Raw genomic sequence first — 72,089 nt, forward strand, 5'->3', positions numbered from 1 at the left:
GGTATTAGCCCATGGTTTATGATTTTCTTCCCTCCTCTCCCTCTCTCCCTCCCTCTCTATATTTATCTTCTGGGTATTGGCCCATGGTATTGTAAAAAAACCTATTTAGAAGTCAATAATATCCAAGGTAAATTTTTATCCGCTTATTAATTAAATTTAAAGATGGTTATGCAATCATTATTTTAATATATATAGTAAAATGGATGGTAATTTATAAGTACTATTTATATGTTATATATTTTAATGTCATATGTATATTATACTTTCTTTTATCTAAAAAACTGTTCATAATTTTATTAATAAAAAACAAAGCTACACTATAAAGAAAATTGAAGTTAAAAAATATCTCACATCTAACGTTCACCCATCCACCCTAATCTTGGTTGTAGAGCACCTCTTGGCGCAATTAAGATCTATTTTACAATATAAATTAAAATAATAATTATGTAATCATATTTAAATTTAATTAATAAGAACATAAAAAACTTAATACTTACAATATAACAAGATTTTTAATCATGGATATTCACCCTCATTTTACCTTGGATATTATTAAATTGTAAATATGTCTTGTTACAATACCATGGTTCAAGATGACCAAAAATCATCTCTCATTTCACAATCATAAAATTAAAATTAGAAAATAAAATAAAATAAAATTATTGCACCCAACTCTCTAGCCCATTATGGTAAAGATGTTGTAAGTAGTGTAATGTAAACATTTTTAGTTGGTGAAAATTTAAATAAAAAATAGCCTAAGTTTAACATTTCAAACTTAAATTCAGGGTATTGATCCATGGTAATGTAATGTAATTTATGTAAGTACATTTAATTGGTCAAAATGAAATAAAAATAAAAGAATATTTATCATTTATTATATATTATTAAGAAATTAAATACCATAATGAAATTCCTGTAAGCTCATAAATTTACACAATAATAATATTTATCTTGATTGGTTATGAGCCAAGAAAATAATTTGTTAAGGTAATTATGCCTTAAGGCATTTCCCTTTGAAAACAATCCCCCTTCCCTTTGAAAACAGTCCCCCAAACTGCAATGTTGTACTTGTCTGCAGCATAGGATTTTATGTTAGACTATGAAATAATACTCCACCATTAGATTGAAACATTTATTGAAATAGTTATAACGATCTTCCTCGGGTGGAGAAGATGATAAGCGACACATTTGCATCATACACTACCGAAATATTTGAAACATTTATTGAAATAGTTATAACAATCTTCCTCGGGTGGAGAAAATGATAAGCGACACATTTGCATCATACAATACCGAAATATCTACGCTCGCAGCAGAGAGAATCAATTTCAGGTCGTCGCCCTCAAATTCATGCAGCTCGTCACAACCCTCATGGAATTGAAGTTACCGTACATTTCCACCTTTTGTGAGCATGCATCTATAGCGAGATTCATTTTCGCGTTAACCCTTGACGCTCATGTGTGTGATGACGGAATATCAGGCCTAGCTACTAAGCTTGGCTCATTGAATTGCAAAGGATGAGAGAAGTGGGAGAAGGAGCCTCCGTCGTGATGGAGATGGGATATATTACCTAAATCAACCTCACCCCATGAAAACTAAAACAAGTGCCTTAGTCGCTCAGAGACCAAGACATTGCAAGCCGCTTCGAGGAGGTCAAGTTTCCATCTTTCCCTTACCCACGATCTCACCAAACTAGGACTAGATTTATTAGGATTGTTGCTTGTTGGTTGTTACTGAAGGAGGGATTATTTGAACCATAGCTAGTTTGGGAACATCCATCCATACCTCCCACCCAGAACCTTTATCGCTACCATCCAACCATCTAACACCAGTCGCATAGCTATCTACCTTAAGAGATATACCATTACCAATTGACCTACAAATCTTTCAACCAATTCCAAACCAATCAACTAATCCCATCTAGTCGCACACAAGATCCATCATGATTTGGAAGGAGCGATATCGCTGGATACCTGGGAGCATGGAAGGAACCTGCTGATAGCCGAGTGGGAACCTCGCTGGCTGCTTGATTTCTTTGACTAACTTTTCATTACTTATAGGTTGGTCGAAGAAATCACTCGAAGGGAGTGGTGTTGATTCACTGCACTCCAGTGGAATTATTCTCTATGAAAAGAAATATGGATTTCCTGGTCTCCCCAAAGATCCAACAGCCCAACTTCTTGACTGGGTTTCCCCGCGACACCAAATATTTCCCAACATCCATCATACCATAAGAATATAGTGAATTAGAAACAATCTTCACTGCAACCAATCTAAAACTATTTTCTTCTACTATACTTATTGTAACACCTATTAGTTATTTTTTATTACTGTGTTTGAATGCAAAGTGATTAACAATGTTAAATGATAGAAAATGTGAATAATAAGAATATAACCAATTACAAGTAGTTTATAGTTTGAAGAAGTAGACATTTTGGGTAAGTGAACATTTTATTTACAATATAGATTAAAGTATTGTACTTACAGTTGAATTACTGTAACAAACACGTGAATTCACCTCATGAATAATGTTTATGTGTGTACACTGAGAGAGAGTTTGTATGTTTTGGGGGTGAGATAGAGATATAGATGGAGGTGGGGGAGAGGGAACTGTAACAAAGAAGTCAATTCACATCATGAATAATGTTTATGTGTGCACACTAAGAGAGAGTTTGTATATTTTGGGGGTGAGATAGAGATATAGATGGAGAGAGGAGAGAGGGAAAGCCATGGAGGGAGGACGATATATATATGGAGAGAGAGAGAGAATGAGAAGAGAGACAGAGGGAGTGGAAAAAGGAGGGAGCGAGAGAGGTATAGAAATAGATGGAGAGAGAGTGTATCTTTGGGGGGCGAGATAGAGAGATAAAGAAGGAGAGACAATGGAAGATAAAGATATAGATGGAGGGGTCAGAGATGTGCTTACATTGAAATCAATGCACACTGTTAATCCAATTACTTCAAAATTAATGTACATCATACATCTAGGTGCATCAAGTCATAAATCAAAATCTATACTGAAATTAATGCATCTAGTGCAAACAATCAAATAAGATTAGAAATCAAAATCTACACTAAAATAAATGCATTTAGTGAAAGAAACCAGATAGGATTAGAAATCAACATCTACACTAAAATCAATGCATCTAGTGCAAACAATCAAATAGGATTAGACATCAATATCTACACTGAAAACAATGCATCCATTGTAAGTAATCAAATAGTAGCATCAATCAACATCTAAATTGAAATAAACGCATCTAGTGTAAGGTATTAAATATGATTAAATATCAACATCTACATAGAAATCAATGCATCTAGTGCAAGTGATCAAATAGGATTAGAAATCAACAACTACACTAAAATCAATTCATTTATTTTAGTGAAAAATCAAAATATTCATGGCATTCTAGATCTAACTTCTATGTTTGTATTTTCCTTTGTGTGTCTCTTTCTTCTTCTCTATCTCTCCACCTTCCATTATGTGTCTATATCTGTCCCTCTATCCTTCTCTCTATCTCCCTCCTTCTCTCCCCCGTCTCTCTCTCCCCACCTCTCCCTCCCTTTCTTTATCTATATCTATACCTCCCTCCATCTCTTCTTATTTGCCTCTCTATCTCAACCCCCTAAACACACCTCTCTCTCTCTCTCTCTAATCCCTCCATCTATATCTCCTTCTCAACCCTAAAAAATACACATTATCTCTCCATATCTATATATATATATATCTATCTCTCTCTCCCTCCCTCCCTCTTCCTCTCCCTCTCTCCCTCCCTCCCTATTCCTCTCCCCCCTCTCTCTCTCTCCCTCTCTATCTCTCTCTCTCTCTCTCTCTCTCTCTCAACCTCCCTCCCTCTTCTTCTCTCTCTCTCTCTCTCTCAACCTCCCTCCCTCTTCTTCTTCTTCTCTCTCTCTCTCTCTCTCTCTCTCTCTCTCCATATCAATCTCTCTCCCTCCTTCCCTTTCTTTTACTCTCTCTTCAACCATCTCTCGCCCCTCCATCTATATCTCTATATCTCTTTGTCTCTCCTTCTCACCCTAAAAACATACACTCTCTCTCCATATGTATTTATCTCTCTCTCTCTCCCTCCCTCTTTCTCTCCCTCTCTCTCTTCCATTTTTCTCTCTCTCTCTTCCCCTCGTATCTCTCTCTCTTCCCCTTGTCTCCCCCCTTCTCTCTCTTCCCTCCTTCTCTCCTCTGTCCCGTGTCGTCTTGCCATCTCTCCCTTATCACTCCCTCTCCCTCTCCACAATGCTCTCTCAATGTATTTCTTCTGCTTCAAATCCATCTCTCTCTCCCTCCCTATCTCCTCTATCTCTTCCTTCCTCTCTAACTCTTCCTCTCCAACCTCCCTCTGTCTCTCCCCCCATCAAACACACACACTCTCTCCACCAGCCAACTCGACCACTATCTCCATCTCTCTTTCCTTCTCACTCTACCACTCTCTTCCCCCTCCATATCTGTGTCTTCTTGTATCTCTATTTTCCTTGTTTCCCTCTCTCTCTCCTCTCATTTTCTCTCCCTTCCCTTGTCTCATATCTCCGTCATTCGATCTTCATCTCTACCTTATCTCTCCCTCTCTCTCTCCACCTCTGTCTCTGAATGGATTTATTCTTCCCTCCCTCTCTTTCCCCCTTCCAACTCCATCTTTCTCTCCCCTTCTCTCTCCCCTCTCTCTCAATTTCCCTCTCTTCCTTCCTCTCTCTCCCTTTCTCTCCCACCTCCCTTTGTCTCTCCCCCCCATCACACACACACTCTCTCTCCACCTGCCAACTTTGTCACTATCTCCCTCTCTCTACCCTTCTTGCTCTTCGCCTCTCTCTGCCCTCCATATCTATGTCTCCCTATTTCTCTCTTACCCTTATTTCCCTATCTCTATCCTCTCCTTTTCTCTCCCTTTCCTTCTCTCCTCTCTCCATCATTCCATCTTCATCTCTCCCTTATCACCCCCTCTCTCTCTACCTCTATCTCTCAATGTCTGTGTTCTTCCCTCCCTCTCTTTCCCACTCCAATTCCATATCTCTCTCCCTTCCTCTCTCCTTGTTTATTCCTCCTCCTCTCTCTCTTCCTTCCTCTCTCTCAGTGTCTCTCCCACTTGTATGTCTCTCTCCCCCATATATTCCCCCTCCATCTCACCCTCTCTTTTAAATATGATCACATTGTATTGTATTTAAGAAAGTACCAAAATTAAAAAATATATAATTGGTTGTAAAATATTAAATTTATATTTTGGATCAATCATGTCAAAGAAAATACAATAATAAAAAACTTAAAAGAATCATACACTATCATTCCTCAATCATTTTTAGTCACTTTGTTTTCTCTCTTTGCTTTGATCCTTGGTTAAAATGCATCTATCTTTGATTTAATCTTTATGGGAATTATTTTTTGTACTAGTGAGGATGGAGGGTTTAGATATACCTCAAAAGTAATTATAACCTTTCTTATTTTAGGTTTAATTAAAAAATGTTATAAAATTAAATTAAAATAAATTATTTGTCAAATATTTTGATTTTGAAATAAGTTTTGGTTTTTGGGCATGTGGTATTGATAAGCCATGGTTTTGGCCCATGGTATTGTAAGGGAATAATTAAAAGCCTAGATCCATAACATAATAATCGAAACCAAAGATGGCCCATTTAAACCATGGTATTAGCCCATGGTTTATGATTTTCTTCCTTCCTCTGCCTCTCTCCCTCCCTCTCTATATTTCTCTCATGGGTATTGGCCCATGTTATTGTACACAAACCTATTTAGAAGTCAATAATATCCATGGTAAATATTCATGCCTAAAAAATTTTGTTATATTTTAAATATTAAATTTTTATCCACTTATTAATGAAATGTAAAGATGGTTATGCAATCATTATTTTAATTTAGATAGTAAAATGGATGTTAATTTATAAGTACTATTTATAGGTTATATATTTTAATGTCATATGTATATTATACTTTCTTTTATCTAAAAAATTGAAGTTAAAAAATATCTCACATTTAGGGAAGCCATTGAGATTTAAAGGCATGCTTATTTCTAAGTTATTTTTAAGTGTTATTTTTTGTTTATAATTTATGTAAATAACCTTTTTATATTCAATATGAATAAGGGAACCCTTTTCCTCACTTGTTATTTTAATTCAATTAACCTTTCTTATTAGTTATTATAACATTAAGATAAAATACTTTCTTCAAAAATAGATTTTGGACTTTAATATTTCTTTAGAATATTTTATAATAGCTAAAAATTTTAAATAATTATTTTTTAATATTTAAACAAGTCAATTATTATTAAAATATTTATAGTATTAATTTATTCCTAACAACTAGATTTTAAATATATAATATTTCAATATATATTATTATTTTAATAAACAAGTCTTATTATCAATAATATTTTACCTACCTAATTAACTAATTTAACTAATCTACCAACCACTAGTTTTCAAGAGTTCACTCTGGGCAATGATGCATCCGTGCTATTTATTCCTTAAGGTTGAATGATTCTTCACCTTGTCCTCAGGATGAACCACATTGATTGTTCACCTTGTCCTGAGGATAGACCAACATTAGTTGGTTCGAAACGTAGACCAAATCCTAAGAATGTGATTAATGCTAAAGACATCTATCTACATTATGGATCACAAAAGTCCTAGATCTAACAATATCTCACATCTAACATCTAAGGCTCACCCATCCACCCTAAACTTGGTTGTAGAGCACCTCTGGCAGCAATTAAGATCCATTTTACCATATAAATTAAAATAATAATTATGTAATCATATTTAAATTTAATTAATAAGAACCTAAAAACTTAATACTTACAATATAACAATATTTTTAACCATGGATATTCACCGTCATTTTACCATAGATATTATTAACTTGTAAATAGGCCTTGTTACAATATGATGGGTTATTAATACTACATGTCTAAAACCATCTCTCATTTCACAATCATAAAATTCAAATGAGAAAGTAGAGATGTTGTATGTAATGTAATGTAAACGTTTTTACTTAGTCAAAATAAGATAAAATTAAGCTTAAAAAAATCCCCGTGTTAAGCATTTTTACTTGGTCAAAATAAAATAAAAAAAATAACCTAAGTTAAACATTTTTACCATAACTTCAGGGTATTCACCCATGGTAATGTAACGTAATTTATGTAAGCATATTTAATTGCTCAAAATGAAATAACAATAAAAGAATATTTACTATTTATTATTAAGACATTAAATTTTAATACATTTATTTCATGGGCATGTATAATATAGAATAAAAATAAGGTTAACATAAAAATCACTTCATGGTATTGATCCATGGTATGTGAACCCATGGTATTAACCCATGATATTCATGTGAAATATAGTCAATTTAAAGGGAGAAATTAAACAAGCCTATATCCACCTTAACTTTGGATCTACCAAGCTCCCTATAACATCCCTATCATTAAACATTGTAATGAAATTCCTGTAAGCTCATAAATTTACAAAATAATAATATTTATCTTGATTTGTTATGAGCCAAGAAAATAATTTGTTAAGGTACTTACGTCGTAAGGCGTTTCCCTTTGAAAACAATCCCCCAAACTCCCATGGTGTACTTGTTTGCAGCGTAGTATTTTATGTTAGATAATCAAAGAATCCTCCACCTTTAGATTGAAACAGTGATTGAAATAGTTATAACAATCTTCCTCAGCTGGAGAAAATGATAAGAGGCGCATTTGCATCACACAACACCGAAAGCTCTAATCTTGCAACAGAGACAATCGATTTGAGATGCTCACCCTCAAATTCATTCACCTTGTCACAACCCTCATGGAATTGAAGTTAGCATACATTTTCATCGCCTACAAGATGCACGGGGATTCATTTTCACGTTAGCCCTTGACGCTTATGAGTGTGATGATGGAATACCAGGCATAGCTACTCATCTTGGCTCATTTACTTTCAACGGATGAGAGAAGTGGGAGAAGGAGCTTTGGTCATGCTGGAGATGGGACACAATACCTAAACTAGCCTTGCCCCATGAAAACTAAAATAAGTGCCCGAGCCGCTCGAAGACCCAGACATTATGGGTAGCTTGGAGGAGGTTAGTTTTCCATCTTGTCCTTACCCACGATCTCACTGAACTAAGGATAGCTTTGTTGGGATTGTTGCTTGTTGGCTTTACTGAAGGAGGGATTATTTGAGCCATAGCCAACCTAGGAAAATCCATCCATACCTCCCACCCAGAACCTTTACCGCTACCATCCACCCATCTGACACCAGTCGCATAACTACTGACCCTAAGCGAGACACCATTGCCAATTGACCTGCAAATATTTCAACTAATACCAAACTGATAAATTGATCCCATCCAGCCACATGCAAGATCCACCATGATTTGGAAGGAGCGCTACCACTCGAGACCCGGGAGCAAGGAAGGAACTTGATGATAGCCAAGTGGGAACATCGATGGATGCTTGGTTACCTTTACAAGATTTTTGTTACTTGCAGGATGGTCAAAGAAATATCTCGAAGCGAGTGGTGGTGGTTCATTGCAGTTCGGCGGGATGATTCTTTATGAAAAGAAATATGGATTTCTAGTCTCCCCAAAGATCCAATAAGCCATCTACTTGACTGGGGTTTCCCTGCGACGCCAAATATTGCCCAACATCCACTGTACCAAAAAAATCCTTCCCTGTAAGGCTTAGGAAATCCTTTGGAAACCCTATGCCATTACAGGGCCAAAAAACATTGTTTTATGCCTCATAAATGTGGTGAAAATAGAGCACTTTTGCCCTTCCTTGATGCGGAAAAGCACGTTAACCATTATAACGAACTAAAATTTAGCAGTGATGAAAATACAACAATTGAGTTGTTCTAGAATGTGAAGAAAGTTTCCAGAAGCTTATATAATTGCTTACTAGTGCACCTATTCTCAAAATTGCAACAAATTCATGAGAAATGATAGAGGATTTCTCTATATGAGCGAGGTAGACATGGGTTACGTCATTCCTCCCAGTGGCATGTCCATCATGAGGAGAAATGTTGATTCCCATTACTTGACGGAAATTATGATGGGCGGACACAAGGGACATTTCACTGTAAAGTGGATGCAATTACCACTACTATCTATGATGGTAGAGCTTTGCTGATAAATGGATAATGTCGGGTTTTACTCTATGGATCCATACATTACCCACGAAGCATGCAAGAGGTTTGTAATGTATTGGGTTTTGTTTTCATTACTATATATCTGTTATTGTAAAATGTATGATGAAATTTGTTTATGTGGTATTCAACTGATGTGGCTTGATCTTATTGCCAATTCTAAGGATGTGGGAATCGATGTTATTGATACTTTTGCCTTTTGGAATCGGTATGAGCCTGAGAAATGCCCGGTTTTAATATTCTCCTTCACATACAATAATTATAAGAGAGTAAAACATATATGCAATAATGGAGTTTCCTTCTTATATATTGACCCCACATGAGGTTGAAAGGGCCTAAAAAATTCTTTATTCATGATTATTTAAATCCTCTTTTTTTTGGTATTAATAATTTTTTCCTTTGTTTACTTGAATTAAAAAAATCATCTACAACCTATTGCTAAGTAGAGATTGAGTATTTCTAAGTATAATGCCTTCCTATTCATCTTGCCTAAATATTATTTTTGATTTACAGGTTTCAGACATTTAGAGGGAGGACCCCTCATAGGCCTACTGAGGATATTGCGTTCATAGTAGCACAACTTTTTAGGAGAGGAGGAACATTTCAAAACTATTACATGGTGGATTTTTATCTTCTTTCATCATAAGATCAAACACATTCATAATTATTTCCCTAAGCTGAATCATTACTTTAATTTTCTTTATGTTGCAGTACCATGGCGGCACAAATTTTGGCTGGACAAGTGGAGGTCCATACATTACCACCAATTACGACTATAATGCACCTATTGGCGAATATGGTATGCAAGAGTTGGTGATGCAAAATTTTGTTCTGCAATTAAAGAGTGTGTGAGGGTCTAAGTTCCCCCATCCCCCAATTTTTTTTTTTGTTTTGTAACTTTTATTAAAAAATCTACCCCCTGGGTTGCAATGAGCATTGCAAAAGAAGTATGCTTCAATTATCCTTCCACAATCAGAAAGTTAGGAACTTTTGTAAGTCCATATTTGTATTTTCTCCTTTTATTTGAAACAGTTTCGTACTCTATAACCATTAGAGAGAATATAAGACACCCAAAGTGGGGGGATTTGAAAGATTTGCACAAAGCTATAAAACAATGTGAACATGTTATAGTATATGGAGACATGAGTACTATTTCACTGGGAAAAATCCTTCAGTTTCGTGTTCTTAAAATGAAGAAATTTTCTATCGAAGGTTTATAAAATTGATAAAAATTCCATTAAATACAAGTGTTTACTTCTTCCAAGGTAGTGTTGTTCTAAAATTTGTTGAGAGGAAAACGAGTCACTGAATGCTAGGCATCCAACTTATGGTGAATATGCAAGAAACAATATATTCTATAAATAATTCTGGCATGTGTGGCACCTTTCTTAGCAAAGTAGACAATAAGCAGGATGCATCTGTGCAATTCAATTGGGAATATTACAATCTACCTTCTTGGTCTATCAGTGGCTTGCCAATCTCTAAAGACGTGGTCTATTACACTACACAAGTTAGTGATTTTTCTATTTATTGTCATCACAATAGTTGAGGTGATGATGAAATTTAGTAGGATTATAAAGGATCTCTAACTAGATATGTGCATATAATGTTACAGATTAGTGTGCAGACTTCTCTAATGGGAATGGATCTGGAAAACATGGAGTCCCTTGATCCTTTTGCACTTGCAACATCATGTGGAAATACAGGAAAAAGATCTATTAACTGGTCATGGCACAAATAAGATGTTGGAATCTGGGTACAAGACAAATTCTTTTCCAACAGCTTGTTAGAGTAACTAAACACATTTCTAGATAAAATTGATTCTCTATGGTATACAATTAGGTATTTCAATTTAGCTAGCTCAGTATGAACCTATTCTTAACTTCTAACAAACAACAATTTATGAGCTTCCCCTCCAAATGCTTTGCTAATTAGGAAGGGGGTTCTAGTCCAAGTCCATGGATTGTGGTACTAATGTTTTCAATAATATTAGTTTATTTTCTTGTGGGCTTTGTCTAGTTTATGACTACTCTCTTGAGATTTCTCTACGATGGGATTTGATTTCTACATTAATCTCAACAAAAAATACTTTGAATATATGATATGATTGTTACTTCTCAAAATTTCTAGGATTTTTATTTTGATTTTATCAACTCTGGTACTAATATTCTCAGGAATATTAGTTTAATGTCTTGTGAGATCTTTTTAGCTTGTTGTTAGCTTCTTTCTATCATCCAAACATATCTCTCTATGATGGGATTTCATTCCACAATAGTAATCTAATAAGTACTCAACTCTAAGTTCTGTGAAGATATTCTACGACTTGTCACTTCTCAAATTTGTTGGGATTTTGATTCTGTAATTTATCAGCACTGGAACTCACATTCCTACAAATCTCAGTTTCATTTCTTCTCGACATTCTAACTTGTACTTCTTATTTACTCATATTTCTATGATGGGATTGAGTTCCAAATTAATAAGTACTCTACAATAAGTAATCTAAAGATATGATATCGCCTCTCAAATTTGCTAGGACTCTGATTCTGTATATGATACCACCTCTCAAATTTGTGAGGACTATGATTCTGTACTTTATGAATATAGTGTAAAAATCTATGAATATGATTTGTTAGAAAATAGAACCCAGTTTTTCTTTCATGTGGATACTCGAGGACATACACTTCATGTGTTTGTCAATGGAAATTTAGCAGGTAACTAAGATATTTAATATTTCTATATAAAAGGGATATAGAATGCTATTCGTTTGTTAGAATTGTGTTAAGTCCCTTTGTTGAGGGGGATACTACATCTCAAAGATCAAAAACTAAGTCTTACCCTAACAAATTTCTGGAGCATTTGCCTCATTTCTAGTTATTCATTTAGCAAACTAGGAAAGTTAACTTCTTAAATTTCTCTTATATATGGAGTGCATACTTTGATATAGGATTGGCTTAATGAATACATAAGAACTCAGACTAGATATTATTCTAAATGGGAGTTTACGTTCAAGAAGCCAATTACATTATAAGTTGGAGAGATTCATATATCTCTACTAAGCATGACAGATGGATTGCATGTTCAATTGCATACCTCAGTGCTTGGAACATAGAAATATAGAAAAGAAAATAATGATTTAGAATAAATAGGGACTTAAAAAGAAATATGTTAATTAGGCTCTCTCAATTAACTAGCCTTGGCATGAAATAAAGAGTTTCTTTTTCTTTTGTGGCTGTGAATAGAACGTGGGACCTTTCTTTTATACATGGATGACAGGAATAGGTGGTCCGGTTAAATAATTGGGACGTAGAAATGGCTCAATGGATTTTAGCTTACAGACCTTGTATTATCAGTGATTCACTGCCCAGTTCTAAACTAGGTAAGTCCGTCAATTGAGATTTCCAATTGGATGCAGGTTCCGAGGTTATATGCTAAATATGTTACAAAATGCGATGATAATAATTTTGCAAGAATTGATGTTGTACTAAAGGAGTTTAATAGCCTATCTCATGGAGAAATTCAGTATATTTTCAACCTTAATAACTTTCAGAATCCCCTCAGAGTAAGGAAATGGGTTGTCACATATGAGGTATTGAATTGTTTTGAAATTATCCTATGTATGGTAATAATTTAACTTTTGATTATTGGGATGTTTCTCGAGTAGTTAAAAATAAAATGTTTTGTTTGGACAATTGTAGGCAACTATGTGTGCTTTAGAGAATTTATATATTAGTGTTTTAGGGTTAATTGAATGTTTTAGCACATTTAGAGTCAGACAAATTGTAGAGCAGTTATTTAACTGAAGTATTTAGTTTCCCTATTTTTGCATGGGTTATAAGAATTATTTTGATCACGCATTGTTCTCTCAACATGGTATTATGAAGTTAAAAAGATGCACTTATTGATCATTGGATGATATTTTCTTTTCTTTTTTTTAATCAGAATTTCCTTTTTATTTGATCATGTCGACATGTCCTGAGTGAACGTTGGAGGGGGACGAGGTAGCGAGAGAGAATTGTCAGGGTGTTGGTTTGTCTTTAAACTTGATATGGTTTTCCTTACATTTCCAAGATAACCTTTGTCTTCATTTCATGTTATATATGGTCTTGATCTGAACACATTTTTCACCCTGTAATTCCTCTTGCCAGGTATTTTCACACACATATTTGGATGTTTATATGCTCAACATAAGTATACAACAAGAAAATTTTAGTGGGATTTGATATGTTTCCATCATTTAGTTATATAGGATGTGAGAGCACAAGGTTTGAATGTATGTTTATTCAATTGGTTTTATCCATTGATATGCAATGCGAAAAGCTTACCTGGTATTGATATGGATCCATTTTTGGTTTATACAGAATTTGAGGTCACTGGATTTTGTACATTGGTGATTAAAAGAGTTCTTACATGTGCAATAATTATGGAAGGATATAATAAGAGAAATTTCATGACACAAAAATCAATGTAAAGTCTTGCTTTTAGTTTTAGTAAACTTATGTAATTTTAAAATGACAATCCATTTGTTTCAAGCAACCAATGCATATTGACTCAAGGGTTATTTAGGGTCAGACAATTTGTATAGCAGTTATTTAACTGAAGTCTTTGGTTCCCCTATTTTTTTATGCCTTATAAGCATTATTTTGATCACACATTGTTCTCTCAACATGGTATTTTGAAGTTAAAAAGATGCACTTATTGATCAATGGATGATTTTTATGTTTTTTAATCAAAATTTCCTTTTTGTTTGATCATTTTGACATGTCTTGGGTGAACGATGAAGTAGGACAAGGTAGCGAGAGAGAATTCTCAGGTTGTTGGTTTGTCCTTTCATTTCCAAGACAACCTTTGTCTTCATTTCATGTTATATATGGTCTTGATCTGAAGGCATTTTTCACCTTGTAATTCCTCTTGCCAGGAATTTTCACACACATATTTGCATGTTTATATGCTCAACATAAGTATACAACAAGAAAAGTTTAGTAGGATTTGTTATATTTTCATCATTGAGTTATATAGGATGTGAGACCACAAGGTTTGCATGTCTGTTTATGCAACTATTTTTATCTGTTGTTTAGATATGCTGTAATAAAAGCTTACTTGGTTTTGATATGGATCCATTTTTGGTTTATACAGAATTTGAGGTCACTGGATTTTCCATATTGGTGATCAAAGGAGTTCTTGCATTTACAACAACTATGAAAGGATATAATATGAGAAATTTCATGACACAAAAATCAATGTAAAATCTTGCTTTCAGTTTTAGTAAATTGATGTAATTTTAAAATGGCAATCCATTTGTTTCCAACAACCAATGCATATTTACTCGAGGGTTATTGTAGCAGGAAATATTAATGTCTCCACTTGAAATATGTCAAAGTTGGTATTTACCTGCTTAGAATATTTGTACGGGAAATGATGAGGTCAAATGTCCAAATATTTCAGTATTCTCTAGTCAATTACATTGGCACTACAAAACAAAATTGGTGTCATTATTATATTAAATTTTACTTAAGTTAGAATGAGTAGGAGGTGTTTATTAGTCTTTATAAATTACATTCTGATTTTTGCTAATCTGCATAATATTTTTTTCAAAAATAGATGGTAATATAGTTGAAAAAGTAATGATACTTAACACTTGACTAAAGATACTTGTTTGATCTTTTGGTTAATAATTAATATCCATGTGTATTGAGTTTTGCTTCATTGTGTGTTGAATGTAATATGTGAAAAATTTAGGATATTATTGTGCTTTCCTCATGGAAGGGATTATCTATCTATATAAATGGCTTCAATTCTTGTTGTTCTTTTTTATGACTAGAATATCTCCACGACACAAAGAATACATTGTTGTGCACCTTACCTTCCCTCCAAGAATAAGGAAATATTAATGAATAACTCACAATATTTAGTTATGCATGATTAAAGGGTTATAGTCTCATGGAAAACCCCCGATGGAATCGATCCACTCAAATTGTTTTTGTTGAAATAGCTTGAATCATCAACAACACAACAAGTTTAGGATAAGAAGGTATAAATCTCAACTTTTCTAGGACTCTAATTCTGTATTTTATACCACCTCTCAACTCTATGAGGACTTTGATTATGTACTTTATGAATACAATGTAAACATTGATGAAGATGAACTATTAGACAATAGAACCCAATTTATCTTACATGTGGATACTCGAGGACATACGCTTCATGTGTTTGTCAATGGAAATTTAGCAGGTAACTAAGATATTTAATATTTCTATATAAAAGGGATATAGAATGCTATTAGTTTTTTATAATTGTGTTAAGTCCCTTTGTTGAGGGGGAGACTACATCTCAAATGTAAAACACAAGTCATACCCTAACAAATTTCTAGAGCATTTTCGTCATTTCTAGTTATTGATTTAGCACACTAGGAAACCTAACTTCCTAAATTTATCTTATATGCGGGGTACATACTTTGATATAGGTTTGGATTAATGGATATATAGGAACTCATATTAGATATTATTCTAAATGGGAGTTTATGTTCAAGAAGCCAATTACAGTGCAAGCTGGAGAGAATCATATAGCTCTACTAAGCATGACATATGGATTGCATGTTCAATTCCATACCTGGGTGCTTGGAACATAGAAATATAGAAAGGATAATAATACTTTCAAATAAATAGGGACTTAAAAAGAAGTATGTTAACGAGGCTCTCTCAATTAACTTCTCTTGGTACGAAATAAAAAGTTTATTTTTACTTTTGTGGATGTGAATAGAACGTGGGACCTTTTTTCTATACATGGATGATAGGAATAGGTGGTCCTATGAAGTTCATGGGAATTTGAAGCGACTCAATGGATTTGAGCTTCTATACCTTGTATTATCACATATTTACTGCCCAGTTCTAAACTAGGTAAGCCTGTCAATTGAGATTTCCAATTCGATGCAGGTTCAGAGGTTAACTACTAAATATGTTATGAAATGTGATGATGATAATTTTGTAACAATTGATGTTTTACTGAAGGAAGTTAATATATTATCTCATGGAAAACCTTTGTATATTAGCAACCTGACTTTCACAAGCCCCTCAGAGTGGGAAAATGGGCTATCACATATGAGGTGTTGAATTGTTTTGAAATTATCCTATGTTTGGTAATGAATTAATTTTTATTGATTCAGATGTTTCTCGAGTAGTTACAAATAAAATGTTTTATTTGGAAAATTGTAGGCATTGGTTTGTGCTTCAGAGAATTTATATACTAGTTTTTTAGGGTTAGTTGATTGTTTTATCACATTTAGAGTCAAAGAAATTGTATAACAGTTATTTAACAAAATTCTTTGGTTTCCATATTTTTGAATGGATTATAAGCATTATTTTGATCACACGTTCTTCTCTCAACATGGTATTCTGAAGTTAAAAAGATGCACTTATTGATCATTGGATGATATATATATATATATATATAGATATATATATATTTTTAATCAAAATTCCTTTTTATTTGATCATGTTGACATGTCCTTAGTGGACACTGAAGTGGGATGAGGTTGTGAGAGTGAATTGTCAGGGTGTTGGTTTGCCTTTACACCTGATATGGTCATCCTTACATTTTCATGACAACCTTTTTCTTCATTTCATGTCATATATGGTCTTGATCTGAAGGCATTTTTCATCCTATAATTCCTCTTGCTAGAATTTTTCACACATATTTGCATGTTTATATGCTCAAAATAAGTATACAACAAGAAAAGTTCAGTGGGATTTGATATGTTTCCATCATTGAGTTATATAGGATGTGATACCACAAGGTTTTCATGTCCATTTATGCAATTGGGTTTATATGTTGTTTAAAGATGTGGTGAGAAATGCTTACCTAGTTTTGATATGGATCCATTTTCGGTTTATACAGAATTTGAGGTCATTGGATTTTTCATATTGGTGATCAAAGGAGTTCTTGCATGTGAAACTATTATTGAAGGATATAATATGAGAAATTTCAGGACAAAAAATTCAATGTATAGTCTTGCTTTCAGTTTTAGTAAATTGATGTAAGTTTAAAATGGAAACCCATTTGTTTCCAGCAACCAATGTATATTGATTGGAGGGTTATTTAGAGTCAGAAAAATTGTATAGAAGTTATTTAACTGAAGTCTTTGGTTTCCCTATTTTTTCATGCCTTATAAGCATTATTTTGATCACATATTGTTCTCTCAACATGGTATTATGAAGTTAAAAAGCTACACTTATTGATCATTAGATGATATTTTATGTTTTCTAATCAAAATTTTCTTTTTATTTGATCATGTTGACATGTCCTGAGTGAACGCTAAAGTGGGATGAGGTAGCGAGAGAAAATTGTTAGGGTGTTAGTTTGTCTTTACACCTAATATGGTTGTCCTTACATTCCCAAGGGAACCTTTGTCTTCATTTCATGTTCGATATGGTCTTGATCTGAAGGCATTTTTCACCCTGTGATTCGTCTTGCCAGGAATTTTCACACACATATTTGAATGTTTATATGCTCAACATAAGTATACAACCAGAAAATTTCAGTGTGATTTGGTATGTTTCCATCATTGAGTTATATAGGATGTGAGACCACAAGGTTTTCATGTTCATTTATGCAACTAGGTTTTTCCATTGTTTAGAGATCCAGTAATAAAATCTTACCTGGTTTGGATATGGATTCATTTTCAGTTTATACAAAACTTGAGGTCCTTGGATTTTGCATATTGGTGATCAAAGGAGTTCTTGCATGTGCAATAATTATGGAAGGATATAATATGATAAATTTCAGAACACAAAAATCAATGTAATGTCTTGCTTTTAGTTTTAGTAAATTCATGTAATTTTAAAATGACAATGCATTTGTTTCCAACAACCAATGCATATTGACTGGAGGTTTATTGTAGTAGGAAATATCAATTATTATATTCTAGTCGATTATGACACTACAAAACAAAATTGGTGTCATTATTATATTAAATTTCACTTAAGTTAGACTGATTAGGAGGTGCTTTTTAGTCTTTATAAATTACAATATGATTTTAGCTAATCTACATAGTATGTTTTTAAAAAATATAAGGTGATATAGTTGAAAAATTAATGATATTGGGCACTTTGCTAAATAGCCTTGTTTGATCTTTTGGTTAAGAATTAATATTCATGTGTATTGAGTTTTACTTCATTGTGTGTTTAATGTAAGGTGTGGAAAATGTAGGATATTAATACACTTTCCTCATGGAAGGGATTATCTATCTATATAAATGGCTTCTACTTTTGATGTTCTTTTTTATAACTAGAATATATCCACAGTACAAAGACTACATTTTTGTGCACCTTACCTTCCCTCCAAGAATAAGGAAATCTTAATGAATAACTTACACTATTTAGTTATGCATGATTAAAGGGTCATAGTCTCATGGAAAACCCTCGATGGAATTGATCCACTCAAATTGTTTCTGTTGAAATGGACTGAATCATCAACAACATAACCAGAAGTTTAAGATAACAAGGTATAAAATGCATATTCTTGTACATAGGTAAAATTTATCCCATATAAAAATGCAATACTTAAAAGTGACCGCAATTAACAGGCTCCTTTAGCTCGATAGGAAATTCTCCATTGAATGAATTGTTGGACAGATAAAATAAGTAGGGAATCGTAATATTACATAGTAACCAGTCTCTGAATTTACTTCATGTCAAGAAAGCAAACAACTGCTAAGATAGCAATAACATAGGCTAATGGAGAAACATTTTTTTGAGGTGACGCATTAAAACAAAAAAAAGAGAGGATAGAAAATTTCATAAATCAAGAATCTTATTATAAAGTTTTCAAACATAGTGTGAATGAATTTGTCCTTTAATTTCACAATTGTGAGGGACCAATTGGGCCACTTATCATTGAATACTTAAATGATATTCTCATGAACAAGTTTTATGATGCCAATATCATCATGGTCAAATAACAATTAGAATGGGGAATTTCACAATTGTGAGGAACCAACTGTGCCACTTATCATTGACTTCTTAAATGGTATTCTCACGAACAAGGATTATGATGCCAATGTCATCATGGTCAAACAACAATTAGAATGGGGAATTTCATAAGTGGCAAGAAAGATTCAAGATTTAGATGACATCATCACATGGTAAGAACAATACAATTTAATCCCAACCAATGTAAACTCCTTTCTACAAAGTGAAATATATTGGTTTTCCACCAACATTTATTAAACCAAATTTATGAAATTCATTTGAAGATGTTGAGTTACTACGGAAAGAAAACGATGGGAACCTAGTTGAGGCTATGGAAATGATTGACTTAGATAACAATGGTCCAAAGAGACAACAAATAATACCATTCTTTTATAGTTTGGACATTTTACATGAGTGAATTAAGCATAAGAAGCAACAAGTAACTAAGTTAACAACATCATATAATAAATGATGAGGGAGTTTATTAATGTTCTCCTTACTACTAAAGCATTTCTATTAAGCTTTCCTCATACAATTAGACCAATTTATAATTAACAAAAATATTATCCATTGCATTGTGAATTAAGGTGATATAAGATTAGTTTGTTATGAAATGTTTGATTTAAATCATTTAGTTATAAAGGTTCCAAAATCTTCATGAATAACATTTTCATAAATCATTTGCAGTGAAGCATTGTGAATTACCTTTACTTTGAATATAGCTTGGTTGGAATCTACCTGAAACATAACATATCATAAAAAATAAACATCTTTCTTTTGCTGAAGCAAGCGCCGAGCCTTCTATTTCATTAATACAAAAGAAAAATTACATATTGTACAAAAACCCGATTCTTTACAAGAACACGGGAAAAAGAAACCTTGCCAAAATCAAAGACCCCCCACCCTACTAATGAATTAACCCTTCTTAAGAGACGCTGACATGGAAAGGCTACAAAAATCCCCACCTATTAGGGAAGTTTCGTACCAATACATTCCCCGAAGCCAACCAACTACCACAGACATCTCCAACCACGTGAAACCCACACCCCACAAGAGAGGGAAAAGACGCGCCAAACAGACTTAATGTATATAACCCTGGCCCCACAAAACAAAACGATATATCCCTGCTGTTGATCCTGGCTGCTGGATCCAACGGCCAGGAATCATATCGCACATCCGAACATGCCTGAAGGATAATGTGTGATCAAGGGTGGTATTCGAGTCAATCCCTCTGCCATGTGTCACAATCCCAATGGGATCACTCCCGAAACTACAAAACCACAAACCGCTTAAGTGTCGTGCGATCACCGTAGAGCTGACCCGGGCATGGTTTTCAGACCTAAAAGCTGGAAGGGGGAGAATACTTGCTGCTGGAAAAACCAATCTCCCTTTCTGTCTATACTTTCTACGGATCTAGTCCCCGATACTGAGCTTTTTTGTGAAAAGACCCATTAAATTGTCTTCCGAGAACCTGGGGACCCCATCCAACTGACTTCGGAAGAGAGTGAGACATAACTTAGCTTTCCTTTCTACCATATGCTTACAGATAGGTTATGAAAATTCTTGCTGGATAAATCAATTCATGCTAATCATCCGGGTCCAATAACGAAACACTTCTCTGTCTTCTACAGCTTGTTCATTGCAGCGAGCCTTTAAATGGTTTTGAGGAATCTCCTGCCACTTGTTCGCCATCCTGCAATCTGCACTGTTCACCCCTTGGTTCGCTAGAAGGTTTGCTAGTTTATTAGCCGAACATCGAACATGGTTGAAACTCACAGTTCGAAGCCCCTGGAGGTGAACTTGGATTCTTTGGTAAACTAGGATTAGTTTCCAGTGATTAGAAACTTTCTTTGGCTGTGTACCACAGTTGATTCTTTTCACAGAGTTAATGGTAATTTTCGAGTCCGCTTCAACAATGACATTTGAGCAATGGTTCTGGGTCAAAAACTCTAGACATTGTTCCAGAGCCATTAATTCTACCATATTATTTGTGGCTCTGCCTAGATGATAGTAGAAGATAAAAATAATCATGTCCTCTTCATCTCTTAAAACTCCTCCAAAACTAGCTATTCCCGGGTTGCCTTTTGAAGCCCCATCAATGTTGTATTTCAGATATCCTTTCGGTGGAGGTTTCCAGAACTCCTTCTCTATATCCATAGCTGTGTCCTTTCTGATTATACCTTGGGGAATAAGCCCTTTCATTCCCAATTGTCTGAGAATTCTCAGCTCAGACAAAGAGGGGGGGTTTTGGGGGAGATTACAAATTGTGGTACTAACTATCTCACGAATATGTTTCAAGATCAGTTCAAAAAGACTGTGAGGGGTGGACTTTTCATTTTTGAAAATTCTCTTGTTCCTTTCTTTCCACACATTCCAGATAATGAAGCTTGGCGTGAAGGCCCAAGCCAGATTAATTAACTCATTCTCTGAATAGTTCACTCTCCACTTGTTTAGGGTATTAGTGATACTACTTTTGTCCCCATCTGACTGATGGAAAATGGAAGAGAAAGCATCCCATAGCCAGGTGGTGAAAGAGCAGCTGTTAAGAATGTGCCACATATTCTCCTCCTGCTCCTCACAAAGCTGGCATATGGAAGGCCCCATAATACCCAGTGCCACCAAAGCTTGGCTCTTAGAACTTTATTAAGAATCCCCTGATCATCCAAGCCTCGTCCTCCCTATCTCTTGGGTTTACAGATTTTGTCCCCCAAGAGACCAGGGCCCATTTATTCTTAGTTTCTTCCTTACCCCAGAGGAAATCTCCTTGTATGCTCCTGAATTTCTCTAAAACACCTTTGGGTGCTGGGAGGGCAAATAACATGAAAATTGAGATGGCTTGCAGGACCGCTTTTACTAGAACCAACCTACCTGCCAGGTTCAAGACCCGGAAGGTCCAATTTTTGACTTTGTCTTGAAATTTATTAAGCACCAGTTCCCAGATACTCTTGTGCATTGGTATGGCTGTGAGAGGAATTCTGAAATACTTTGTGGGGAGGGAATCCCTTTGGAAACCAAGAATTCTTGAAATGTTTCTCTGAATAGCAATGTTAGTGTTTAAGAAGAAGATTTTTGACTTAGAGAGATTGACTTCCAAACCTGTAGCCAAGGCGAATTCCTTCAGGATTTGATTGTAGGTTGAAGCTTCTTTGACTGTGGGGAGTCCTTGCAGCATGGTAGCATCTACAAATTGTTGGTGAGTAAGAGCTTGATCATTCTCAGATAATTGAAGACCTTTCATTTTGCCCATTGCCTTGGCATTCTTAATGGATCTTCCAAGTCCCTCCATCATAAGAATGAAAAGAAAGGGAGAGAGCAGATCTCCCTGCCTGAGGTCTCTAGAATGAATGAAGATATCTAAGGGAGATAATTCACTAAGATTGAAAAGCTGGAAGAGGTCACCAGAGCCATGACCCATCGGATCCAGTTATGGTCGAAGCCATAAGCAGTGAGAACCTTTTTGATGTAGATCCAATTAACTTTGTCATAAGCTTTGGCTATATCCAATTGCATGATCATCCCTACCTGCTTCTTACTGGTAAGCGTGTGGACCACCTCATGGGCTTGAATAATGTTATTTAAGATTTGTTTGCCCTCCACATAACCTGATTGTTCCTCGGACACTAAATAAGGAAGGAGAGGTTTAAGTCTGTTAGCCACTACTTTGGAAATTATCTTTGTCACACGGAATGAGTCGATCTTGCGGACAAGATAGACCTTCCTAGAATCTAAAGAAGACCTAATGACAAGCAAACCAACCAGACACTATCTTTCTCTAAATATGCTTTGATAAACAATAACAAACAAGTGTTTTTAGGGCCTACCTTTGGTCTAACACAAGCTTGTGGATGCCCTTGCTCCTTTGATGCAAAGGAGCTCCTTTTCGCGAATCTGCAAACACAAACAAGGCAAACAAATTAAATAGCACCTGAAAATCCAATTGCATAAAACATATTTAACATGAAAGTCAAGGAGTCCATGAAACAAATAACATAAGATACTTGTTGAGAAAAATGCGTTTGATTGTATTAATTCAAAAGAAGAAGAACTTTACAACCTTTGCCTTGATGCTGTACAAGCCCCTCCTAGGGTCCAACAAGATGTCTCCTCTACTTTGACAAGTTTCACTCACTCTCCAATGGAACCAAGAGGTATGTGATCTCTCCTCTCAAGCTCAACCAAAGAGTCTTAATGTCACCAGCATTTACCCTCAAAATGTTCAGCTTCTAACCTCCCTAGTCCTCACCCCAATGCCTGTATTTATAGTGCAATGGAGGGAAGTTACTAGGTCCTCCTTCAAAGGGATAAAGCCCTCCTTCAAAGGGATAGCTCCTTTAGTCAAGGGATTAGCTCCTTCTCTTTTGGGATGCATGAACAACCTTAGAGCGAACAATCCACGTCAAAATTCCTTCTAGAAAATTCTAGAAATAACCCAAAGTGAGTTTTTTAAGATAAAACTTGCGCCTTTTGACTTTCACAGGGGACCGCACCTACACCGTTAGGGACAGAGCAGGTAGGTACGCAGCTTTTGTACACAGAAGGTGTGGGACCGTAGGTGACCATGAGAGAAAGTGCGAAACCAGAGTTACATTGATTTTTAATGTCTTTCTCCCATTTCCAAAGCTTGATTTGAAGAGCTGAGGTCTTAGACTTGCTTAGGAGGACAGTACAAGTGATGATAGACCCATACTAACTGTAAATAATCATAGTGACGATATTTTTGTGTAACAGATTGCCCCCTAAAGTGCGAAGTCTGTAGTAGATGAGGATTTCATTTATCATATAGGAAGAGTGAAGCACATTATCATTTCGAGGATCATCTTGTGGAGAGCCCGGTCGGAACCTGCAAAAACATTCAATGCAAGATATATATATGAGATCATATCATCGCTAAGGTAGGCATTCCCATACTCAGATCAAAACTAACTAGAAAATTATCTACTGCTCTGATATAGGAATGATCTTGTAAGACATCACAAGTATAGACTCATGTGAACACAGTATGGACGCAACCATCTGTTTATAAATAGTCCACAACACAATGAATAAAAAATTCCTCGCAGCCTGGATAGTGGAAACTAGATCCAGGGTCTTCATTTCTACTTCCCGAAATAGTACGATTCTATCCATGCGAATAAATGTGTTGATGTCGAACATGTCATGGAATCCTTTGATCGGAAGTCAATGATGTAAACTGTCGTCAAAGGCGAGAAACCTGCCATTGAGGCATGCAGATCTCAAGGTACTGACGATTCCTAGATCATCTTTCTAGATAATGTGCTGATGTCGATAGAAAGCGATCCGTCGCAGGGAAGCCCACAACACGAAATCATAGATCAAGTTGAAGAAATTTAGTTGCAAGGACTGACTCAGGGATGGTCAAGATGGATGACAGATATTTTGCAGATGAATGGCTTATTGGCAGTGACCTCTTGAACACATAACGACACGACAGATGCCTTGGTAACAATTGACCCAAATTTAATACCCAGAAACCGGCTGAAGACTTTCAATGTGGTTTGACCAACTGTTAGGAAAAGGATTTCCCAACCCAGGTGAATGAAAGTGTCGTGTTCAAGAGTGGTTACAAAGTATGACAAACAGACTCACTTTTCTCCCTTTTCCCCCACCATTTCTGGCAAGTACCTCTTTATTTTTGACAAGCTTGAGGAGGATAACATTTGCTTGATTATAAGCTCATCGCTCGGATGAGTCCAACTTAGTTTAGATTCGAACCCTAAGAAGGAGTGGTTCGTTCCTGTTTGTAATTGAACAGGTCCTTTACTGTGAAATTTGAACGAGTCCAGTATAGGAGAAACTTGGCGTTTTTCAATTTTAGAGAGTATGAAAAAACTTAAGAAGACTCCAGGGTTGACCTTTTTCGTAAATTTGTGTCTCCCAAGCCCGAAAAAGTATAAAATAATACTTGAGAGAACCGCTTGATCTTTTACGATCAAGGAGTACTTTTCGTTATTAGTGTCGCTGATCCGAAAAAGTAAAAAAGCGATCAACGACACGTCGTTTTATAACCAATATCGAATTTGAAATGACAAAAATCCGACAATCTTTTCGTATTTTTACGGTCGGAAAAGAGCTGTAAGTGGACCGTCTTTTAATTCCGTTTTAACGAGTGTAAAAGAAACGCTCGACAATCTTTTCATATTTTAGGAGTCAGAAAAGGGCTTAAAGATGGCTCTACTTGTTTTTTTTGTTGACAATGATAGATTTTGCCTAAATAATCCTTTATTCTGCACAAAAACACAAACATTACTCATACCTGTTTGAAATGGATAAAAATGTCGCAAAATACCTTTTCAAAGTGAAACATAAACAAATTTGCAATTCATTTACTCAAAAAACTTATAAAAAGGGCCTTTGTCAATTCATTTTTACCGTTTGAGTTTGGGTGAGAAAATAGTGCTTTTGCTTAGAAAACTTCCCGTGAAGATTGTGGAAAATCCAACCATTAGAATCGAGCGCCGTCTTCTCCAGGTAATCCACATCATCCTACTCTTCATTTTCAACCGTTTAGTTTTTTGATTTAGTCCATTTCATTTTTTGGGAGGGTTTTTAGGCGCAAAACCCGCGCGCGGGGGTCCACAGGTTTACCATTGCGGACCCGCGGACCCCGACTTTTTCTCCATTGGGAAAAAGCTTGGGGTCCGCACCTTCCATGTAGAAAAAGTGCGGATCCCCGCACTGTGTCTAACTCGGAGGGTGCGTACCCGACCGCAAGGGTTTTGAACCCAAAGATTCTAAAAAATGGACCAATCAAAATATTTTCTAGCAATTTAATTAATCTTTATACTTGATGCAGAGAGTACATCATGCTAGATTTGCGCGAACGAGAGCATGAGGACGTGGATGCTGCTGCATGGAATCATCAACCTTCACTTTATGCTTTGAGGGCGTGCGGACTGTACAAATTCTGGACCATTCCTGGCATGAGGGCTCAGGTGGATTTCTTACAGTGGCTCGTTGACAGATGGAGCATACAGGACCAGTGCTTTTTCATTGGCGGCCACCGGCTCGAAATCGAGCCGGCAGACATTAATTTCTTGACTGGTTTGCCTAAGAGAGGCGAAGACTTGACTCTGCACGGGACTAGGCCAGGTGGCCAGTCTGTCGATAGCCTTCGGCTAGAGTACTGCAACAGCCAGGCTAGAGACAAAGGGATAGACATAAAGACTATCCCGTCCTGAGCTCATGGTGATTGCGTTTACTGTCACCAGAATTTGCGGAGCTGCCGCATTACATATTGCCAACGGATCCCAGATGCGTATGGCAGTTGATTGCTTTCGAGGCACCATCTTCAACTGGTGCAATGCTGTGATGGCCAATGTGAAAACCCAACTGACCAGGGCCAAGAGCGGACGACTAAAGACCTTTGGTTATGGGGCTTTGGTCGTGAGTTTTGGCCTGGAGAGGGTTCCTATGCTGATCCCACAGCACCTTACTGTTGGAGATGGGCTTCCTCGAGAGCCCAAACTGATGCGATGGTTCGCAGTCATGGCCCATCACCCAGACGAGAGGACAGAAGTTGCTCGGTTCAAACCTGAGTATTTCCAATGGTTGGAAAACCAGGTATTTTCCATTCAGGACTTCCCTTACGCTGGGATATATTTTCGTGGTGACCCAGACATGGCTCTTCCACCAGGAGAGCACTGGGACGATTCAGGTAAAATCCTTTTCAACTTTTCCTTTTTTTATTTTTTTTATTTTTCCATCGTCTCAAAACTGATAGTAAAAATTTCAAATGCAGATGTGGGTCCACAACGACCAGCTGCTCTCCGGCCTTTTGAGAGGAGGCAACCAGTTGCACCCGCGCCAGCCCCATAGGACGAATCGGTAGAGGTTTTGGCCGAGTTGGAGGGTCATCTCGAGTGCTTGACAGGAGATATTCCTGAGACCACTATAGACGACATTCCTCGTCAACTTCAGCGCTATGTGATTGGAGTCCCGGGACCTTTTAGGAGGTTCCTTTGCAAGGTGGCCCGTGCAGTGGTTTCTTATAAAGATCATCACCAGTGATAGGATGATCGCCTATTGTAGGCACATGTGACATTTTGCTTTTTGTACTTATCATTTTTGCCGATCATAAGGTGTTTTTCAACCTATGATTGAAGACGATGTATTTTTTGACACACTCCTATATATATATCACTATTACCGGCTTATCTTGTAAATCATGTTATGGAATGGTTTTAAATTTACATGTATGATTATTGCAAATGTCTATTTAACATTCGAGAAGCAATTGCATCTGCTAATGTATTTAAAGACCTTGGAATATGCTGATATTCAATGTAATCAAACTCACGTTCCAAGAGACACAATCTCAAAAATAATCTTAATAACACTGGATTTCTAATGGCATACACTCTATTAAGCTGTAATACAACGAGTTCAGTATCTAACCTCACTATCAAACCCCGAATCCCAAATGAAATAGATTCAGATAATAACTCAATCACTGCACTATACTCTGCAATGTTGTTTGTTGTTTGACCGAGGCTTACCCCATGCATAGAAACTAACTTTTCAGAGGACGAATAGATAACCCAAGCTGCGGAAGAGATGTTCCGTGTATTAGGACAATCACCCAACAAATCCAATGTATGTTTGGAGAGGCATCGACATCTGCAATATCAAGAGTAAAACCAAGATAAGCATGAATAATGACGAAAAAACACTCTCTAAGCTAAGCACATTTTTTTAAACTAAAACACACCAGCTAGAAAGAAAAAACTATCCTAACTAAAAATCTCCATGCCCATTCTTTTAAGCATAGTACCTCTTCAAGTAAAGGCCATTTCTGGCCATTTCTGGGTTTACCCAAAGAGTCCCCATCAAATTCTACCAATTCATAGGCCCCTTTTGCTAGCTTTCGCTTAACAATATAGGGACCATGCCACATAGGAACGAATTTCCCAGCGCCTAATTTATCATTAGCTTGATCATATAATAACATTAGGTCTCCTTCCGAAAAATTTTGAGGGGTCACATTCCGATCATACTGAGCTTTCATACGTTTTGCGTGAGTCTCGATCGCCAATGCAGCATCACGTCGATTCTCATCTAATTGAGCTAAGTATAACAAACACTTTTCCTCTTCGAAAGTAGCTGGAAGTAACTCGATGGCCATTTGCAGTGACGGAATTTCACACTCAATGGGTAACACAGCTTCCAAACCATAGACTAGTTGGAAAGGAGTGAACCTTGTTGATGTTTTTACTGAAGTTCGGTATGCCCAAAGCGCTGAAAATAGCATGTTATGCCAATTCGACCGATGAATCCCAATGATTCGTCGGATCATGATAACTAAAACTTTGTTGATGGATTCAACGAGACCATTCGCTTGTGGATAATAAGGAGTTGAACTATCGTGACGTAAACCAAGCTGGCCTGTAAGTTCGGTCATCATAACGTTTTGAAAATGACGCCCATGATCAGTGATTATCGCTTGTGGGACACCAAACCTAGCAATTATATTATTGAACATGAAAATTGCAGCTGTCTTGCCGTCTACCTCGAATGTAGGCATCGCCTCGGCCCACTTAGTAAAATAATCTACCGCAAGGATGATATACGCATGCCCCCCGGCCGAGTGAGGGTTACATGTAATAAAATCGATACCCCATTTGGCAAAAGGAGCAACAACAATTATAGGGTGGAGAGGAGCAGGTGGAGCATGCATCTTACGATCAAAAATCTGGCAGTTGTGGCATTTTCGGACCGCGGTAATACAATCTTTAAACAAGGACGGCCAGAAATAGCCAGCGCGCAATATCTTTTGGACTGTGGCATACCCAGACATATGACCGCCACATGCTCCAAAGTGACAGTCATTTAGAACCATTTCAGCCTCTTCGTGAGTTAAGCAACGTCGAAAAATAGAGTCCGCCGCACAACGATAAAGAGTATCTCCAATAATTTTGAATTGTTGGGAGTGGAGCTGAATTTTCCGACGTTCCGATCTTGAAATTTCTGGTCGAAAGGATTGGGTCTGGAGATAGACGATGATATCCCCATACCACGGATCTAAATTGCTGATTAGAAACAAAGATTCGTCCACAATGGGCTCCTCTGCCACAGTTTCCATGTCAGCACGCGAGAAGTCACACATTAACTCTGCAAAAACTAAAGATTTCTTAGACTTAGATTTTTCAAACTCCAAGTCGAACTCCTGCAGGATAACGATCCATTTAGAGTACTTGCCCCCTAGCAATTGTTTGGTCAAAATGTAGATCATAGGGTTGCAATCCGAAATTACTGTAGTTTTACGTAGTAAAATGTAGTGACGAAAACGTTGGACAGCTTGAACGGCTGCCAATGCCAATTTCTCCACATGTGATTATTTTAGCTCAGTTGGATTGAACGTTCAACTAAGGTAATATATCACATGTTCCATTCCAAATTCATCTTCCTAAACTAAGACCATTCCAATGGTGGAATGGGAGGCGGCGAGATACAAAAAGTAATCCTGGTTGTAGTTGGGAGGATGCAACAACAGTGCATGGGTCAACGCGTGTTTGAGTGCATCAAAAGATTTCTGAGCTATCTCATCCCAAGAGAATTGATTGTTTTGTTTCAACAACCGTGTAAAACCATTTGTAACCTAGGCGTATTTAGGAATGAATCGTTGTAAAAAGTTTGCTTTCCCCTGCAAACTTTGGAGTTGGCAAAGACTCGAAGGAGGAGGCAAATTGATGATAGCTTCGACCTTCAAGGGATCAACGCGAATTCTGGCTTTCGAAACTACAAATCCTAGCAATCGACCCATTTCTATATAGAAGACACATTTGTGTGGGTTCAACCGAATACGATAATGCCTACACCTCATAAAGATTGCTCGTAAATGGACGAGGTGATCAGCTCGATGTAATGAATGAGCAGGCAAGTCATTGAGATAGGGTTGCACAATGTGTTTGATGTCATGAAACGCATAAGACATCGCCCTCTGAAAAGTTGCTCTGGCATTCTTAAGCCCAAAAGGTAATTTGCAATAAGCAAATGTCCCCCACGGACAAATGAAAGCCGTTTTTGGTTGAACGGCAGGTAGAATGTTGATTTGATTGTATCCGGAAAAACCGTCCATAAAGGAAAATATTTCGCTGCCGGCACAATCATCAATGATTTGATCGATATAGGGAGTTGGGTAGTTGTCCTTTAATGTCCCTATAGTCAATGCATATTCTTATTGTCCCCTATTTTTTGTTAACCGGAACAATATTCGATACCCAATCCATTAGTGGGATCGGATAAATGAAACCTGCTTTCAACAATTTTTCAACTTCTGCTTTAATTGCAACAGCTTTTCGTGGGTGAATCTGACGCAAACGTTGCCAAACGGGTTTAGCGTCCGGGTAAGTCTTTATCTCATGAACAACAATTGCGGGATCAATTCCTGGAATTTCCTCATAGGACCAGGCAAACACGTCGTAGAATTCTTGAAATAGGGCATTATATAATTGAATTTCGTCATCTGTACACGAGGCACCTATATGAATGTTCTCAACAATTCCGGGCTTAACCGAAATGTCAATGGGAATAGTTCGAGAGATGTTTCCCAAATTTAACTCTGAATCGGGATGTTTCATTGGATTCTGAGGTTCCTTGACATATTCAGTCGTAAAGATTGATGAGAAATCATTTTCAAAACGATCATCCTCAGGTAAAAATGAAGATCTGTGATGGAGATCTTCCCATGGTAAATCATCTACACATAGGATTTCATGAATTTGCTCATCAGAGTGAACAAGTTCAGAAAACGTAGTTAAATCCGAGGTTGATGTGAAAAGTGATTCCTCACGGACCACATTCATTAAGTCATTTTCGGTTGAACACGGGTCGGCAAAAGACTGCACGGCTTCATAGGCAATTTCATATGGACTCAAAGGCATGGAATTACCAAATGAGTCTATTTCAGATTCAAAAGGAACGATCCAAGGATCGTCATAAAAAATGGTGTCTGATGTAATCATATGAATGGTTGCAAATGAAGATGATGCGTTGATTGGAGGAAAAGGAAAAGTTCCCAGTAAACCAGCATCTTTAACTAATCCTACTCCAACATCCTTATATGGGATAGTCGATTTACCGACATGCTGAATACTCTCCGAAGAGGCTGGGTCGGATGAAAAGTAAGCCAGTTGGTCTATTGTTACGATATTTCCATTATGTGGAAACTTTATTACTCGGAAGACCGATGAAACGACGCTGTCATAGCGTAAGACCAACTTCGACCCAATAGAAGGTTGTAATCTAGAGGGGCATCAAACACCTCCACATCTAGATTAACGATTTTTCCTTCAACCCCTATAGGCAAATCCTGTAGAATGCCAAAAGGATGAAACCCACGACCATCAAAGGCCTTAAGAATTGTCAGGGATTGATTTAGTGAAGGAGAACCAAGCGATCTCCAACACTGTATCGACATAATACACGTTGAGGCTCCCTCATTAATTATAGTCCGATGAATAGGCCTGTTTTTGACTATCACTGGGATCTGGAAAGCCATTTGATGAGGCAAACGCGGTGTACTATTTTCTAGATCAAAGGTTATTAGGTTCGGGTCCTGAACTTCAACAACTCCTATAGCCGACAAAAGTAATTTACGCTGTGCTGGGAATGATTGCAGCACTTCCAAAGCCGACATTGCTGAGGGTGAAATAGCTAAATCCTCAACAATGTTATAATTCTGAGCCTCTCTCGCATGTGGATTGAAAGCTTACTTTCGAAGTATACCCTTGGCGGGCGGTTTGATTACTAAGTCTAGATTAGGTTTCTCGATCTGTAGTTGATCGGAACTGGGAGTTGAGGTTGATGGATTAGAATGAGAAGATTCTGCTTCTTTGCCATCAACAGGACTTTTACTACCATAGTCTTGCGATCGAGTCGCAATCCTAACATGGGACATCATCAATATGGGTTCTTCATTGGCACTCGAGGAAGAACCTATCATCTTACTGTATTGACTTGGAAATGGATCCTTCAAGACAGCAGGAGTTTGGGAGCCTTTGACAATCTTTGCAACCTCTGCATGATGAGGGCAGTCTCTTGTAAAATGTTCTTCGTCACAAATGAGACAAGGATAATGAGGTTTGCGCTTTTCATCATTGGATTCTGCCTTTTCAGGTTTCTCCTTTGAACTTTTGTCAATAACAGGTTGATTTTCAGGGATAGGGATGCCTAATTCTTCTTCCGGAGCAAGTTCTTCAATAGCTATCAAACCAGAAGGAAGATTTTCGGTGATTACTCTTTCTACCCTAGGTGAATTAGGACCACTAGAAGTTGGAGAGACAAACCCCGATGTTGGAGTAACAGGTTCAGATATCTCAGGTTATTCACCTATATCACTAGTAGATGAAAAGCTACCAGCAAGTTCAGAAACCGAAATAGATTCAGGATTATAACCTGTTACAAGAGTTTGGTAATCAAGTTGTACAACCAATGAAGACTCTCCTTCTTCAGGTGACCCAACTTTACTACCACTAGGAGTTACGAGGACTTTCAAGCCTTCAAGCTGGCTCGGTACTTCTTCAGGAGGTTGGCCTCGAAGTCTACGGGACTTCCTCAGTAAATCAGCCACGGTTACAAACTCAGGAGACTAGCCCCGAAGTCTACGGGACTGTCTTGGTAATTCAGCCACAGTTAAAAACTTTTAACTACTTCACACGCAAACAAAGTAAAATCTCAATGAAAACCACATAAAGCCTCTAAAGAACCAATCAAATTTGAATCACACGCCTAAAGAATCTAGAGATCAAACACACACAAACAGTAACTTTCCGGACCGAAAACACTAGTTGGTGATGAAATCCAACGTCGCAGAATTCAGTACAGAAATGGCAGTTGGAGCAGTTACCCCGTCAACCTGCTTAATGAATAGACTGGACCAAGTTCCTCCACTTAACCGTCTCGAGTGAAGTGAACCCCCCAGAAAATCCAAGTGAGTCTAGCCGACGTCTGCTCCAGGTACAGTGGGATCTTCCCACCACCGTCACCTTAGGAAGAATCCTAAATAATATGGTCACTAAGGTTACCAACTGAGACAAATACACCTGGGGGAACAGTCTACGATCCGATACGCACGCAAGGGCAGAGTAGCAAGCTCAATCCCCTTGAAGGCTCCTTGACATAATCCAAGGTTTACCAACAAGTGACCGCAGGCTTCTCGACAATGGTTAATCCGAGGTTTACCATTTTTAATACGTGAATATCTGGCGTCGTTCCCAATGAGGAAGGATTGATTCCCACACTGGTTCGGACACGATCTCGTGCTTCTCCTTTAAGAGGAGCTTTCCCAGAGCATAAATGCAACAATTGGATTTCTTCCTACCACAAGATACAGCTACTTGTTTGTTTTTACTGTCTTGCAGAGTTAATTACTCTCCTACTCCAAGACATTAGCCTAAGCTAAGTTGGTGTATCAGAGCCCTAGAAATAAAATATTACTAGATGAATTTTACTTTAAGCGTTAATTTTAGTGGTTTTTGCTTAAGTCAAGAGGTGGCGGAGATGAAACTCGTGGTGTAAAGACTCGACTCGAAATCACTAAAAAGATGCACCTAAGATGATTTAAACAATCTTTTCTCTTCGATGAACTTCTAAAATAAGAAAGAGTTTGAGAATGCAAATACTTTGTAAACACAAATCTTTCTCAATTAAACAAATTAAAAGAAGAGCTTTTCCTTTCCAAAGCACTCAAAACGAGACAACTAGCTATTTCACAAAAATTTCCCTTTTCTTTTCAAAGCACTCAACCACTACAAAATAAACTTTTTCCAAAAGAGATTTTTTTTATATTTTGTAAATAAAACACTCAAAACTAATGAAAATGAATAGCTTTGAGAGCTACAAACTATAAAAATCTACTTGAAGTCAAAGCCTACTAAAAGTATTTTTGAGGATGTTTTACTTAGCTAAATGTGAGCTAAGGACTAATTTATGCAGAATCACAATTAGTCAAAAAAACAACCAATCTCTCGTTTTCTTTTTTTTAAATGAAAATTCCAACTTTCAAATACAAGTTTTTCGAAATTTTGAAATGAGAAAACACAAAGCGGATTCCTCAACAAGGGGAGATTTCATAAATGGTCAGACTCATAAGAAGACTGGTAGACACCAAGGTAATCTGAGGTCCCTACGGCTTCTAAGCTCAGAGCCACTACACAACCAAAAACGAAAAACAAACCCAACAAGCAAAATTCCTAGGAATTCCACCTAAAACCCTAACACTAATGAAATTAAACCAAGGAAAGTTTTTGACAGGGAACAAGCAGGTCTGGGAAATGGCTAAAACCTATAAACAAATTCTAAACTGATAAAAAAGAGAAAAATTTAAAAATTTTCAAATTTTTGACAGGGTACGCAGGCAACCTATTTACACAGGTGTGTTCACGCTCTGTGTACAAAGGAAAAGTGCGTACAGGTACGCATTGTGCCTAACTCAGAGGGTGCGTACCTCTCCCAAAACTATGAAAAATAAAAACTGACTCAAAATTATCTAAATTCACGCAATCCCACAATCATCAAGTAAAAAACAGAAACAGAAAATACAGTTTCTCAAGTCAAAGTATAAACAAGGAAAACAATCAAGTCCCCAACGGAGTCGCCATTTTGTCACACGGAATGAGTCGATCTTGCGGACAAGATAGACCTTCCTAGAATCTAAAGAAGACCTAATGACAAGCAAACCAACCAGACACTATCTTTCTCTAAATATGCTTTGATAAACAATAACAAACAAGTGTTTTTAGGGCCTACCTTTGGTCCAACACAAGCTTGTGGATGCCCTTGCTCCTTTGATGCAAAGGAGCTCCTTTTCGCAAATCTGCAAACACAAACAAGGCAAACAAAATAAATAGCACCTGAAAAGCCAATTGCATAAAACATATTTAACATGAAAGTCAAGGAGTCCATGAAACAAATAACATAAGATACTTGTTGAGAAAAATGCGTTTGATTGTATTAATTCAAAAGAAGAAGAACTTTACAACCTTTGCCTTGATGCTGTACAAGCCCCTCCTAGGGTCCAACAAGATGTCTCCTCTACTTTGACAAGTTTCACTCACTCTCCAATGGAACCAAGAGATATGTGATCTCTCCTCTCAAGCTCAACCAAAGAGTCATAATTTCACCAGCATTTACCCTCAAAATGTTCAGCTTCTAACCTCCCTAGTCCTCACCCCAATGCCTGTATTTATAGTGCAATGGAGGGAAGTTACTAGGTCCTCCTTCAAAGGGATAAAGTCCTCCTTCAAAGGGATAGCTCCTTTAGTCAAGGGATTAGCTCCTTCTCTTTTGGGATGCATGAACCACCTCAGAGCGAACAATCCACGTCAAAATTCCTTCTAGAAAATTCTAGAATTAACCCAAAGTGAGTTTTTTAAGATAAAACTTGTGCCTTTTGACTTTCACAGGGGTCCGCACCTACACCGTTAGGGACAGAGCGGGTAGGTACGCAGCTTTTGTACACAGAAGGTGCGGGACCGCAGGTGACCATGAGAGAAAGTGCGGAAACAGAGTTACATTGATTTTTAATGTCTTTCTCCCATTTCCAAAGCTTGATTTGAAGAGCTGAGGTCTTAGACTTGCTTAGGAGGACAGTACAAGTGATAATAGACCCATACTGACTGTAAATAATCATAGTGACGATATTTTTGTGTAACGATCTTGTAAACCACATTGCATAAAGCTATTGGTCTGTACTTGTTTGCAGTTTGAGCTGAGTCCCTTTTGGGTATCAGGGAGATGAAGAAGGTGTTGAGGGCTTTCAGGATCGTTTTGCTACCCCTAGATTCCTCCACCACATTCAAAATATCCTGTTTGACAATATGCCAACAAGCTTTAAAAAAATCCACGTTGAAACCGTCCGGACCTGGTGCTTTGCAGTTCTTCATGTCTTTGAGAACCTCGCTGACTTCCTCTTCAGTAACAGGTCTGTTGAGGTTAAAATTGTCCTCTCTAGACACCAACTTAGGGATATGCCTAGTAATTTCCTTGATGGATTGATCTCTGTCTGGATTGTTTTCTCGGGTGATGTTTCAGAAATACTGAACAAGCACAGCTTCAATATTCTTATGGGTGTTCTGGAGCTTTCCATTCTCATCCTTAATTGTAGAGATTCTGTTGTGTGCTCTGTTAGCCATAGTGGATCGGTGGAAGAATCTTGTATTCCGCTCTCCTTCCTTGAGCCATTGAACCCTGGACTTTTGCCTCCAGAATGTTTCCTCTTGTTTGCATAAATTTTCCCATTCTTGGTGATGCTTATCAGCCTGCTCACTTTTGGCTTTATCAAAGCCATCTTTGATCAGTGCCTGGTTGAGTTCCTGTATTTTGATTTCCAATGATCTTTTGTTCACAAAAATGTTACCAAAATCCTTCGTGTTCCATTCTTTTAGCCTGAACTTGACATGCTTTAATATTTTATGAAGGATACACATTTTTGAGCCCTGAAATTGCAAGTCTTTAGACCACCATTTTTCGATGTTACTAATGAAATCCGGGTGGGAGAGCCAAATATTCTCGAATCTGAAAGGCATGTTCCTGGGAGTAATCAAACCCTTGATTTCCAATTGAATCGGCCAGTGATCGGAACCTCCAAAGGGAAGGACTTTTGCTGTTATTTCTTTATCTGTAAGCATAAGCTCCTCTAATATCATGAACCTGTCCAATCTAGAGGCTACCTGTGCCTCACCTCCTCTTTTGTTGTTCTAGGTAAAAAGGCCATTGCTCAGTCCTGAATCAACAAAATTCATATCATCTGTGAAAGCGTGGAACTCTAAGGAGTCTTTGTTTAGCACTCTGGTGCCTCTCTTTTTTTCCGAAAGAGATTTGATCATATTAAAATCTCCTCCTATGATCCAAGGAATCCCATCCTGTCTGTTCCTGAGATCCATTAGGGATTCTAACAATTTGAGTTTGTCATCTATTCTTTGAGGACCATAAAAATTTGTAACCAGGAAGGTTTTTGGATCCCCCACTGGTTGAATGACCACTGATAAGTAATTTCTAGATGCTTATGCATCTGTTATACTAATTTTTTGGGGATTCCAAAGAGTTGAAATGCCCCCCGCTGTGTTTTCTTCTTTAACCTCTAGGAACTCAAATCTACTGAGCCATTTGTTATGAATTTGTTTTATTTTCTGAATGGAACATTTCATTTCTTAGATGAAGATAAGATCTGGCATTTCCTATTTCATTCTATGACTAAGCATCCTTTGTTTTATTTACTACCTAGACCTCTGATATTCCATGATGTGATCTTCATATTTAAAGATTTGTAAAGGAGTAACTGGCTAGGTCTTTCATCTTACCCGAGTCTAGCATTAACTTTCCACACTCCATCAAGAGGTCCTTCTGCTTTTTCCTGCCTCTTTTCTTTCCTGAATTTCTAGTAGCTACTCCTGGAGTTGATTTCATTATTTTCATGCCTCTGTATTCCGGCTTTTCAATGTTTTTTCCTTTAGTTAATCCTCTTTCCTGAGTTTTCCATAAGAACGGCTGCTGACTTTTGTTGCAGTCTTCTTGGGGTAGTGAATTTATCCCTTCCGTGGACCCCTACATCAAGAACCCTTCCAGATCTAGATGTTCCTTGTCTAGAATTTCCTGAAGTTCATGATACTCCAGATCTATTTTGCTATGAGTCATTTCTTGATCCATCGATAGTTCTGTTTCACTCAGTATAGTTTCTTTATTATTAGCAGTCTCTTGTGTTGGTTATCAATTTTATTTTGGTTCCGTTTCCTTTTCATTAGGGTCGTTCTCCATAGATAGGTCTTCATTTTCCAGTTCTTCATTCTCTACCAGTGCTTGCTACCTATTTTCACTAACCTTTTGACCCTCATTACGAAGTTCCTTTGATCCTTTTTTGTCGCTTTTTTCTCTACTTGTAACTTTCTGGAAGCTATCTGTGTCCTTCATTTCCTTAGGTTTGCCCTTGTTGTCTGCTTGACTAAGAGGGGAATATCTGAACAAGTGTCCATGTTCGTGACACTTACAACATCTGAACGAGATATGCTCATAGTCTATGGTTTGCACCCATTCCTCATCAAAAACTTCTAGGATGACTTCATCCAGAGGAGCTCCCAATAGATCCATTTCTACACAGATCCTTGCATAGGAAGTGTATTTTCCTCTTCTTGTGGCTTCTGAAGCTTTGAAAAAATGCCCTAGTTTGTTGCCAATGGCAGCAAGCGATTCATTTTTCCAATAATCAAGAGGTAGAGAATAGAGCCTTACCCAGACAGGTACCGAAGTGAAAGTTTCCCACTCTGGAACAAAGTTCATCATCCAAGGCCACATATAGAGGCCAGATGCTGCATAAAAGTAGGGTCCTCCTTCGAATATTCTATCTTTGTCTTCGATGTTTGTGAACACCACAGTGAAAAATCCTTTTGACCCAAGATGAAGATCTATACTTCCTTTGGGTTTCCAATGATACTTCATCCATATTTGTAAAGCCTTTTCCCTGGGCCATAATCCCATAAACTTGCAGATTATAGCGTAGGTCCCCATATGTTCCCTGTGTGCCTGCAGTGCAGGATCGTTTAACACTACTCTAGGAGTAATCGCCATTTTGGGTCTACATAGTCCCTTTTGTTTATTGTTCCTTGTTACCTGACTTTTGTCTTCTTCCTTCTTGTCTTTAGTGCTGACATTTTCCTTGGGCCTGCCCCCGTTTGTCTCCTTTTCATTATTACTCTTTACCTCTTCCACAGAATCTCTAACCTTACCCAGAGAGGATTTGCCTCTGCCGACAACGACGCTTTTGTAGGAGGGAGGGGAGCTCCCTCCTCTCTGGTCCTCCATTAGGAGTGAGCACTGAACCTCTTCGAAACCCTGGCTGCACGTTTTTTTCCTGCTGCGCGTTTTTTTTTTCACGGGAGGGGTAGATTCATTACCTCAATCATAAAAAATAAAAATCAGTAAAGAAACAAAATTGCATAAAATTTTGACTTATTTCTTCTATCCTAGTGTTTCTTATGCCATTGCCTTACGACGTTTCCTTTGCAACATGTGGTGCAAATTCTATTTTAGCACCTATCATGGGGTTCTAGGAATATGTTACTAATCAGTTCATTCATGATTGTTAAAACTATTTTTCCTTGGTATTATGTGCTTTAATGTATAATAAATCTTGCTATCAACTCGTTCAATCCTGATGAGAGGGGAAACTTCATTATCATATTTTCTTGTCGATTAAGAAAAGCTAAGTTATTTTTCTATGTGATTGAGAAAGATTTCGACGATTAATTTGTCCTCTAGCCTCTCTTTATGTGATTCCACGGATGAAGAACCCGGAAGCATTATGTCTAGCCATATAAACAATGCACAAAATGTGTACTTGACCAGTCATAGCACAATTCTCTAGGTAGTGTTCCCTACTCTAGGTTTGATTGGGTTAGATATTTGGGGAAGTGTGGTCTTAGTTTGTGGGGCTTTTCATCTTCTTTGGTTTTGATCATCCCAAAGGGTGCTTCTAGCTATATTCCACCATATTACAGTTCCATCTCTTTATATTTTTGTTATACGTTCGAAGTGGTGCCAAAATATTGGCATAATTTTCTTATTTTGTCGGGCCAGAATATTGGTAAGGTCTTCTTTATTACAGGTCTAAGGTTGTGTAAGGAACTCCTCTCTTATTCTACATTGTACGAGGGAGACCATATTTGATACTAGATGACAGCTAGAGTTGGTGCATCGTAGATTATTAGCATCATGCAAGACATTCTTGGTTGCAAAGTGTGGTAGTGAAAATACACTTGCAAGGACCTGTGTTTAGGATGATTAATCAAGCTAACGTGGTATAAACATATCAATTTCGTTATTTTAGTGCACAAAAATGTATGACCGTCATGCTAATGTTCTTAAATGATTTCTTGCACTTTTTATTTATTTATTTGGAAAGACATGCAAATGGTTTGTTACAGAGAAAGTGGAGGTGATTTTGTTAATCTCCTTGGAAAGTCTTGTAAAGTTGTTTCCCATTTGCACACATATATGTTTATATATTTCTATGTTTTTGAAAATGTGTGCTTATTTATGCACAAAAAAAGATAAATTAGGGATATCGTTTTTCATGGAAGGAAAATGCACTTCGAAAATTCACACAAAAAGATTAAAGAAATAAGAAAATATTAAGTAAATCGTGATATTTTTCATGAAAAGCGAAATGTGTGGTTACCCATGAAAGAATGGTGTTATGCATTAGATCTTTGAAAATTTATTATTTAGTGCATGCACAAATAACAATCAATGTGTTATAGAAATATATCTTGGCATGTACGAAAAAAATAGCAGTGCGTTAGAATTATTGAAACTAAAAACACGTGTTTAATGGCTATTATGTTTAAACTCTCCTTTTGAGAATATGGCCATGTATTTGCATGCATGAAAAACAATAGTTAATGAATTAAATTTATTGAAAAGAAATATGTTATTTGCTTGCATGAAATATAAAAATTTTGTGTTTGATCTCTTGAAAGGAAACATGATCTTTGCATCCATGAAGAGTACACTTAGGATGTAGGATTCCTTGAGAAGAAATATGCATGGAAAAAAATAATCATTGTGCTAGACCCTTTAATGAGTAACATGGATTTGCATGTAGAAAGACATAATCATTATGCTAGACCTTGGAAAGGAAAAAAAGTAATTGCATGCAATAAATGCATTATCTTTCCTTTGGAAAAATATATATCCGCATGTAAGAAATAATAACTAATACATTAGTTTTCGTTTGGAAGAAAGTACATATTTGGGTGTACAATAGACTTTGTAAATAAATCTATCTTGGGAAAGATTCTTTCTGGAAAAGGGAATTGCATTTGAATGCATGAAAATGGTATCTATTATGTTAGCTTTCTCTTAGGAGGGGACATGCATTTGCATGCCTATTAGTAACAATAACAATATCTATTTTATTGGAAAGATTACTTAGTTACATGCACAAAGAAGAAGTTGAGGGGCTAGCTCTCTTTGAATAAGTTTTTATCTAATTACATGAAAGAAAACAAAGATAAGTCGATAGTAGCCTTTAAATGAAATGGATCATAACAATGGTTTCCTTTGGAAACAAACATGTATTGGTACAAGAATGATCATAGTAACGTGGTAATTATTTTGATGTGCTTGATACTTATTTTCTTATACATGCAGAATGTTGTTAGAAGAAGGATGTTGTGATATCATCTTTACTTCTCATGTATGCACATGAATAGATGTTAACATATCAGTTTTAAAGACTGATTATTGATTGATGTAAAGATGAAAGGATAGTTATTTGTGCAAAAGCCAGATTATGTTTAACATTGTGGCAGATAAAGAACTAATGGTCCATGTAGATGACTAAGAGTTTCATGATGGTCCACTAATGGAACAATCATGCCACAAGGATATAAAGAGTGGTGATTTGTGGCTAAATGGTTTCATGATGATTGTAATAGATTTTAGCTAGATATGTTGTATTTTAATGGTATTACATTGTAATATTTTATGACAATGGTTAAGGGATGGACACCTTGATAAGACTTTGAGTGAGGGGTGAACACCCTCATGAGCATTTAATAAAAAAATTAAACATTTTTTTTTATTTTCACGCTATGGGATTTCTGTGGTATATTGGTGTTCCATGTTGTGATTGATTACTATGTCAATTTGATAATGTTGATTTCTTACCTAATGTGATGTTCATAATGTTAAGTAGTGGGAAATTAGAGCTACTCCTTGCTCGTCAAAGAACTGACCAAAACTCTTTATGCGTTGCGGGAGGAGCCAAGGTGAAAATTCCTTTGCACGTACAATGAGGGGGTATATATAACCAAGCAGTGAAGTGTGACCATTGTGAGTCTTCGACTACCCTCATGACTATTCAACTTCCTATGAATTCTCAACTGATGTGAACCTTCATATTCAAGTGTGTCCATTGAACTTCCACTTTACATTACATTCGATTTACAATAGACATGGCTCATAGTAGTGATGTGCACTTTGAAAACTCATGACATGACTTGAAATGACACTGGTTAGATGCACTAGTTTCTTGAGGTAGAAATGTCAATCCGTTGTTTCTTTTGAGTGATGGATGTATTCTTGTATGTGCTTTCTCTTCTCCGTCGCATAGCTTGATGATGCAAGGTATTCAATGATATTTGGTCTTGGGAGATGGTTGCATGCATGTGTTCTATTTTCTTTTACTTGATAAGTTACTTTGTCTAACTAGCTATAAGTTAGTATTCTAAAATGTTCACTCATTCTCCTTCTTCATCATCTCACCATGATCTAGGAGTGTACAAGTTCCTGCAATTCACTCATGATGGGATAACATCAAATCCAAAACTCCCCCGTCTAAGATGATGCACTATTATCCATAGACTGGGCCAAGGATAGGTGATAGGCTAGGAACGAGGGCTCACTAATTGTGCATTGTGCAGTTTCAGGTAACAGGGAGGGAGACGGGTTAGTGAGACTACATAGAGCACAACACAGTCTTATCTAAGGAACTCCTGAGCATAGTCTTCACTACTGGGAAAAATTGAGTAGAGGTGACTTGGGGAAAGGATTGCAGAGCTGACATCATTAGTGGCAACTGCAAAGTGGGACCTTGGGAGGAATGTTTACCCATTTTTCTAAGGGAAGGTAAGACTAGACAATAGAGGGACCAGAGAGGAAAAATCTGCATAGTTTATTAGATTAGTGAGTTCCAGCTGAGGGAGGACATTGGGGAACACTTACGTGTAGTTATGGGAGGCAAAGAAAGTTTGGGTCTCTACGCATTATGGGGTTCTAGTAGGTAGGAAGGAGGTTTTATGATTGATCTTGCAAAGTGAGCAGTTAAGGTCAGGCTTAAGGAAGCTACTGCATAATTTTGGGGAGGAAGGCAGTCTATTGAGTTCTATAATTGTGCATTGAAACTACCCTAGGGAATAATGACTTTGTATTGTGAAGTTCTAGGAATCATAGCAACATCAATGAGGGCTGAGACTACATAGTGTGCATCTCATTCGGGCTCTAGTGAAAGAGATTTGTTTGGTCGGAAGTATTTTCAGGAAAATGGCTAGAAGTTCTAGGAATCATAGCAACATTAATGAGGGCTGAGACTACATAGTGTGAATCTCATTCGGGCTCCAGTGAAAAATATTTGTTTGGTCGGAAGGAGTTTCAGGAAAATGGCTAAGTGTTGGAGGTAGGTGAACTTGTGAGGAACTTAACATTGTGATCACACACTTAGCATACTTTGAACACATGACAAAATAAACCATCAGAACAAAAATACAAAGCATTACCCTCTATGATACTATCTAAAACTAAAAGAAACAAGTGCGACACTTGAGATAGACTTTGAGATTTACTTTAGGACAACCATGATGACACTTGTGTGATAGTGCTTAAAACTTTGCGTATGAGTGTGAGAATTGTTTACATGGATAGAAAAACTTGTATATAGAAATACCAACCTTCTAGGCCACCAGAAAGGTTCGCAGACATGACATAACAACCAAACATGCGAAAAAGACGACAGTTGATCCAACAAGTGAAAGGGAGAAAGACACTTAGAGGAAACACATGGAATGGCTTTCAATGCTTGCAACCATGCATGTAGTCGAAGACATAACAATATGAAAATAATAAGTGGTCCTTCATGCTACACTAAGAGGTGTGTTTCAAAATATGTTCTTTGGCTTCCATACCTACCTTCCAATGGGTTATGCATCAGATGGAGTATTCATGCGGTCTTGATCTTCTATCATACACTAAGTTCTTTGGTCTCCTTATCTTTCTCCTTAGCTCCTTGAGAGCCATCTAGCATGACATCCTTTTTAGTGGCCATCGAGAGACGTGATTACACAATTTAAGTGGGCAGTGAATATTGTGGGATGAGGCCTTGGGAGGACACATTTGCACAATTTCAAGATGCAAGGAGGACTGTGCAGCTAAGATCCCTGAGGGACAAAACCACGCAGTTTCTGGAGACAGTGAGTTCCACTTGAGGGATGGAAAATGGAGGGAACCACTATGCAGTTTTGGATGCCAAAGGAGGTTGGGATTTCTATGCATTGCATAATTCGAGTAAGCAAGGGAAAAAGCTTGAGGGTTGCAGATGTGAATTGTGCAGTTCAGGAAAGTTGTATGAGGCTAGGTTACTAGGGAACCGATGTGAACAATGATAGAACATGACTGCAATCACACACTTGAACACTTAGTGACACAACATATTGTTAGGTTCCTATACCAATAGGAGTCAAAATTTTGAATGACTAAGGTTAAGCCTTGTAATATTATACATACCTTTGCTTTCTGCAAATGTTTTCCATATTAAAAAATTAAAAAATGTAAAGAGGGTATGTCCTAAAAGAAAAATCTAAGGACAAAAAGAATGAGAAAAGGTCAAAAAAATGAAAATATATGAATCCTAAAAACAAAAAGAGACCATGAAATTGAGCAAGTCTAAAGGCCACTACTATTTACTTTTATGCATAATAATGATTGTGTGCAACTTGTTTTTCATGCCACAATCCATGGTAATCAAACTGTTTAATCTTGATTATATCATTCTTTGAATTTTGTGTGTATAGTTAGAGAATAAAATCTGACCAAACAGTTTAATCTTGGTAGATCATTACATAGGTAGAGAAAATAAAAGGAGCTCATAAGCTTAATCTGAGCCCCTGGATGATATAAGGTTAGAAATAGATAGTTTATTTTATTAAAGAAAAGATAGAATAAGGGTTTGATAGCCTAAATGCACCCAAATCATTCAAGAAAAAATGTTAGGGTAAGCAATTGGTAAGTAGAAGAAAGGTTGTTGAAGTATAAAGTTAATTGGATCAAAATGCATGCATCATGCTTATACTCATATTTCAATATGTATGATCAACTGTGAAAGAAAAAACAAAGGTTTGCAAGCTAACGTGATTAACTCCCCATCATTCATATTTCCCCTTTACTTACTAATTTCCTATCCACAATTATGATCTAGTACTTTATACGCATACTCAACTAATAAGGAGAGGGGCTCGACTGATAAGGAGAGGAAGGAAGAAGCCCCAATAAAACATAAGTGGAAGAAACAGCAGAGCCCACTGCAGCAGCACACAACAGTAGAGCACACTGCAGCAACACCCACAGCATTGGCAGCGAACAGAAACACAGTCAGTTTCGGGGGTTCATCAGAAAGGAGAAAGCGGATCACAGGTGCGAGAAGCTGAGCCATTTTTCCTATGTTAAGCCGTGGTTTGACCTTTCACCTATATTGGTTTCGAATACACTCTTTTCATAAGCCTGAACAACCTGTGGTTAAAGCAGCTAAGCCCACAATATAGATAGGTAGATCTGTAAGCTTAGGAGCCCTATAATGACCTGGAAGCCGCTGGGAGCCGTACTACTCCTACAAGTCAAAGAGGCTCAAAGAATTTCTCGGACTTTTGAAGGGACCATACCCTTGGCTTAATGACTTATGGACAAAAGTACTAGAAGTCCCTTCATAAAATTCATTCCCCCTTCATTTACCTAATAAAAGCCACTTTTCCTATGGTTAAACTCTTTTGCCTAGGGAAAGAAAAAATAACTCCATGTAAATCCCTTTTCACCCAAAAACCTACAAAAAACCTTTTATCATAAATATTGAGCATATGTGCGCAAAAATTATATTTTACCTTTTTATTTAAGGAAAAACTCACTCCACCACATTTCATATTAATTATTAACTTTATTTTATAACTCCGCAATGAAACCCTTTTTTCGTATATTAACTAAATCCCTATGTAAATACCCCACCACCCTTATTTTTAAAAGAAACTAATATGTTCGCCCCATATCCCGACAAAACCCACTTAATTTACCAAATCCCGCTAAACTTAAGTTAATCCCATAACTAAGGTCCACTCGATCCCCTAACCTCATGATTAACCTCACGTTAATCACAAACTGTCGTGATTAAGACCCCTGGACCCCCCCAAACTCCCGTTCATTTCCTATGTGCAAGTTTTCCACCTGACTATCGTTAGATCAACTTCCTGCCCATCCAACGGTCCATAGTCATATTAGTCGTGCTTGATGGACGAACATTAGCCCCCCAATAAAGTGGTTCTTCCCAAGGAAAATTTTAAGGATGGAAAATTTTCTTGAAGTTTAAAAATATTGGCGAATCTCACTAATACCTAATATGCAAACTGTAAAATGTTTATTGATATATTTGTAAAATTATTCAAATTTATAATGATTTTATATATAGTCTTTATATAATGTTGGCCATTTTTAAGGTAAAATAATTTTATATTCTAGAATTTGGGTGAATAATCTTTTATAAATATTGGAAATTAGTAAATCTTTTTTGTGGAAAAATCATGGAAAATTAGCCCACTGGGCGAACATTAGCCCCTAAAATTTTCCATGGTTTTGACCGACCCCTTCTTTGCTACATGTCACACTCTGGAGTAGATTGGGTGATCCCTCCCAAAAGCCGCCTAGCCTCCATAAGCGATGCGATGGCCTGGGAAACTGCCTCCCTACTCAACCCACCAAACCACCTACTGTTCATTCAAAATCACCCACCAAAAAATAACCGTTGCCCCATAAAAGGCCGAGAAGCCCTTTTTCACCCTTCTTCACTCATTTAAACTCCAAATTCACCCCTGAAGAAAGTTGCAGAAACACCAGTTGACCTCCCAGTCTGTACCAGATTAATTCGGACCTCTGCAGCTTCTGTGAACTCCAAAATTTTTATATTATCCAACTAATTCCAGGTACCTAAACATCAAGAATTAGCCATGAGCACCCCTCCTATCATGCAGACTCCTCAGAATGAGGAAAAGAACCCCAAAAGGACCAGGGAGGAACCCTCAAGTTCAAGAATGGGCACATCAAATTTACAGTATGGGACCAATCAGAGCAAAAGACATAGGCTAAATCATGTTTCAAAGCAGGAAGACACAGAAGGCTCAGTAGAAATAATTGATACTGAGCTAGACATAAGTAAAGGCACAGTTCTATTTGAGGAAACACAAGGGCCATCTACATCACAGACCCATATTTTGGAAAGATAAGAAAGTGTAGAAGTATCCTCATTTAGTAGGCCTATTGATAAGGATAAGGATATAAAAGATAGATATAAAGAGATCAAAATAAGAAATGAGAAACTAAATGCTGAAACTTATGCTCAGTATCTCAAACTCACACCTACCAATTAGATAAGATTGATGTCAGCTTTTGACATCAAGGAGGGAAAATTACAGATGTCCTTCATAAAACCAATAGCACAATAGCCAAGGACATCAGCAAATTTCAAAAGAGTTGATTTTGAAGTGATGGCAAGGGCTATTCATCCCATAGACCAAATTGAATTACATAAAGAAGCTGGATAGATGATATAATCCACCCTCACAGGTAAATCCATAGCTGCTCATCAGTTGCAGAATTCATTGAGCAATATCTCAGCTCAATATCATTTAGAGAAGGCCTCCTCAAAGGTGAAAGATACTAGAATCAAGTCTTTGGAAGAATTAATGGTTGAATTGGGACATGATCCCAAAGATATTAAAGCCATTGAATAGTTGATAAAGAAAAAAATGATGACATTTTTGCACTGAAGAAACAATTGCAGATACCTCAACTGCAACATCCCTAAACATAGGAGGTCTTAGAGACCTAAACCAGATATGAAGAGTTGATAGAATTGGTCCTAAAACTTAATAATTAGTTAAAGGAAATAGAGAAAGAACTAGACATTTTAATTCAATTGAAGAAAAGTGATATTGCCACTACATCTCCAAATGTCATCCCAACGGTCTCAACAATAGTCCCTTCAACACTAGCAGCCTCATTGGTTCCCACAGCTCCCATGCCTACAACACAACCAGTTTCAACAAATTCTACATCAACAGAAAATGCATCAGGAGAAAAAGAAACAAAGTTGGTTAGAGTCATGGAGGAAATGTCTATTCAGGCTACAGAAACGAACAAACTGAAAGAACAGGTGATAAGCCTAGAAACAAATTGCAAGCTTGCCAAGATCATGCACAAGGAAGAAGTGCAGAAAGCTACCAAAATGAATGAAGGATTAAAGTCCATGGAGAAAGATCTAACACTAAAGGAACCCCTTGGGCAAGCCAAGGAACTATTATGGGCCAATATCATTGACTCTGTCAATGATATTCGACCATTAATTCAAGTGATTTTTGAACAGATAGACCTGATAAAGGTAGCTACAGAAGTTATCCAAAAAGTCAAGGAAGAACTAGGAGGTATGCCTGAAGATGCAACCAAACTTATCCACTTCCTCAACTGTAAAAACAAGTATGAACTTCAAGAATTGGATATAGAATATAGTACAGAAATAATTTTGGAGGTAAGAAAGGTCCTTTCCAAGAGAAACTTATTTATAAACTTGGAGGATAAGTGTCAAAATATGCAAGTAGCAGTTGATAGATTTATGACCAATTTTCAAATTTTGAGAGAGAAAGGGTTACCCAGTCCCTTGGTCATAAATGACAAGCTCATGACACAACAGGATTATCACAACAAAATTAGAGATCTAGCTAAAGAACAGGCTAGTACATCATTGATAAAAGCATTACCAACATGCAAATTTCTTTACCAGACATTTGAAAAAATGTTTTTCCTCCAGCATGAGGTGAAACACCTATTCATCACTACGCCTACTTTTGCTAAGTATATCGAGGCAGATAAAATATATAGAAGGATGTTGAAAATCAAGTTACCTGATGTTGAATTATGGGAAAAATTGATTGATTTACTATAGTAAAATGTAGTAAAAGGTAACAGCAGGTCAGCATGGTTAAAGAGTATCAATGCCAAAGTGTATCAGATGAAAGCCAAAAGCAACTGAAGCCTCTAGTGTGAAAGTTCAAACATCAAAGAGCATAAAGGGCTACAAACCAAACCATAAAGGCCAACATCACCAAAATAAATGGGACAACATGGAAGCAGTTCAATAGTTGTCACTATCTTCTTGCAAGAAGATATTTGTATTTCCTAGATTACATCTCAAGTTAGTTTGGGATATTTTGTAATAAACTTTTGTATAAATACTTTACAATTCAAAGTATGTAGGGTGGATTCTTAGACATTTTTATAGACTTCCTGATCAAAAGATTGTAAATTTATTATATCACTGACTGGACCAGCAAGCTGGATTGATGAATACAGACAAGATATTTCACAGGATTCATGTGTAGAGCGAAGTGCAGACAAGTATTTTCTCATGTTGTTATCTTTCTTAATGTTTTTCCATAATATTTAATGTATTTCTGTATCTGAATGCTATAACATTAAATGATATCTCAGAATTTTCTTAATTGCACTCTGTTTTAACTGTTATGCATTTAAATGTTTTCTATTGATTATCTAAGTTAAGGAATTCTTAATTGCTCCTTAGTTTAGGTTGTCTCTCTGTAATCTATAGCAAAGTATTCTAGATTAGCAAAGTATTCTTAATTGCCTTCGTTTCTTATTACCCCCTGTTCCTCGTTTTAACCCCGATCAGAGAATTCCTAATTGCTCTCTCACCCTGGTTAAAACCATTTCACCCATTTGGCCTAGAGACCTGCACTGTACTCTGCTAGCTTTCCCTTTGAACACTCCCTTTAGTGAGTTAATTCCAATTATGTTGCCCTTCTGTTGACTCCATAGCCCAATGGTCTAAAGACATCATTCTATCCATCTGTTTTAAGGATTCCACCATCCAGTCTTCAATACAAATCAAACCCCCCCAGCCCCCCAACATTCAGAACTAGCCTGAAATCCTAGCAAACAAAGCTAAATCATATAGAGAGAGCTCTCTCTGAGCCATAGGTTGGCCAGAGACTATGCTTAAAATTTGGTTTGTGGTTACCTCAATCATTTTCTTTCTTCTGGTAAATTCTAGAGGAAATTCTAAGTGATAACATAGTGGCAAATCCACTAGGGAAATCAAATCCTTAGTCCTAATAAAGCATTAAGAAAATTCTAAATCTTCATTCTAAGCCTCTTAAATTCATTTGTTAGAAGTCACCTTGAAAAAATCTCACAAAAACAATTAAAATTTTTGAAATTTTGGCTTCCAGGAAGACTTATTTTACTAGGGCTAATCCAGATCCAAACCCTCCCCCTGTAGTTGATAAACCTAACCTAATTTCAAGAAAATCCGAAAAAGAAGAAATTTCAGTTAGCCAGATACCATTAGTTAAAGCTAGTTCATGACCTGATGAGTGGTTATTTTTAGAACTTCCCTTTGATGTGCCATTTTATCTTTCATTATTTAGAAAAAAATCCGAAAATGCACTCAGTGAAACTGTTCTAGATCCTGACTTTATTGCAGACCTTGAAGTTCAACAGGCCAACAAATCCATTGATGAATACATTTTGAAATCTCCATAATCATCCATCAATACTGCCACAACCCCTGAGCTTTCTGAACAATCGTCCATTACCTTAAGTTCATTTTTCCCTTCAACTTCATCAATAATAACTTCTGAAGTCCATTCTTCACCAACGTTTATACCTAGTCTCCCTCACCAACCTATCATCTCCCATTCATCACCTACTAGTCCTGGTTCTTCATCCATTCTTCATCCACATCTTAACCCCTCCCATCTTACAGCCATGGCAAATAGATATGCTCCTCTTGTTTTACCTGCCCAACTTGGTGCTATGCCAGTAGACTACCAAAGTAAAATTGTTCAATTTGATGGCACCGAACATTACACTGCATAACGACATGTCAACAAGATAACAAATTACTTTGAGTTGCACAAAATTGACACAAATAGTGTTCAAATGAGACTCTTTCCCCAGACTTTAGCTGGTGATGTTAGGAAATGGTTTAGAGCATTGTCTGCTAATAGTATTGATAGTTTAGATGCAACTCACCAACAATTTTTGAAAAAATGGGAAAAGAAAAAGAATTCCCTACAAATCCTTTCAGAATATGAGAATATTAGAAGGGGACCTAATGAGACTGTTCAAGATTACTGCACTAGATTCAATAATATATATAATGCCATCCCAGTTAATCTTAGACCCCCACCTGACTTAGCATTAATAAAATTCCCTGATGGTTTTGACGCAGATATGACATACCAACTTAGGGAAAGAAACCCCCCAACATTAGAAGAAATGCAAAGTGTAGCTATTAGTGTTGAAGCTAGTTTGTTAGCTAAAAGGGCTAGAGTTAGAAATGGAAAAAGAGGAACTGCTAAGGATGAAACTTCACCATCTGACATTAAAATAGATAGTTTAGCCAAAAGTATGGAAAGACTAATAGATAGAATAGAGAACATAGAAAGGAAACCCTAATGGGATAACCAACAATCACCTCTAGTTATAAACCTGAATTTTAGAAAAAACCAAAATCAAAACATTGGGAAAAATGTACCGGATCAGAAAATTAGGCTTCCTTTTCAAGAAAAGTATGCAGAGACATCCCATCTTGAATATCCAAAACAAGATACACAAATTAACCTAATGGGAATAAATGATGAGGACACTGTTTTTCTAACCCAAGATGAGTAGGAACTGCATATGATGTAGCAATTACAAATATAGTCTGGAGAGATATTTGATTAAAAACATTGATATAATTCTGCCATTTTTGAAGTACATAAATAGTATAATCTAAAAAGAAAAAATAATGTTGATGTCCCTGACCAAGCAAAGAAAACAATGGAAATTCAACCCAAGAAAATAAAAGAAGCCTCTGTTTCAAAAATCCTCCAAATTCTCCCTACGCAGAACCCAAATCCTTCTGGCCCGACAATTTTAGACATAACCTCTGATCAACCTTCTGTTGATCCACCATCCACTTCAATTCCACCTAAGGAACCAGTGGACAAATCTAAAAACATAATATATGAAAATCCATATAAGGAGATCCCAAATAAAGGAAAAGAAGGTCAGCCTACTCAAATCCCTGCTGAAAAAATTTAAAACCTTCAAACAGAAAAAGTCTCTTTGCCATTCAATCTGGGAGCAGAGATAGCAAAGCTAAAGATTTCAATTCCTTTAACATAACTAATCAAGAATGAAACTTACAAGTCACAGATAAACCAGACCTTAAACATTGTTGAAAATGAGGATTCTGTCAAATTGTTTAATGACCAACCAGAACTCATATTTGGTCCAGATGTTAATGGAAAGCCATTAGAAGGAGGAGTTCCACCTTTTTACATTAGCCTTAGTATCCATGACAAAATTCTACACAATGCAATGTTGGATTCTAGGGCCTCTCACAACTTAATGCTCAAATCAATGATGTAGAAATTAAACCTAGACATTACAAGGCCTTACAAAGACTTATTCTCATTTGACTCCAGTCAGGTACAGTGTCTAGGATTGATTAAAGACCTGTGTGTCACTTTAGTCCAATATCCTACCAAAAGCATCCTTATGGATATTATAGTTGCTAACATCCCACCAAGGTATGGCATGCTATTATCTAGATCATGGGGAGCCAAACTTTAGGGATCCTTACAACTAGATATGTCATGTGCAACAATTTCTATTTTTGGACAACCTAAGAAACTATACCGAGAAACCCTAATGAAATAAATGGTAAGTAACCAGGATCGGCCTCAAAACTTTCCCATCTACTCCATACACTCAGATATTGATTCTTTTATCCTGTATAATGCTGATCAAACACAAGAAAAAATTTTAGACAGTACTAATGCAAAACCAAAAGAAATTGCAGTTTCTACACAAAATGAAACTAACCGAACTACAAAACTTTTCAATGAACAAGATGGCCGAACTGATACAAATGATGAAAAATATTTTGCACCAGATAGTGAAAATTATGAGCATGAGATACTATAACATTTAGAATTTGATGGATCAATCAATAATTTAGGAGGAGCAGGAGTGTGGATATATAATTTGGAAAATAATAACTCAGAAGGCCATGCATATAGATTGAATTTTAAATGTACCAATAATATGGCCGAGTATGAAGCATTAATTTTACGTCTTAAGGTAGTTAGGAATTTAGGAGCTAAAAGGGTTTCTATCATGGGAGACTCTGAACTAGTTATAAAACAGATTGATGTTGTATATATGACAAAGGACCCTAGGTTAAGTTGTTATAGAGGAACTATTGTAGAAATACTTCACACTTTCCTAGAAACAAAGCATGCAGTAATCCCTAGAAAACACAATATGCAAGCCCATAGTTTAGCAATGTTTGCCAGCACCTGCAAATTACCCTTCCAACCTAACCATCAATACATTGTTAAAGTTAGTCACAGACCTGCAATTCCTAATAAATTGAAGAATTGGCAAATATTTTCTAATGACAAATAGATAAATAACTTTTTACTTTCAGAAGAAGAGTTTGTAAATAACAATATAGATAATGATACATCCATAGATCCTTATACTAAGGATGAGATAGAATTAAATGAGATAGAAGGTGACAAACTAGATAGAGTCAATCCAAATAAATTTACTAAATCAAATGTAGATAACTTAGAGAAACTTGAGATTGATGAAATAATTAGTGAAGAAACCGAAGTACTTAATCTCAAGGATAACTTCTTACCAAATGGATTAACCCCTCTGGAAGATTTATTTGATACAAATGATGTTCCTAGGAAACCTCAAATGGAACCATTAAGGTCTGATCTAGAGGAATGTAATATAGGAACCAATGAAAATCATAAACTGATCAAACTTTCAAAATCATTACCTCAAACTGAAAAAGTAAAATACATTGAGTTGTTGAAAGAATTTCAGGATGTCTTTGCTTGGAGTTATGAGGACCTCAAATCCTATGACACCAACATCATCCAACACACAATTACTATTAAAGAAAATCAAAAGCCTTTCAAACAAAAACTTAGAAGGATCAATATTGTCTTATTACCTGCAATTGAAAAAGAAATTCAAAGGATGTATGATGCCAAAATAATTGCACCAATCAGATTGATGAGCCCCAAAAATGTACAATTATTTGGGCTCATTCAACCTCCTAATTTGACTTATTCCACCATTCTCATTTGTTTATTGCATGTTTTTGATTATTTTTATGTTAAATAGAGTGAATTTGGTTAGTCATTATGCCAACAAGTCTAATGGGTGCTTTGTGTAGCCTTGTTGGTCAACTTGGAGACAAATTTGAAGGTCTTAATGAGCACTTGGCAGCCAAATTCGTGGGAGAACAAGCTAGAGGATTTGTAGGAAGGTGTCCCCCTCATTTATGGGCCCTTACCTCGAATTCTCCACCATCAGCTCGGAGTTCAAGGGCCACCGAATCAATCAGCTCAAGGGCAGCCAAGCAAGTCAAGTTGGACTGCTGTTAACTCCAAGTCTTGGGCAGCCAAGTCCCTAACTTTTAGGAGGACTGTTGGGTCCTCAAATTGTATAAATAAGAAGGCTTGGGGCCTCATTTTGGTTAGCTAGTGGGTAGTCATTTTGTGTAGCTAGTTAGTCAATTTGGGGATAGCTAGTTAGTCAATTTGGTTAGTCATGTTGTAGCTCGGTTTTTGCTCCTTGTAAGCCAGTTTTGGCATGTCATTAGATTCATGATTATTCAATAAAGACAGGCAGCTTTTGATCCACTTCTGCGTTTTTAAGAGAGCAATAGACCTCCTCTGTTTTGTAATGTTAAATTCTTTTTGTTTCAGCACTTTAGTTCATTGCTTTACCATGCAATTCAAAATTACAGGTTTGCTGAGTTAGTTTTATGAGATTGAATGAGTTTAGCTTATGGTTGAATTGCTTTCGGTTGTTTAGTTAGATTAGCAGGTTGATAATACATTGGAGCTCCAAGGAAAAAGGTTGAGGAAGTCTCCACTGCCATCTCTGTTTGGAGATTGGAGTGCAGCCTATACCAACCACAAAAATACGTAGTCCTTCACTTTATACATGCTGCAACATAGTCTCGTTTATGATAGATCTTTCCATGCACTTCACTCTTGCACCATACACCTTCATCACAGCTTCATGCACATTCCTCTACACGCTTTATATCGCTGTCCAACTCATTCATTACCCCGTACCTTCATCCTTTTGTCCTTTTGTTGATCCCATCCTTCTATCCACCAACCACTTCGTGCACTCATTCTCTGTCCTATTTCTCTGCCCTTGAGTCATCACAAGTCTCATCTCCACCCTACCTATCCACCCAAACCATTCCATCCCTTCACCATCACCCAAAACTTCCACTTACAGCACATCCTGTAGAAATCCCTGCGTTTCCTGTAGAATCCCCTGCAGACATCCTGTAGGAGGCCAATCACTCGGTTGTTGAGCTTCTGAACGTGAGGAACCTCTATGGACTGATGCTAAGGATCTCTGGGAACCTCTCCTAGCCTCCCCAACCTTTCCCAAGCTTTCCTTCCTTCCGCATCACATCTGCACAACCAAACCCTAATAAGCACAAAATCACAATCACTCCATCCACTTAAAGAAAAAATATAAAAACATGTCTTTTAAGATGCAAGTAGATTAGATTCATGCATTTTCACTTATTAGAAGTAATGGCATCATTGGTAGAAGTTTCCTTCACACTCTTTGCATCATAGAGGTTAGACTAGTTAAATTAGGGTTTCCTAGGGTTTCCATGTTTTGATTTGCTTTCAGTTCATTTTTGCCAAGTAGATTAGTCTTCTTTGAGCTAGCTTTCGTCCATCATTTAACAATCTTCTTCTGAGAGCCTATAGAAGTTGGCTTGAGCCCTAGCGGACTTGTGCCAGCTGACCAAGTGACAGCTGCGACAAGAGCTAGTACTTGTGCATACAGCACCGTCGCTTCCAAGTTTGTACGAACTACCGGGTTGATAAAATTAAGAGACAGGAAGCCCCAGGAGTTGTAGCATTATTGCTACAATACTGGAGCTCACCATCTTTTTGGCGCCGTTGCCGGGGAAGCGGCAGAGTATTGGTGATTGTTGCTATTCTTCTATTTTCTACTACAACCTTCTGCTCAGTAGTTTATTTCATTTCCATTCTGCAAAAGTAGCATAGACATTTCCTGCTTTCATAGATTAGCATTTCCTGCTTTCATAGATTAGCATTTCTCGCTTTCATAGATTAGCCTTTCCCGCTTTCCTAGATTAGCATTTCAATTCCGCAAGCGTAGACTAGCATTTCATTCCTGCAATTTCATTTGAGCAAAATAGATTAGTCTTTTCCTGCTTTCATTTCAATTCCGCATGTTCCTTTTAGCGAGATAGTTAGTTGCAGTTCAATTTATTTCAGTTTTGCAAGTAGAAGTAGAAAAAAACAAAAATCAAGCAAAAAGATTTCATTTCATGCCTTGTAGGAGTAGAGATAAGTTAGAAAAATGATTGCAAAACACCCCCACTGCTTCACACAGCCTTCTCTCTTCTTCGATGGCTGTGATTGAAGAACCCCTGGGTGGACATCAAGACATATCTGAAGAACCTCTAGGGGAGAAGAAGAAGAAAACATTCCTTTGGAGCAAATGGCTACAAGCAGAGATGTTGGGAGCAACATCTTGTCCAAAGATGAATTTGAAAATCAGATCAAAGATTTCAAGAGTGATATGAGGCAGTTTCTTGCCATACAACTGGATACCTTGCGGATCCAAAAGAAGCAAGAGGAAGCCAAGAGGGCTTTGGTCATCTCTTGTCCTAGGTGCCTTAAAAAGCATCCTAGGAACGAATGTCCAATGCACTCCCTAGAAGTGTGTTTTGTATGTGAAGAATACCATCCTACAGATCAGTGCCCTTCCTTGCCCAGAATCAAAGCTGCATATCAAAGAGCCAAGGGAGCCACTGAATCACTCTATTATATGAACCAAAGGAGGCCACATGGACCTAGATCTTACCAGCAGGAACTGCAAGGGATACCCGAGACCTATTATGACCCTTATCAAGCCACTTTCATGCCTTCTTGGGATCCCCCTGCTCATCCTTCCTGGTCTACACCTCCTCCTTGGTCATATCCTCCTTGTTCCTTCACAGATCCATATTATGCCCAACCAGTTGCTCATTCATTTCACTCTTATGCTCAGCCACAGCCTCAGTGGAATGCACCTTATCAGGGGTGGAGGCCCCAGTACAACTCTCATCCCACTCATTTTCCTCCACCACCTGCTCATCCACAACCATCGCCTCCTCCTCCACCAAGGCAACCCCAAATGCCTACCCAACCACAATGCCATCCATCTCCATCTCAATTTCACACCTCCACTCAGCCACCCGTACCTCCATTTCCAAAACCATGCAATGGAGCAGCTCAACCCCATTGCAAATCTGAGGCACAACATGTGCAAATGATTCCTCGTGAGCTCAATGATGTTCACCAAAGCTCAGGGAAAGTAATGCAAAAAAGAGATCATCTTGAAAGCATTGAAGGATCACATCCAGCAAAAGAAGATTCAAAAGAGGAGATCAAAGAACCATTGATTGCACTTGATGAAGAGAAGAGATCAGAATCAGAGATCGAGAGAGTTCCTTCATGGTTACCATCAAATCCTCCATGTACTCAAGAGAAAGATCAGCAAACAGAGGAAGATGAGAAAGTCATGTTAGAAGGTGACATGAAGAATGATCCAGATCAGCCAAAGAACCAAGGATATCAAAGCTATATTGAGATATGGTTTCGGAAGGTCACTAAGTTGCAGCAGTACTTTCTTCCTCAGTTTTGTTTGATCCCTTCAACGCCAGATCATTTGGTCTCTGAGATCTGGATACCTGTCAAAGCATGCATCTCGAGCCTTCACATCGTTTTTTCTCTAATCTCGATGTGCACATGGCTCCATTGGAAGTATTCTTATACTTGAGAATGATTTTGTTTTTCAAGTAGGGTAGGGTAGAAAAAAGAAAAAGAAAAAAGAGAAAAAAGAAAAAGAGAAAAAAATGAAAAAAGGAAAATAGAAAATCTAAGGTGAAAACCTCCTCGGAGGCGCCTTAGATTGGCTCATTGATTGAAAACCTCCATGAGGCGGTCAATGGGTTGGGAAAAAAGAGAAAAGAGAATAAGATCCTTGGGTGAAAACCTCCCTTGGAGGCGCCCAGGGCAGGCAATTGGGGTGAAGACCTCCATGAGGCGCCCTAGTTGTTTTTCAAAAAAAAAAAAGAGAAAAAAAAAAGAAAAAATAAAAAGCTAATCTCCATTGAATAATTTCATGTTGCAGCAGTGACATTGCAGGTTGCAAGAAGGACATTGTAGGTCAGGTGGATCACTCAAAACAAAGACAAAGGAGTTTTTGTGCCTTCTACAGGAAGTTTCGTATCTTCTACAGGAAGCTTACAAAAAAGCCAAATTGATCTCCGAGGAGGACCTGAAGGCTTGGAATATGTCCATGAGGCCTACACTCATCCATGTTTCCACTCCTCACCCCTTTTCCATCATTTTTTCATGTCATTATGCTTCTTTCCTCAAAACTGTGTTTTCTACAGGAAGCTCTGTATTTCTACAGGAGACATCCTGTAGAACCTTTGGACGAGCCAAATACAATGTCAAAAATGAATCTAATGGTGGGAATCTATTGATCAGGCCTGCAACCACTTGTGTGTCCATCCCTTGCCTTCATCCATCATTTTTTTCACCTCCTTGTGCTTCTCATTGTGCTTCTACAGGAACTTCCTGTAGAAATTGTGGGAAACTAGGCATGCATTTCAAAAAGTGGTTTGGCGAACATGCTAGCTTCCTCAAGGGTTCAGAAGTCCTCATGCAGTCTTCCAACTCATCCTCCATCATCTCCATACCTGCATCACAGCCAAAATTCATTTTGTCATACCATGCAACCAAAATGCAAAGTGCCTTGAAGCAAAAACACATAGAGCAGAATTTGTTTTTGCCATAACTTGAAAACTATGCATCCATTTGACAAACCGTTTTATGGGGGATTGTACAAGGTTGATGACAACATGCCTGAGCAGTTTCATGCAATTCCGGTGCACGGTTTCCAAGGAATCAGCCTCCATCACCATCAGCTATTTTTGCATTTTCTCCATAACCGTGCATCCGTTTCAAAACCTGTTTAATGGGGAGATTCACATGGGTGATAGTAGCCTACCCAAGCAGTTTCAGCCGATTCCGATGCACGGTTTCCGAGAAATCGACCTCTGAAATCTTCAGCCATTTTCCATTTTTCTCGAAATCCGTGCATCCATTGCTCACGAATTTGCTATGGAAGATGCATAATGATGGTGGTAACATGCTCACCGAGTTTCAGATCGATCCGCTTTTTCGTTTGGGAGAAATGTCGAAAACAAGTTCTGGTTCGGTGAAGATGCAACAACAGCAGCTTGAACATGCAGATTTGAACGTGGAAATGATTGTCTGGAGCTTGGATCCGTCCAGAGGACACCTGCACAGAAAAAAAAATAGCCATGAATCATCAATCAAGCCACCATGCAACCAAATCAACACATGCATGCAGCAAAGCTTCACAGCAGCCAACTGACTTTCAGGTACGTGACAAAACCGATTCCTCTGTTTGCATGAATCTAATCTGAACATTGCATGAATGAATGAGATGGTTAGGATTAAAAAAATCGGTGGCCAGCTAACTAGCCACCCACATCTAGTTCAACAGCACTTGGTGGGTGAATGAGACACGTGCGCTCAGCCATGCACGTGAAGGAAAAAACAGACAGTGTTGGTTGTTTAAACTCCAGTGCAACGGGTGGATGAAATCACAGGCATGGAACACAGTTAACAACTGCAGTTCATGCACAATTACATGGGCCAGCACGTCTTTGCCACCTCACTCCTACAGCAGTCCACGCAGACCAGCAAGAGACAATACGCAGTGGTCATTTAAATGAGGATTTATCACAGCAATCAAAACTTTGGTTTGGTGGCAGTTTACGACAACAGATTGATGGGAGTTAAACTCCCCCTTATCTCCACTCATACTCACACCTGGCAGTAAAAATATGGCACGTTAATCTTCAAGAGAAACACGCACAGCAGATCAACCTCTACGCTGGCTGCTATACACAGATTTGATTGGCAGCAGTGGCATTTGGTTGCAGACGTGTCAAATCACAGGTTTTAGTTGAAGATTTGGGTGGGAGTTTGTCTCCCATTTACGTTAGTTATACACATGCACTTGGCAGCCATAAAGAATATGCACAAACAGTTGGATGAACGCTGATTTTCAAGGGAGATATACACAGCAACAGTGACCTCCAGCTATTTCCAAAACATGTCTCGGGATGGCAATATCAGAGTTTGGCCAAAGATATCAGTCCTTCTAACAGCTGAAGGAAGTTTGCAGGGCCCTGAAAGTGGATCTGGCCAAGAAATTGATCAATCACAGGTTAAGTGAAGGCTCATTACAAATGGGGATGGTATGAATGTCATGTATGCATTCTCTCATGAACAGTCATGTTATTCACCAATAATGGTTTGTGTTCGTTTTTTTTCTATAATGTTCAGCAGATGCAATTTTTAACATTGTTGTCAAAGCTGATGAGTCAATCGAGTCTCCTGTTGAATCTTGAGCACCAACAACAGAATACATGATCAGCCTGTGATCTTATGCAAGAGATTCGCTGTCTTGGTCCAGGTCAAACAATAGAGGCAGAGTTGTGTGTTTCTTCTCATCATCAGTTAGTGCCTCTCAAGTTGGGTGCCTGTTGGATAAGCCAACAATAGGGAAAAAGAAGATTGTTTCGTGCAGGAAGATGTTGCAGGTCTGAATATGCAACTTAACCAAGCATTGCAGAGCAAGTAGATGGATCTTTGACATTATGATGAATGATGATGCAATAATGAGGACAACCTCAGTCTCAGCGCTGGAAGTATGGGCATAACTACATTCATGGCAAGATCAAGATCTCAACGAAGCAATGATGAATGATAATGAAAAATGTGACACTGTCACCCGGGTATTCTCACCATGCCTAGTAGCACAGTTCAAGAAGAAGGCACCCTCAGCCAAGCAGGCCAAAACAATGAATACTGTTTCTACAGGAAGACAGAACAAGCCACTACAGGACTGTTTCTACAGGAAGTTCGAAAAGAGGGCAGCAAAAGGAGAAATCGGCCAAGATTTTAGCTAAGGAGGCAGCACCTATGTTGGCCACCCTAAGCACATCCATCCCCTCCATGAACACTCATTTCTTTCAAGGTTCGGGCACAATTTAGTCACGGTTCAACCTTCTACAGGAAGCTACAGGACTTTCTACAGGAAGCTCTGTATTTTTACCAAAAACATCCTGTAGAAGCCTTTTGGCAGGCCAGAATCAGTTATGGAGAGGGATTTGAAGCTTGAAGTCTGTTGAGGAGGCATGCAACCACTCTTTTCTTCCATCCTCCACTGGTTTCATCTCCTTTCACCACCATTTCCGCCATCAGATTGAATATACTTGCACAATCATACCCAAGCTGAGAATTCTTTAGGAAAAGGAGCAAGTAGTGGGAAGAAGCAAAGAAGCATGGTTTCATGACAGAGAAGAGGACATCACTTCAGAAGCTTGGCATGACAAGGAGGCCATCAGGGCCATCAAAGACAAGGAGAGAGATTGGTTGCTCAAAGGATGAGCAACACCTTCAGTAGGGGGGTGATGATGAGCCCCAAAAATGTACAATTATTTGGGCTCATTCAACCTCCTAATTTGACTTAGTCCAGCATTCTCATTTGTTTATTGCATGTTTTTGATTATTTTTATGTTAAATAGAGTGAATTTGGTTAGTCATTATGCCAACAAGTCTAATGGGTGCTTTGTGTAGCCTTGTTGGTCAACTTGGAGACAAATTTGAAGGTCTTAATGAGCACTTGGCAGCCAAATTCGTGGGAGAACAAGCTAGAGGATTTGTAGGAAGGTGTCCCCCTCATTTATGGGCCCTTACCTCGAATTCTCCACCATCAGCTCGGAGTTCAAGGGCCACCGAATCAATCAGCTCAAGGGCAGCCAAGCAAGTCAAGTTGGACTGCTGTTAACTCCAAGTCTTGGGCAGCCAAGTCCCTAACTTTTAGGAGGACTGTTGGGTCCTCAAATTGTATAAATAAGAAGGCTTGGGGCCTCATTTTGGTTAGCTAGTGGGTAGTCATTTTGTGTAGCTAGTTAGTCAATTTGGGGATAGCTAGTTAGTCAATTTGGTTAGTCATGTTGTAGCTCGGTTTTTTCTCCTTGTAAGCCAGTTTTGGCATGTCATTAGATTCATGATTATTCAATAAAGACAGGCAGATTTTGATCCACTTCTGCGTTTTTAAGAGAGCAATAGACCTTCTCTATTTTGTAATGTTAAATTCTTTTTGTTTCAGCACTTTAGTTCATTGCTTTACCATGCAATTCAAAATTACAGGTTTGCTGAGTTAGTTTTACGAGATTGAATGAGTTTAGATTATGGTTGAATTGCTTTCGGTTGTTTAGTTAGATTAGCAGGTTGATAATACATTGGAGCTCCAAGGAAAAAGGTTGAGGAAGTCTCCACTGCCATCTCTGTTTGGAGATTGGAGTGCAGCCTATACCAACCACAAAAATGCGTAGTCCTTCACTTTATACATGCTGCAACATAGTCTCGTTTATGATAGATCTTTCCATGCACTTCACTCTTGCACCATACACCCTCATCACAGCTTCATGCACATTCCTCTACACGCTTTATATTGTTGTTCATAGGTTTTACATTGCTGTTCACCTTCCAACTCATTCATTACCACGTAGCTTCATCCTTTTGTCCTTTTGTTGGTCCCATCCTTCTATCCACCAACCACTTCGTGCACTCATTCTCTGTCCTATTTCTCTGCCCTTGAGTCATCACAAGTCTCATCTCCACCCTACCTATCCACCCAAACCATTCCATCCCTTCACCATCACCCAAAACTTCCACTTACAGCACATCCTGTAGAAATCCCTGCGTTTCCTGTAGAATCCCCTGCAGACATCCTGTAGGAGGCCAATCACTCGGTTGCTGAGCTTCTGAACGTGAGGAACCTCTATGGACTGATGCTAAGGATCTCTGGGAACCTCTCCTAGCCTCCCCAACCTTTCCCAAGCTTTCCTTCCTTCCGCATCACATCTGCACAACCAAACCCTAATAAGCACAAAATCACAATCACTCCATCCACTTAAAGAAAAAATATAAAAACATGTCTTTTAAGATGCAAGTAGATTAGATTCATGCATTTTCACTTATTAGAAGTAATGGCATGATTGGTAGAAGTTTCCTTCACACTCTTTGCATCATAGAGGTTAGACTAGTTAAATTAGGGTTTCCTAGGGTTTCCATGTTTTGATTTGCTTTCAGTTCATTTTTGCCAAGTAGATTAGTCTTCTTTGAGCTAGCTTTCATCCATCATTTAACAATCTTCTTCTGAGAGCCTATAGAAGTTGGCTTGAACCCTAGCGGACTTGTGCCAGCTGACCAAGTGACAGCTGCGACAAGAGCTAGTACTTGTGCATACAGCACCGTCGCTTCCAAGTTTGTACGAACTACCGGGTTGATAAAATTAAGAGACAGGAAGCCCCAGGAGTTGTAGCATTATTGCTACAATACTGGAGCTCACCACAGATTTTGTGATTAGGTCTCAAACTTGGTGCCAACTAGAAAGAAAACTAGTGAGATCACACTCTGTGTGGATCTTAGAAACCTCAACAAAGTGTCACTAAAAGACAATTACCCTCTCACCAAAATGGACCACATTTTACAGAGGTAGTTGGATCAACCAGAATCTCATTGTTGGATGGGTTTTCTGGTTACAATCAAATCTTGGTTCTTCCTGATGACCAACCCAAAACTGCCTTTACTACTCCTTGGGGCACATTTATGTATATGAAAATGCCTTTTGGGTTAATGAATGCAGGAGACACTTTCCAAAGGGCTATGGATATAGCCTTTGCAAAATAAATTCATGATTTCCTTGTGATATATCTAGATGATATTATTGTATTTTCAAAATCTGACCATCAACGTTTGGATCATCTAAGACAAGTTTTTATTAAATGTAGAAAATTTGGAATCTCCTTGAACCCCAAAAATTCTTTGTTTGGGTTAGAAGAAGAAAAGTTGTTAGGTCACATAATTTCAAAAGATGGTATAAGAATAGACCCTGCGAGAATAGAAGCCATCTTGCAAATACAATGCCAAAGGAACATTAGAGAGTTACAATATTTTTTAGGAAAAATTATTTTTCTTAGAAGTTTTATATCTAATCTGCCAGAATTAATTAGATCACTAAACAATATGCTGAAAAAAGATTCCACCATAAAATGGACTCTTGAGGCTAAAAAATCCTTTGAAGACATTAAACTAGCCTTAACTAAAACACCTGTGTTAATCATTCCAAAATTTGACAGAGATTTCATTTTGTTTTTCTTTGCTTCTTAGCACACAATAGCTGCAGTTCTATTGCAGAAAAATGACCAGGGCTATGAACAACCCATTGCTTCCTTTAGCAAAGCCCTGAGAGATGCCCCCTTAAAATACAATATAATGGAAAAACAAGCATTGGCTTTATTCAAATCCATTAAATACTTTAGGGTATACATGTTATATTCTCATATAGTAGCCTACGTTCCAAATTTAGTAGTCAAAGACATCCTAATTCAGGATGGTCCTAATGGAAAGAGGGGAAAGTGGATTGCCACTATTTTAGAGTATGATATAGAAATCAAACCTACTAAGTTAAACAAGGGCCAAGGTTTAGCAAAGCTCATGGCTGAATCAAACTCTCAGGCCTTGGATATAAACTTTATTGCAGCAATTGATAATGAAGAGGAGATGGTGACTCCACTAATCAGCCAAGCCTTTATTGAATCACCTTGGTATGCTGATATTATTTATGTTTTACAGAACTTACAAGCTCCTCCTGAATTATCTACGACCAAAAGCAGGTTTTTAAATATGAAATCTTTGAAGTTTTGTATATTAGACAATGCTCTATTTTGGAGATATCATGAAGGTATTCTTCTTAATTTCTTATTAAAAGATGAATCTGACAAAGTTTTGCAAGAGTTTCATGCAGGTGACTGTGGAGGACACCTGCACTAGAAGACCACTACATGAAAAATCCTTAGAGTTGGTTTCTACTGGCCTACCTTATTTGCTAATGTTAAAAAATATGTGACCTCATGTCACAAATGTCAAATTTTTGAGGGGAATAAAAATATTTTACCTTTACCCCTCAAGCTAATCTCTGCTGAAATACCTTTTCAACAATGGGGTTTAGACTTCATTGGTGAAATTCACCCACCCTCCTCTGCCTAGCACAAATGGATCCTCAAAGCCACAGACTACTTCAAAAAATGGATAGAAGCCATACCTTCAAGGCAAGCCATAGACATTGTTATCATAACCTTCCTTGAAACCAATATTTTATCAAGATTTGGATGTCAAACTAAGCTCATTACTGATAATGCAGCAACCTTTAAATCCAAAAGAATGATAGATTTCTGCAATAAGTATCATATCACCTTGGGCCATTCTACAGCCTATTACCACCAAGGAAATGGACTGGTAGAATCCTCAAACAAAATTCTGGTAAACATCATCAATAAGTTACTAGAGGACAATAAGAAAACGTGGAATAAAAACCTAGTCAATGCCTTATGGGTAGACAAATTGACTACTAAGAAATCAATTGGTACTTCTCCCTATCAACTAGTTTATGGGATGGAAGTTGTCTTTCCATCATCTTTGGGAGTACCAGTAATGAAGATACTTCAAGAATTGCAGGTTGAACCAAATAGTATCCAAAGAAGAATCAATCAAACTATTCATCTTCAACACACCAGAGAAGAGGTCTATATTAGGTCCCAAGTTGTGCAAGAAAGGGTTAGAAATATTTTTGATAAGAGAACCAAGGCTTAAGATTTATACCTTGGAGATAAGGTGCTCAAGTGGGATTCAAGGAGGGAAGACAAAATAAAACATAGGAAATTTGATTTTCTATGGAAAGGTCCCTATGTCATTTATGCTTACAGAGGAAATAACGCTTTCTTCTAGAGAGAAATTGATGGTACATATGTAGAAGGTGAGCCAGTGAATGGCCAAATGCTAAAACATACTTTGAACCTAGTTACTAATTTTCATTTCCCATTTGTACATATTCTATTTTCAAAAGTCTAGTTTGGATTAGATGGTGATTTTTGAAGTTGAAGCCCGAAGAGAAGGCCCTAAGCTTTGAAAGATTTACTATCATAAGATCAATAATGCAGATGAATAGAAGAAAACTTTGCAAGGTAACATCAATAACAAGTCAAAGGCCACTAATCTTTAAAGTTCTTGACATTTCACTAGAAAATGTCATCCCCAAGTGAAGCCACTGTTAGGTTCCTATACCAATAGGAGTCATAATTTTGAATGACTAAGGTTAAGCCTTGTAATATTATACATACCTTTGCTTTATGCAAATGTTTTCCATATTAAAAAATAAAAAAATGAAAAGAGGGTATGTCCTAAAAGAAAAATCAAAGGACAAAAAGAATGAGAAAAGGTCAAAAAAATGAAAATATATGAACCCCAAAAACAAAAAGAGACCATGAAACTAAGCAAGTCTAAAGGCCACTACTATTTAGTTTTATGCATAATAATGATTGTGTGCAGCTTATTTTTCATGCCAAAATCCATGGTAATCAAACTGTTTAATCGTTATTATATCATGCTTTGAATTTTATGTGTATAGTTAGAGAATAAAATCTGACCAAATAGTTTAATATTGGAAAATCATTAGATAGGTAGAGAAAATAAAAGGAGCTCATAAACTTAATCTGAGTCCTTGGATGATATAAGGTTAGAAATAGATAGTTTGTTTATTAAAGAAAAGGTAGAATAAGGGTTTTCTAGCCTAAATGCACCCAAATAATTCAAGAAAAAATGTTAGGGTAAGAAATGGGTAAGCAGAAGAAAGGTTGTTGAAGTATAGAGTTAATTGGATCAAAATGCATGCATCATGCTTACACTCATATTTCAATATGTATGATCAACTGTGAAAGAAAAAACAAAGGTTTGCAAGTTAATGTGATTAACTCCTCATCATTCATATTTCCCCTTTACTTACTAATTTCCTATCCACAATTATGTTCTAGTACTTTAAATCCTACAAGTCAAAGAGGCTCAGAGCATTTCTTTGACTTTTGGAGGGACCAGACCCTCGGCTTAATGACTTATGGACACAAGTACTAGAATCCCCTTCATAAAATCCATTCCCCCTTCATTTCCCTAATAAAACCCCCTTTTCCTATGGTTAAACTCTTTTGCATAGGAAAAGAAAAAATAACTCCATGTAAATCCCTTTTCACCCAAAAACCTACAAAAAACCTTTTATCCTAAGTATTGAGCATATGTGCGCTAAAATTACATTTTACCTTTTTACTTAAGGAAAAACCCACTCCACCGCATTTCATATTAATTATTAACTTTATTTTATAACTCCCCAATGAAACTCTTTTCCTGTATATTAACTAAATCCCTATGTAAATACCCCACAACCCTTAGTTTTAAAAGAAACTAATATGTTCACCCCATATCCTGACAAAACCCACTTAATTTACCAAATCCCGATAAACTTAATTTAATCCTGTAATTAAGGTCCACCCAATCCCCTAACCTCGTGATTAACCACATGTTAATCACAAACCGTTGTGATTAAGACCCATGGGCCCCCCCTAAACTCCTGTTCATTTCCTCCATGCATGTTTGCCACCTGACTGCCGTTAGATCAACTTCCTGCTCATCCAACAGTCCACAGCCATATTGGTCGTGCCCGATGGATGAACATTACCTGCCTGATAAAGTGGTTTTTCCTGACCCCTCCTTTGCTATGTGTCACGCTCTGGAGTAGATCGGGTGACCCCTCCCAAAAACCGCTCAGCCTCCATAAGCGATGTGATGGCCTGGGAAGCTGCCTCCCTGCTCAACCTGTCAAACCACCTACCGTTCATTTGAAATCACTCGCTAAAAAATAATCGTTGCCCCATAAAAGGACGAGAAGACCTTTTTCACCCTTTTTCTCTCATTTTCTCTGTGAACCGGTGTCATTATTGCAAATACCAAATTCACCATTTAAACTGCAAATTCACCCCTGAAGAAAGTTGCAGAGACCCCAGTTGACCTCCCAGTCTGTACTAGATTCATTCTGACCTCTACAGTTCCTGTGAACTTCAAAATTTATAGATTATCGAACTAATTCCAGGTACCTGAACAATAAGACTAACCATAAGCACCCCTCCTATCATGCAGACTCCTCAGAATGAGGAAAAGAACCCCAAAAGGACTAGGGAGGAACCCTCAAGTTTCGGAATGGGCACATCAAATTTGCAGTATGGGACCAAACAGAGCAAAATACATAGGCTAAATCATGTTTCACAGTGGGAAGACACAGAAGGCTCAGTATAAGTAATTGATACTATGCAAAACATAAATGAAGGCATAGCTCTATCTGAGGAAACACGGGGGCCATCTACATCACAAACCCAGATTTTGGAAAGACGACTAAGTGTAGAAGTATCCTCATTCAGTAGGCCAGCAGATAAGGATAAGGATATAAAATATAGATATAAAGAGATCAAGATGAGAAATGAGAAACTAAAGGCTCAAACTTATGCTCAGTATCCCAAACTCACACCTACCAATCAGATGAGGTTGATGTCAGCTTTTAACATCAAGAAGGGAAAATTACAGATTTCCTTCATAAAACCAACAGCACAACAGCCAAGGACATCACTAGATTTCAAAAGAGTTGATTTTTAAGTGATGGCAAGGGATATTCATCCCATAGACCAAATTGAATTGCAGAAACATAATGGAGAGATGATATACTCCACCCTCACAGGGTATAGCCATAACTACTCATCAGTTACAAAATTTGTTGAGCAATATCTCAGCTCAATATCAATTAGAGAAGGCCTCCTCACAGGCCAAGGATACTAGAATCAATACTTTGGAGGACTTAGTCATTGGATTGGGACACGATCCCAAAGATATTAAATCCATTGAACAACCAATAAAGAAGAAATATGATGACATTGCTGCACTAAAGAAACAATTAAAGATACCTCAACTGCAGCATCCCCAAACACAGGAGATCTTAGAGACCCAAACCAGACATGAAGAGTTGATGGACTTAGTCCTAAAACTTAATGATCAGATAAAGGAGATAGAGAAAGAACTAGACACTTTAATTCAATTGAAGCAAAGTGATATTACCACTACATTTGCAAATGTCATCCCAATGGTCTCAACAACAGTCCCTTCAATGTTGGAAGCCTCATTGGCTCCCATAGCTCCCATTTCTATAGCACAACCAATTTCAACAGAGTCTACATCAGCAAAAAATGCATCAGGAGAAAAAGTAGTAGAGTTGGTCAAAGCATGGAGGAAACATCTATTCAGGCTACAGAAATGAACAAATTGAAAGAACAGGTCACAAGCCTGGAAACAAATTGCAAGCTTGCCAAGATCATGCACAAGGAAGAAGTGTAGAAAGCTGCTAAAATGAATGAAAGATCAAAGGCCATGGAGAAAGATCTAACACTAAAGGAACCTCTTCGGCAAGCCAAGGAACTATTATGGGCCATAAATTCAAGTGAATTTTGAACAGATAGACTTGATAAAGGTAGCTACATAAGCTATCCAAATGGTCAAGGAAGAACTAGGAGGCATGTCTAAAGATGAAACCAGACTTATCCACTTCCTCAACAGTAAAAAAAAGTATGAACTTCAAGAATTGGATATAGAAGATAGGACATAAACAATTTTGGAGGTAAGAAAGGTCCTTTCTAAGAGAAACTTAATGATAAACTTGGAGGATAAGTGTCAAAATATGCAGGTAACAGTTGATAGATTTATGACAAAGTTTCAAATTTTGAGAGAGAAAGGGTTACCCAGTCCCTTGGCCATAAATGACAAGCTCATGATGCAACAATATTATCACAACAAAATTAGAGAGCTAGCTAAAGAGCAGGCCAGTACATCATCGATAAAATCATTACCAACAGGAAAATTTCTTTACCGGACATTTGAAAACATGTTTTTCCTCGAGCATGAGGTGAAACGCCTATTCATCACTAGCCCTACTTTTGCTAAGTATACCAAGGCAGAGGAAATATATAGAAGGATGTTGAAAATCAAGTTACCTGATGCTGAATTATGGGAAAAATTGATTGATTTACTATAGTAAAAGGTTAATGTACAATCAGCAGGGTAAAAGATAAAGGGTGGTCAGCATGGTTAAAGAGTATTAGTGCCAAAGAGTATCAGATGAATGCCAAAAGTAACTAGAGCCTCCAGCATGAAAGTTCAAACAACAAAGAGCATAAAGAGCTACAAACCAAACCATAAAGGCCAACAGCACCAAAATAAATGGGACAGCATGAAAGCAGTTTTATAGTTGTCTCTATCTTCTTGCAAGAAGATATTTGTATTTCCTAGATTAAATCTCAAATTAGTTTGAGATATTTTGTAATAAATTTTTGTATAAATACTTCACAATTCGAAGTATGTAGGGTGGATACTTAGACATTTCTATAGACTTTTTTATCAAAAGACTGTAAAGCTATGGTATCACTGACTGGACCTACAAGCTGGATTGATGAATAAAGACAAGATATTTCATAGGATTCATGTGTAGAGCGAAGTGCAGACAACTATTTTCTCATGTTGTTGTTATCTTTCTTAAAGTTTTATCCACAATATTTAATGTATTTATGTATCTAAATGCTATAACATGGAATGATATCTTAGAAAATGCTTAATTGGACTCTGTTCTAACTGTTATGCATTTAAATGTTTTCTACTAATTATCTAAGTTAAGGAATTCTTAATGGCTCCTTAGTTTAGGTTGTCTATCTGTAATCTATAGCAAAGGATTCTTAATTTCCCTTTGTTTCTGATTACCCCCTGTTCCTTGTTTTAACCCCGGTCTGAGAATTCTTAATTTCTCCCTCACCCTTGTTAAGACCATCTCACCCATTTGGCCCAGAGACCTACACTGTACTCTGCTAGCTTGCCCTTTGAACACTCCCTTGAGTGAGTGAATTCCAGTTCTGCTGCCCTTCTGTCGATTCCATAGCCCAATGATCTATAGACATCATTCTATCCATTTGTTTTAAGGATTCCACCATCCAATCTTCAATACAAATCAAAAACCCCCCCTGAACATTCAGAACTAGCTTGAAATCCCAGCAAACAAAGCTAAATCATATAGAGAGAGCCCTCTCTGAGCCATAGGTTGGCTAGAGCCTATGCTTAAAACTTGGTTTGTGGTTACCTCGATCATTTTATTTCTTCTAATAACTTCTAGAGAAAATTTTGAGTGATAACACATATACCATCCAGAACATATAAAAACATACTTCTCTTATTGCAACAACCTTTGCAACAAATTATGGCAAGTGTGGCTCCAATGATAGACTTTGAGAGGATAAATGTGATACTTGTGCAAGAGTGCATGAAATGAGTGTGAAATATGTCTATGTACTGGTGAGGACAACCCATTCTCACAAATATTTCCCCTTGAAGCAAAACAAACTTGCCTTTGCATGAAAAGTGGTAATCCCCATGCCCAAAATGGACACATACTATACAAAGATAAAAGCGTGAATGACTCTTAAGATTGAAGAGGAGAGCTTGAGATCATCATCTTACCAATAAGTGACTAACGGATGATCGACCACAGGATCCACAGTAGGCTCCTAAATTTCAGTGTAGGCCAAAATTTGGGAGGGTGTTGCAACCGCTAAAACACTTGGAAACACACTAGTTGAATACCAGCTTCTCTATCTTGGTTCATTTTAGTGCACGACCTTGGTCCTTCAAGGAGTATTAATTCATCGTGCAGATTACTTTGGCTTCTCCACTTACGCCATGGGCAGACATGGTCCCCTTTGTACCTTCTCATTTGAACACAACATGAGATTCATTTGGATCACACTGTTTTGAATTGGGAAGGGTAGCTTAGCTAGCAAGCTTAAGATTTTTAGAGTATAGTTTTTCATCTCTGGTGTTGCTCCACAATAGCTGACATAGTCACTTAGGAAAAAAACATTACTCCATTGCTAGTGAGCATGGATAGTACCTCGGTGGAGTTGCTTGCTTCACCTCTCTGCGCAAGAATCCT

The sequence above is a fragment of the Pinus tabuliformis genome, chromosome 9, assembly GCF_031772625.1.
Source record: "Pinus tabuliformis cultivar Carrire ecotype Pingquan chromosome 9, CPIR1, whole genome shotgun sequence".
Taxonomy (NCBI): domain Eukaryota; kingdom Viridiplantae; phylum Streptophyta; class Pinopsida; order Pinales; family Pinaceae; genus Pinus; species Pinus tabuliformis.